The 72089-nt window shown below is 35.9% G+C and overlaps 2 pseudogenes; one reads left to right on the top strand and one right to left on the bottom strand.

Annotated features, from left to right (window-relative positions):
* Positions 1-56899: 56899 nt before the first annotated feature.
* LOC110207091 (trafficking protein particle complex subunit 2-like) lies at positions 56900-57269 on the bottom strand (annotated as a pseudogene).
* A 7533-nt stretch (positions 57270-64802) lies between these two features.
* On the top strand, positions 64803-65794 carry LOC144454532 (putative G-protein coupled receptor 160; annotated as a pseudogene).
* The last annotated feature ends 6295 nt before the right edge of the window (positions 65795-72089 follow it).

Below are 72089 nucleotides of genomic sequence, written 5' to 3'. Positions count from 1 at the left end.
ACTCCAGGGCCAGTGGTCTATCCACTTCACCACTTAGCTTCCCCCTCAGTAGTGTTTTGCTTCTGACTACTGCCTCCCTCAGTCTCCCCTCCCTTCTCTCAGTCCCCCTCTCTTTTCTTTGTCATTAACCCCTCTACTTCCCTGTAGTGTAAGACAAAATTGTGTACCTGAGTGTGTTATTCCTTCTTTGAGCCAGATCTTATGGGAATAAGGTTCAAACAGTGCTCACCACTCTACTGCCCCCTGTCTTTCCCTCTACTTAATAGGTCTTTTGTGCCTCATCATGAGATATAATTTACCCTGTTCTTCCTCCCCCTTTCCACTTCTCTGATTACAATACTATTTTTCACCCCTTAATTTTTTTTAACATCATCACATCAAAGTCAACTTATATCCACACACTCTATCTATCTATAGCTTTTATAACTGCTGTAATAGAAATACAGTTCTCAAGAGTTACAAATAGCATCTTCCCATGTAGGGATGTGAACACTTTAACATTATTGAATAACATGTTTTTTTTTCCCTTTCCCATTTATCTTTTTATGCTTCTGTTGAGTCTTGTATTTGAAGATCAGATTTTCTCTTCAGCTGTGGTCTTTTCATCAGAAAAGTTTGAAATTACCCCTATTTCATTGAATGTCTGTCTTTTCCCCTAAAAGATTTTGCTAAGTTTTGCTGGATAGTTGATTCTTGATTGTAATCCAGTCTCCTTTGCCTTCTGGAATATTATATTCCAAGGCTTCTAATCCTTTAATGTAGAAGCTGCTAAATCCTGTATAATCCTGACTGTGAGTCCCTTGATATTTGAATTGTTTCTTTCTAGCTTCTTGCAGTATTTTTTTTCCTTGACCTCACACTTCTGGAATTTGGCTATAATATTCCTTAGAGTTTTCATTTTGGGACCTCTTTCAGGAGGTGAGCAGTGGATTCTTTCAATTACTATTTTACCCTTTGGTTCTAGGATATCAGGGTAGTTTTCCTTGACAATTTCTTGAAAGATGCTGTCTAGGCTCTTTTTTTTTTTGACCATGGCTTTCAGTTAGTCCAGTAATTCTTAAATTATCTCTCCTAGATCTGTTTTTCAGGTCAATTGTTTTTCCAATGAGGCATTTTACATTTTTTCCTATTTTTTTCATTTTTTTTTATTTTGTCGGATTGATTCTTGGTGTCTCTTAGAGTCATTAGCTTCCACTTGCCCACTTCTAATTTTTAAGAAATTATTTTCTTCAGTTAGCTTTTGTACCTTCTTTTCCATTTGGCTAATTCTACTCTTGAAGGAGCTGCTTTCTTCAGTGGATTTTTGTCCTTCCTTTTCTAGGTGTTGACTCTTCTCTTTCATACTTCTCATTTCTTTTCCAATTTTTCTTCTCCCTGTCTTATTTGATTTTTAAAATTTGATTTTTAAAATCCTTTTTGAGCTTTTCCAAGAAGGCCTTTTGGGCTTGTGACCAATTAACATTCCCCTTTGAGGTTCCACATATAGGCATTTTGACATTATTGTACTTTTCTGAGTTTGTGTTTTAATCTTCCCTGTTGCCATAACAGCTTTCTATGGTCAGGGCTCTTTTCAGTTTCTTGCTCATTTTTTATCTATTTTGTGGCTTTTAAAGTTGAGTTCTGCCCCTAGGGCACAAGGGGCACTGTCCCAAACTTTTTGTGCTTTAAGTCAAACATCTGGTCACTGCCTTTTTGCTCCAGGGCCTCAGATGCTGGCAACTTGCCCACTGTCCTGGGTTTGGCTGGCCTAGTTATGCCTGTTGTTCCCTGGAACCTGGGTCTGGCAATTTGACTTCTGTGCTGGGGCAGCAGGCCTTGCAGCTGGCCTGCTGAGCCAGAAACATGCAGCCTCAGCTGCTGATCTGTGCTGTGGCTAAGAGTCTACCATTGGCTTGCCCAGAAATCATCTGCACTGGGGTGCACTCCCTTTCTACACAAGTGACATAGACTTTTCCTGAAGTCCCTCCAAGTTATCTTAAGCTGGAAAATGGTTTCACTCTGACTTTTTGTGGGTTCTGTTGCTCCATAATCCCTTTAGAGGTTTGATTTAACATTGCTTCTGAGGGAAACTGGGGAGAACTCAGGCAACTTCCTGATTTCCCCCCGCCATCTTGAAGCTCAGACAGTTTAGGACAGGGTGATAACTTCTAGATTTCAGTTTGAATGTGCTTGCTCTGATACCATGTGGCTTTTCCAAAGTACCTTAGACTTATAGCAGACAATTCCTATTGCCTTTTGCAACATGGTTCTGTGTGTGTAGGAATTTATCATGAGTTCAGATGTTAGAAAAGGGGATTATTTTGTTAAAACTGTTCTCCAGAGTTCACAGTAAAGATTATGAGTAAAATTACAAAGATGGCTCTCCTTATTGCTAGTTGTACTGAATTTAAAAAGGCATTTATTAAAAAATAAAATAATCCAGAAATCCAGGTTAAGTGTTGGAGGTAAGGGTTTGACTTGTTCTTCCTCTTATATTTTGAATTTTTACCATTATCTTCACAATGCCTGGCCTTTTGTTTTCTGCCTTTTTGTTGTTGGTCCCTTTGAGAGTCAAGCTCCCTCAGGAATTTACATCATTCTTTTTCTTAGTCTTCAAGAAAGCACACAATAAATGTCTCTCTTAAATTCTTCAGCGGCTCTATATATAGATAAACATGTTTGACATGGTCAAGCTTCAGTAGCAGAGAAAAAAAAAAACAACTTTACCTGGAAGCAGTGGGTGTTGAAAAAAAGAAAAAAAGAGAAGAGGGAAGAGGAAATTAGGACACCTTGACTGGTGATACATGAATTGAGTAGGAGAAAGAATGATGTATAAGAAGCAGGAGGCGGATGGAGGGGGAGGAAAGAATGAGTTTGTAGAGACTCCAGAATAGTGGCAGCACTAGCAGAGTTAAGACAATTACACTTCTGCGTATTCTTTCTTGTTTATTACTTCCAAGAAGAGTAAGCTGACACATAACGATGTCTGACATTTGTATTGTACCTTAAGATTTGTCAAGTGTTTTATACACAATATCTTGTGAGAGTCTTACAGTACAAATAATAGGTTCCATTACTTCCATTTTACAGATAAGGACAATGAAGCTCAGAGAGGTTTATGGTCACAGAGCTAGTATCAGAGGCAGGGATTCGAACCTGTGTTTCATGACTTCAGCTCCAATATTCTATCCGTTATACCGCACTATTGCCTCCCATACTCCTTTCCTTCTCTTTCCTTTCTCCTGTAGTTCACTGGGCAGCTAGGTGACACAGTGGATAGAGTGCCAGGGCCAGAGTCAGGAAGACTCATCTTCCTGAGTTCAAATCTGGCCTCAGATGCTATATGACCCTGGGAAAGTCACTTAACCCTGTTTGCCTCAATTTACTCATCTGTAAAATGAGCTAGAGAAGAAAATGGCAAACTACCCTAGTATCTTTGACAAGAAAGCTCCAAATGGGGTCTCAAGAAGTTGGACACAATTTAAAAATGACTGAATACAGCTCAGTAGTCTTGACAAATGCCCCCAAGCTTCAGTCAGAACTTCTGCTACACCTGCAGACAATAGCAAAGAAACCATTGGGAGTTAGGGGAGGGATTTATAGAGGTAGTGGTAAGATGGATTTGGATCACAAATCAAATTTCTTAATTTGTGGCCCTAATGGATTTGTCATGATAGTGAAAAGGCAAGTTCTTCGTTCTCTCTCAGAAGATCTCTCATTTCATTCCCCATAAAAATAAGATATATTCAGCAGCATATATATGCCTTCACCCATGTAGCACTACCTCTCTCCATTCTATGTGCTGCCCTAAGCACTTGCATTCCTGCCAGTCTGTACTGGCTCATCAAAAATCTGTTCCCTCAAGTCAGAATGAATATGCTTAGTTTGTAATCCTAGAGGGATGAGACTTTGTGTTTGTATATCTCTCTATCCAGTGTTTAGAAGCATCTTGATACATATCTGAGAACAGATGTCAGCAAACTACCAAGAAATCTGCCTCCTTTTGGCACCATCCAGCTATTGAGGTGTCCCACCCACTTCTCTTCAAAATCATGAACCCTCTGATCCTTCTTTCATTTGCACATAGTCTGGCCAGGAAATGTTTTCCTGATTCCACTGCTGCTTTTCCTAAAGCATACAACCTTCTGTGTGAATCAAATACAAGTATTCAGTATTCATTATCTGTACTGGGCTGCACTGCCCACAGAGAACTGGAGGTCCCTTTCAGTCATTTACTTGTACTGCAAGACATAATGTGTAAATATGTTCAAAATGCTGAAGACTGTTCTGTCTCTGTCTAGGACAGCAGAAATCCAGGTGTTATTTGTAGCTTTTGGGAGAGCTGAAGGAGGTTAAAGCTTGTTTGGTGCCTTGAGGCTGAGCCACTTAAAGAGATAACAAAGAATATGGTTCCTACCCTAACAAGTTGAGAATAGGTGACTGTACTTCTAGATTTAATTGCCCCCTTTAAAGAGTTCTAGTAATTATAATATCTCATTTGAGACTTGTTACACTTGATAGGTAGTATGGTGTAGTGGATAAAAGCAGTTTTCACAGTGAGGAAGACCTGTGTGTGTTCATGGGTCACTTTTGACATATATTGGTTGTGTGACCCTGGGTAAGTGATTTAACATCTGAATACTTCCTCTAGGCAGCTCGCTAAAATGTAAGTTTCAGAGCAGGATCTCATCTACATTTGGTAAAGGAAATTCTGTATACAAATGAAATTGTAGAATCAATCCAGTAAAAAAAAAGTAATGGTTATTTACATTTTTTTCTAACTTCCATTGTGGAAAAGAAGCAGTTGTTTAGTTAAATAAGAATGTATGACATGAGTGAAAGTGTTTTCCTGGTTCTCTTCTGTGGAATTCAAGATCTGGGAAATTACAACACAACTTTCCTTTATTCATAGCTACTCTGGTATTTGAGGGGCAGCCAGAGAACAATGAGGGTCAAGAAAAACAATATCTGGGGGTTTGGTTAAATAAGAAAAGATCTTCTGTGGGCCCATAAAACAAAAAGGCCAGCAGCAAAGTTCAGAGATGACCATAGAAGCAAAATGGAGTGGAGTGGGCCCATAATTCCAGGAAATTCAGCTAAATCAGGAATCAAGAACCTAGAACAGGAGAATGGTCATAACCCAAATTAGCAGTCAAAAGACAAGCATTCATTTCATTCATTCATTCAAAAAATGGTGATTGTGTATCTACTGTGTTCAAGACAATGGCCTGTGACACAGAGATGGTGAAAATAATAGCAAGAACAGAGTTTCATATTGGAATAACTGTCTTTTGATCAGGGACAGCGAGGTGGCACAGTGGGTAAGATCCCTGAGTTTACAGTCAGGAAGACTGGAGATCAAATTTAGCCTCAGATACTTACTAGCTGTATGACCCTGGACAAATCACTTAACTTCTGTCTCAGTTTGCTCAACTGTAAAATGGGGATAATAATAGCACCTACCTCTCAGGATTATTGAGAGAATCAAATGAGATAACATTTTTAAAGTGCTTAGCATAGTGCATGGCATGTAGTAGGCTCTTAACAAATGCTTCCTTCCTGCTCACCTTCCTCTCTTCCTTTTTCCCTCTCCTCTCTCTCTCTCTCTCTCTCTCTCTCTCTCTCTCTCTCTCTCTCTCTCTCTCTCTCTCTCTCTCCTTCCTTCTGTATTAGATTAGAGAAAAATAGGTTAGGAAGATTGATGTTGTTGTTGTTTGTCCCTTGTTTTTGAAGAGGACCAGTGACATCACAGGGTGATGTCTTGACAAGTGGTTGAATTGGATCTAAGTGAGGCAGAGTTGCAGAGTCACTTTCTTCTTGAATTATCCAGTTCCAGTAGCAGGACAAAAGTCAAGATGACTGGTAATGACTGGATGATTTTGGCATTTTTGATGCCTGACCAAGCGCTAAGTGCACCACAGGTTCAGCTGCTTTCATGGATGTTGGAACAGATTGTTCTCACCTGTCTATTGCACCAGGAAGCCTTCACATGCTTGGGGAACACACACCCCTAACTCACCAACAAATTTATGGCCTGTTGGTTACACTTAACCTGGTTTAGCTCATTTGCCAGGATGGTTTGCTGGAGTATAGCCACTGCTCATGCTATAGCTTCTGTAGAGCCTCAGATGAGAGTTGAATGCCAGGTGGATGCCAAAGGTGGATAAGTAGCCCTGAAAAGGGCTTGACAAGCCTTCATACTAGAGGTGCTGTCCTTGAATACCCCATACACACAAAAATGCAATGCCTAATACTAATGAGCTTAAACAGAGCACACAGTGCCTTTAGCTTGAATATCTTGTAAATATTTTCTGGATGAATAAATGAATGAATGATAAGACTTTACCATTGAAATATAAACAGGGCTTTCATTTGTAAATTTTCTAATTGGGTGTACTCTAGCCAAATTGTTCTTTTAAGACTTAAGTCTTGACTTCACTGGACCTGTTGTGAGGATCAAATGGTATTGTGTATGTGAAAATACTTTTAAAGTTGATGCCTAATAGTGAATTCAAAAGAGCCCTGAGTTTTAAAGTCAGAAGATCTGAGCTCAATCCTGGTTTGGCTACCTAAGTGTGACTTTGTGCAAGTCATTTCACAGTTTTCAGTCTTAGTTTCCTAAACTGAAAAGTGAAGGGCTTGGACTACTTCTCGTATCTCTTCCATCTCTAAATGTATGATCTTGATATTGATCACCAGCAGCATTTATTCTATAACTACTAGACAAGGCACTCAACTACTAGGAGCTTATAATGCCCCCACTCTGCCCTCAAGAAGCCTCTAGTTCTACTTAATGACATAATATAGATACATAAGTAGCCCCAGTCCATTGGTATGGGACTTTCTTCTCTTTGGTCAAGATCAATGCACTGTGCTTATGTAAAGGTCAGGACACAGTTGGCAAGAGTGGGAGAAACCTGTCTCTTCAGTCTTCTTCAAGTTCTCTTCAAGTATTATCTCTTTGGGTGCTTCTACCTTCCAGTTTCCAGAGGAAAGATGAATGAGGTCAACTTCTTCAAGACTCCTATTCATCTTCCATGGCTGCCAAAGCTTCTTCCTTGTAGCATATGTTTGACCATTCCACCACCACCCTAAGTTAGTTACCACAAGTGGCTCTCTATTGACCTCAGGATGAAATAACAACAATAACACCAACAACATGAACAACAATAATTACAGCAATAATAATAATTACTATTTATATGGTACTTTAAAGTTCTCAAATCACTTAAGATATGCTGTTTTATCCTCACAACAACCCTGTGAAGTAGATGCTATTATTATCCCTATTTTATAGATGAGGAAACTGAGGCTGACAAAGTTTAAATGATTTGCCCAGTGTCATACAGCTAATAAATATACGCTTCAGAATTTGAACTCAGGTCATGCAGTTCGCAAGTGGAGTACTCAGTTCCACATGTCAGTGATATAAAAGTCAAATAGAAATGGGGACCGCCAAGCCATACATAAGGATCCTTGTGTATGCATATTGATTTGGAAAACCATATGTTAACATTATCTGTGTTCCATGGTATTTTATTTATTTTGTTAGGTATTTCTCAATTTCATTTTAATCTGGTTCAGGCTGAATTCTGTAGGCTGCATGTCTGTACTGTGATATTGCCAATATGTACTTAATTGAATTGAATTGAATTTTATTTTGCTAATGTGTGTTATAAAAATGGTGGATCATTGTTTTAGAACACCTGGTGTTTGGACTAGGCTTTTAACAAATGCTGGAGGATAAGAGGAGAAAGAATGCCATCATTGCAATTGGATACTACGGGAAGGTAACATGTCTTATATACTGTTCATGTATGAGAACCAGGCGCAATACTAATCGCATAGTAGGACCTCAGTATTTTTAAACTGAATTAAATTGAATGAGGGAGAAAAAACTGATAAAGCCAGAGGAACTCAAGACTTACAATTACAGGTACTCTCTATTCCATCAGTCATACAGACAAACATCATTTATTTTGAAATTTAAAAAAAGAACAAAAGAACTTCTAGACTTATTTAGTAACTAAGAAAACAAGGTACTCAGTTCTGTTGTCATTTTAAAATCCTCTGGTTACTTAGGTTATTTATTCAAGTTTTGAGTTCTTAGCTTCCAATGATAAGAAAATTCAGATAGGAAAACCTTAAGAAAACTAAGACTAGCTAAGAGTTTTCTTAGCTCTCTAGAGGGCTGATATATTTTAAAACTATTACAGGTACCCAAGTTTCTTGTTCTGCTGAAGTGTTTGAATCGCATAAAGAAAACAAACAGCCACACTAATTTTATATGAAAAGGGAAGAGAACAACCTCCACAGAGACCTTCAATTCTGCCTTTCTATCAAATACAAATTTTATGGCTTAGTCATAAACCCCTGAAAATCTTGGATTTTAATAGAAATGCTGATGTAGTTTTAAATATAGCACCTTGGGGCCTCACATGTATCACCAGGAAAGTCTGTGTCTCCCTGTGGCAACTGAATATTGGAATCTGCTATGGCAGGATTCTGTTCAGTTTCCTATTTAGATATTGAACATTAGATCAATCTTTTTTTGAGGGGGATACGAAATTGTTTTAGTCATAAACAATATATTTTCATATACTATACTAGTGTAGGTGTGTTTCTATAAAAATAACTTATCTTGTCAGTTTCATTCTTTATACAGAAAACTGTTTCATATGCAAGTACTGTGCAAACTACATATTTGATACTTTGAAAGATAGACCAATTATTTCATCAGTGATGAAATTGATGCTCCATTGATGCAAATCACAGCTCTTCTGTACCTTCTCAACCTGTGTTGATTCTTGCCACTGAATTCACATAAGTCCTCCATAGAGGATCCATCTAACAAATTAGAAGCCTTCCTCTCATTCTTTTTATGTTGAGGGCGTATCACTATACTATTCACAGCATCCATCTGTTCTACTTCATTCTCATGGCATAATCATTTTACTTCCTTTTGAAATTATACATGTCCTCCATACATTTATTCTAGCACACAAAGTGAAATTAATAGCATGCCCTTGCCTACTTATGCCCATCACAGATTTTTCCATTATAATTTGGATTATTCATAACTTTGATTATTTTGCCCCAAGATTTTGGTGTCCTGTCATTTGCAGCCCTGTAGCATTCCTAGAAGAATACTAGCATTAAAGAAATAGATCTTCACAAATCTTTCATCTGCTTAAGAAAGGAGGCACACAGTATCCCAAGTGTGATCCAAACCAATGTCTTTATCCTATTCACTTTGATGAGGACATCACCATCTACTTGAGTACCCATCTAAAACATATGCATTGATGGACTAAATGAAGGTATTGCCCCATTAAGCTTTATGCAATAGTCTTAGAAAATAATTTCACTTTTTGGGCATGGTAAATTATACAATTCTCTTTCACAGAATTGTAATTTCACCTAGATGACAATAGTTTTCAAAAACTCAGTGTTATTGGCAGCATGGTATAGTAGTTTGGGTACTACATTTGAATCAGGAAAACCTGGTTTCAAATCCTGCCAGAGACCCTTACTAACTGTGTAGTCTTGGGTGAATCACTTAACCTCAACTGGTTTCAGTTTTCTTGTTTGGCCTTTAAGGTCTCTTTCTGCTCTAACTCTATGACCCTATGACCTTTGATTCAGTTACTACAATGTCATCTGCAAACTTCTCCGTCAAAGAGTAAGGATTTTGCATGAGTAATAATCTTCCTTGACACTGATAAACATCATCGGTTTATATGTTAGGAACATCTTTCTTGTTGTCAAAATGCACAGAATTATTGAACAAAGTAATCTGGTATAATTGTAATGTTTTTGAGAGGTACTTTGTCTGAGAAGAGCTTTCAAGACTATATTTTATTCCAAATCAATTAAAAAACAATAAATAATAGATATTATGAGATTTCATATTCTCTAAAGTTTTCAGTAAGTTTTGTGATAACAAAGATGTGATCTGCTATAAAAATTTATTTATGAAAGTCTACTTTTTTCCTTTATCATGTTTCTATTGAGAAGGCCCTTAAGATTTCATAAAGATGAGAAAGCAAGTAAATGAATTAACAACAATCTTTCTGGAGGCATTTTATTTTCTTTTGGCAAAGTTCAATCTGTGATCCTTTTCATTCTTTTGAAATCTTTTTGACTTTGAAATTTTGAAAATTGATCTATGAATGCTTTTAAATTATGTCCTTAAGCATGGACTTTTTCTGTATGCATTTGGCTAGATACAGTAGTTTTTCCCCAATTTTGTCTCCTTTTATGACATTCACTACTTACCCCAAAGAAGTAGAGTTCAGATATGTTTCCACTATTGTTGTTGATGAGGATAATGATGATTAAAAGTATTAATGGATAAGTTTTATTTCATAGCTTTGTTGCCATTGGAGCCATAGCTGATACGGGGTCACCAGAGCTTCACCCGAGGGCACAAAATTTGAAGGATGCAACTATTTGATACAACTATTTCAGGAAGAAATTCCTGTCTTTTTAATACCAGAGTAGTTTTGTGTGGCTGTAAATCCTGAAATTAGTTTCATGTAACAAATGTTTTGTTTCTTATGTAATTTTTCTTGTTTATCTGTTGAAATGTTTGAATTTGTTGATGAGTATTATTTTTTTGAAAGCACCTGGCAAATAAACCATAGAGTTTGAGTTTCAGTTCTTTCAGTACCTGGGCCAGGTGACTTCCATTCATTGAAGGAAGCTAAGTATTCTCCTGTTATTCCCTTATTATCTAGGAGTATCAATTCCTTAATAGACATTTTTGTTCTTTCATCTTCTATTATTGAATCATTCACCTTGGTAAAGAAATCAGAAGCAAAATACTGTTTTCCAGGTAGACCAGATTCTCTCCCATATTTCCTCCACCAGTAGTGACATTTGCCACTAATCAAGGGTGAGTAAGAAACTTTCTTTTTGTGGGAATTTCACTGAGGTCTCTCTGCCAGAGCAGGAGCATGGCACTACAAATAACCATTGGAGCAGATGATTTCAAGGGATATTCATACTGGTTTTTTCTGTACATAGTAGTTCTGAAGTTTCTACTTATGACTCTGGTTATTTTCAACCTGGTTTCATCTAGCAAGGCCTTCAGAAAAACTGATAATGAAATTCATTCTAAAGCAACTTGAATTTTTCTCAATTGCTTTAGGAGATGCTATTGCTTGGAAGTATTCTTTCATCTTTGTCCATACTCTAATGCTCAAGTGAATCCATGATCTTAGATCCCACCTTATCCATTTCTGCCCATCTTGTATGACTGAATCACATCCTCCCATAATTTCATTGTATAAGGGCTTCACCCAACCTGATTGTGGTATTCCTTGTTTATGTTTAAGCCCCTTTTGCATGTAGATATTTTATTTGCCAAAAGAGGCAGAAAAAGGACATTTGTGTGAGAAAAGCAGCTTGAGAGAGTTCTGAGGAACTAAGAAAAAAACTGTCTTTCAGATAAATATATTGAGAAGACCTATCTGAAAACAGCTCAGAGATAAGAGTAATGACTGAGATAAAGATGCTAGTAGTAAATTGTGATCTATCACATCATTTACATAACCCAGATTTCAGTTTTAAAGGCTATAACTGAGAAATTATAAATTGAAGAATTGTTTGCAGACTGTGGGGCTCAAGCCTGACAGAGTGGTGGATTTTTTTTTTATTAGTTTCTCTTCATAAAGTCTAGAGATGAGTCACTAAACAAAAGGAGGCCCTGTTTTGAGGGGGAAAATGTCAGATAAAAGTTGAATAGAAGAAGAAGCAGAACAACAAGAAGATCCAGGAGCTGCCTGAAAAGAATAGCAGATGATAAAAGCCTCAGATGGAGGCAGGGGTGGGGAGGGGAAGTCAAAAGATCAGATTGGCTACTTTGGGCTGCATGAGCTGAGAGTTGACTGAAGCCTGTTGGCTCTACAGATCCTAGAAGCAAAATCTTCTTGAGTGTGAAGGCTTGCTGTTCTGTGATAATAATAATACCTATATATATATATGTATATATGTATGTGTGTGTGTGTATATGTGTATATATATATATATATATTTATATATAGTTATATGTGTGTGTATATGTGTATATATATATATTTTATATATAGTTATATGTGTGTGTATGTGTGTGTATATATATCTATATCTATATCTATATCTATATCTATATCTATATCTATATCTATAATCTACCATTTATCACACTTTATGAAGTGATTTACAAATATTCTCATTTTAACCTCACAATGACCCTGGGAGGTAGGTATTATTATTTTCCTCATTTTTACAGAGGAGGAAATTGAGTCAGGCAGAGGTTAAGTGACTTGCCCAGGCTTACATAGCTAGTAAATGGCTGAGGTTGAATTTGAATTCACATCTTTGCAATTCCAGGCCCAGGGCTCTCTCCACTGTGCTACCACCTAGAGGCTGATTGCTGAATGAAGACAGAAAAGCTCTGAGGTTGTGCTAGGAGCTGATTGGAGGAAAGCAGAATCATTTTGCCAGATGAAGAGTGAGCTGAACATATTGAACTTCATGGCCATCTATAGCCTGAGAAATCAAAGAGCAAAACTCTGAAGCTTTGTAATTCTTTCAGCTTATGGGAACAGCTTGTTACTGACTGAACACTGTTTCATTCCTCATTTAGGGACAGATCTGGAAAGCTTCAGACCCCGGGCTTTGGGCTGCTGTTTCACTGAAACAATGTAATCCTGCTACTTTACTAAAATAATTTAACACTGTTCAGCTGCAAAGAAATGGTGATATCCAGAAGAAGAGCTGCAAGGAACAGAAGGGGGACCAGGTAGCAAAGAAATTGTGTTGTCTAGCAGCTGACATATGGTACAGACTAAAGAGAGTGAGGTCTTGGAGGTCTTGGAGGCCTGCAGTCCAGTGAATTGCCCCAGGCACATGGGTTTCCCTACTTATGTACTTCCCAGCTAGACTTTTAGTAAGCGAGTGACCATTCTGTCCTGCAGACATTCTTGGGAGTACTAATGGGACAGTGTGACCAAGTTTATGGGTGGATGTGATGTTGCAGTTATTCTTAATTTCCCTTCCCATTGAGCAGATGGTATAAAATGATCATTACTGCTTTTGCCTATGTTGTTTAGTAACATGTTTTACATTTAAGAATTGTTGTTTTGTCTTTTGACAAAATATAACACCCATTCCTATTAAACACTTGAGAGCATAGGAAGAAATGGAGTTTTTCTTAAAATGATAAGTAGCATCTATCTAAAACCATCAGCAAACATTACATGTAATGGAGATAAGTTAGAAGCATTTCCAGTAAGATCAGGAGTGAAACAAGGATGCCCATTATCACCACTGTTATTCAATATTGTACTAGAAATGTTAGCTTTAACAATAAGAGAAGAAAAAGAAATTGAAGGAATTAGAATAGGCAATGAAGAAACAAAGCTGTCACTCTTTGCAGATGATATGATGGTATACCTAGAGAATCCTAGAAAATCAAGTATAAAACTACTTGAAATAATAAACAAATTTAGCAGAGTTACAGGATATGAAATGAACCCAAATAAATCATCATCATTCTATATATTACTAGCCCAACAGCAAGAGATAGAAAGATAAATCCCATTTAAACTAACTGTAGACAATGTAAAATATTCAGGAGTCTAACTGCCAAGACAAACCCAGAAACTATATGAACACAATTACAAAACACTTTTCACACAAATAAAGTTAGATCTAAATAATTGGAAAAACTTCAAACTTCAGCTGCACATGGGTAGGCTGAGCTAATAAATAAAAAAGACAATTCTACCTAAATTAATTTATTTGTTCAGTGCCATATGAATCAAACTACCAAAAATTATCTTATAGAACTAGGTAAAGTAATAACAGAATTCATCTGGAGGAACAAAAAGTCCAGAATATCAAGGGAATTAATGAAAAGAAGTGCAAGGGAAGTTGGCCTAGCCATACCAGATCTACAATTGTATTATAAAGCAGCAATCATCAAAACTGCTTGGTACTAACTAAGAAATAGAGTGGTGGATCAGTAGAATAGGTTAGGTACAGAAGACACAGCAGTCAATGACTATAGTAATCTACTTTTTGATAAACCCAAAGACTTCAGTTTCTGGGATGAGAATCACTATTTGACAAAAACTGCTGGGAAAACTGGAAAATAGTATGGCAGAAACTAACTGTAGACCATCTTAAACTATATACCAAGATCAAATCAAAACAGGTACACAATTTAGACATAAAGGTAATACTATCAAGAGATCAGGAGAGCAAAGCATATACCTGTCAGATCTTTGGAGAAAGTAAGAATTTAGGACCAAACAAGGAATAGAGAACATTATGAAATACAAAATGGATAATTTTGATTACATTAAGTTAAAATTTTTTGCACAAACAAAGCCAATGCAGCCAAGATTAGAAGGGAAGCAGAAAGCTAGGAAACAATTTAAATAGCCAGTGTCTCTAATAAAGGCCTCATTTCCACAATATATAGAGAACTGAGTCAAATTTATAAGAATATAAGTCATTCCCCAATGTGAACAAGAAGTTTTCAGATGAAAAATTAAAGCTATCTACAGTCATATGAAAAATACTCTAAATCACTATTGATTAGAGAAATGCAAATTAAAACAACTCTGAGGTACCACCTTATACCTATCAGATTGGCTAACATGATAAAACAGGAAAATGATAAATGTTGGAGAAGATGTGGGAAAATTGGAACACTAATGCAATGTTAGTGGATGTTGTGACTTGATCCAGCCATTCTGGAGAACAATTTGGAACTACGCCCAAAGGGCTATAAAACTGTGCATACTCTTTGATTCAGCAATACCACTTCTAGGTCTGTATCCCAAAGAGATCCTAAAAAAGGGAAAAGGACCCACATGTATAAAAATGTTTATTTCAGCTCCTTTTGTGATGGCCAAGAATTGGAAATTGCCCATCTATTTGGGAATGGCTGAACAAGTTCTGGATATGAATGTAATGGAATACTATTGTGCTATAAGAAATGATGAGCAGGTGGACTTCAGAAAAACCTGGAAAGACTTACATGAATTGATGCTGAGTGAAATGACCAAAACCAGGAAAACATTATACACAGTAACAGCAACATTGTGATAACCAGTTTTGATAGACTTAGCCCTTCTCAGCAATGCAAGGATCTAACTCCAAAATTCTCATTATGGAAAATGCTATCTACATCCAGAGAAAGAATTATGGATTCTGAATGCACATCAAAGCATACTATTTTTTTTTCCTTTTTTTTCCCCTTTTTTGTTTTTTTCTTTCTCATGGTTTTTTCCCTTTGGTTCTAATTCTTCTTTACAACATGACTAATGTGGAAATATGTTTAATATGATTGTACATGTATGGTCTATATCAGATTTCATGTTGTCTTGGGGAGGGTGGAAGGGAAGGAGGGGGAGAAAATTTGAAACTCAAAATCTTATAAAAGTGAATGTTGAAAACTAAAAAGAAATAAATATTTAAAAAAAGCAACAAAAAGAACTATTACTTTTTAAAAATTAGAAATACACTGGTAGAGGCTCAGGGTCTACAGTGGCAAGTAGTAGGAGCGCACTCCTCCCACATCAAGGTTGCCCTTAGTAACCTAAAAGTAGTGGAGGACACTATCTTAGCCTGCCAGAGTTGGTGTAGGGGGCCATTGGAGGCATTGTCCATTGATCAAATGAGATAAAATATGTAAAATGTTTTGCAAATCTTAAAGCACTTTAGTAGTAGCTTTGTTTTTCAGTTGTGTCTGACTCTTCGTGACTCCATTTGGGTTTTTTTCTTGGCAGAGACATGGCAGTAGTTTGCCATTTCCTTCTCAAGCTCATTTTACAAATGAGGAAATTGAGACAAACAGGATTAAGTTACTTGCCCAGGATCACACGGCTAGTAAGTGTCTGAGGCCAGATTTGAGCTCAGGAAGATGAGTTTTCCTGATTCCAAGCTCAGCACACTATCCACTGTACCACCTAACTGCTTTTATGATAATAATAATATTATTATTATCATTAATGTCATATATGTAGCCCATCTTTTTTGATCACACATTTTTGATGATATCCTTTATTACAGTTTCCCAAAATTCCTTATTTGTTGTATTTTGCAGCCTATTTACAAGAGCAGGCTCTTCTTTGTTGACCTTTGAATGGTACTTATTCAGCCCTTCAGAGAGTGTGTTATTCCATAGCTCACAGCTGTACAACAACATTGGCAAAATAATGGTATTTAAAAAACAGACATTTTGGGGGGGTGGGGTTTGGGGTCACTAAGGTAGATTTGTAATTTGTCTTTGACAATAAATATAGTCTGCTCTCCTGTCTCCTTCAAAGTTTTTTTTTTAATTATCCATTTTCTGTGCAAACATGCTCACCCAAACATATGTGCTTATTGACAGACTAGCTCTCAACATAGTCCATCTAACTGCTAACTGAATATTATAATTTGAACACTACATCTTTATCCACTTGATTTTTCTTTGGGGAATGATAGACCAGATTACCGTGGTTATGGACCTTGTCTGGGAGGCTGTACAATGTTTAGCAGGTTGATGCAACCCACATGATATCATCTGAAAATAGGACCATCTGCAGGACACTGCATGGAATTTCTATTTAATTTGGACTTTATACTATCAGTCAATTAGTGAATATTTATTTAAGTGTCTACTGTGTGTCAGGCCTTGAGCTTGCTGCTATGAATGCAAAGAAAGGTAAAAACTGCCCCTGCCCTCAAATGGTTCACATTCTAATGGTAGAGATGATAATAATAATAATAATGATAATAGATGACATTTATATAGCACTTTCTATGTGACAGGCACTGTGCTTAGTACTTTACAATCATCTCATTTGATCCTCACAACAACCCTGGAAGATAGGTGCTATTATTATTCCCATTTTACAGATGAGGGAACTGAGGCAAACAAGGGTTAAGTGAGTTGCCTAGGGTAACACCACTAGTATGTATATGAAGCCAGATTTGAACTGTTTGCTGACTCCAGGCCCAGCACTCACCTATGTAGTACTGATTTGCTACAAATTAAAATCATTGTCCTAGTAGCAATTTATACTTTGCTTAGTGATTAATTTTCAATCCAAATGCTTGATTATCCTAGCAATGTCATTCCCCATCCCCATTTTTTTTTGGTTCAAGCAAAGGAAACAAAATCAATTTTTTCTCAAGTGGAATACATATTTCTAAATCTATGGAATCAGTTCCACAGTAAATCTTTAGCTTAAAATTTAAAAACTTACAATCATTGGGAAAAAAAGCAACCAGTTACATAACTGTTCTCTTCCTCTTATTAATTGCATGAAAATAACTTACAGGAAGTTGTACTTAACCTTTTTATTCCATGATCCTAGACTATTTAAGGTGACACCTTCAAGGCCAGAACAATTGAATTAAGAACTAAAATTGAAAGGAGATGTATATACCCAAATGAGTTCCTTTGTAGTATATTTTTCATCTAGGCAACACTTCAAAGGTTAAAATGGCATCATCTTCCAGTAATAGTCTTCCAAAATAGATCTTCAGTTAAGTTCATTATTACTTATTATTAATGAGCTTTAGAAACAATTAAAATTAAAAAGCCATTTGATTTCTTTTAACAGTCCATGGAAGGTAGACTACTCTACAATTGCGCAAGTGCCCATGATGGTGATGATGATAATAAGGATGATGATGATGTTGATAGATTTGTATAGAATTTTAAGGTTTGCCAAGTGTTTTCCATGCTCTATCTCACATTTGAGCCTCACAACAATCTTGTGAGGAGGATGATTTTATTAAGCTCATTTTACAAATGAGGAACTGGAGGCTCAGAATGATTAAGTGACTTGCCCAGATATATTAGGATGCTGATTAGCTTAAGCTTATCCATGAGAGAGGAAGAGACATGTGCGGAGGGCGACAACTAGAGGTGCCTAATGTAAGTCCGGGAAGGCAGCCCCTGGCTCCAAAGTGGCATTGTGCTAACTCTTTTGCTTAGTCTTATTTGCTTACTCTGATAGACCTTTTTTTACGTTTAAAAAAAGAACAGACTCTAGAATCTAGATCCCTCTATCTACTTTGGTATAAAATATCACAGCCTTCCAACACCAGTGGGGAATACAGAACCAGTAGGTTGCTTGGAAAGAGGCGGCTGGTTTCCTGCAATATAAATACCTACGCTTTTGACTATGCTTCTGCACAGTAGAACAAAGCAGGAACTAAGGGATGACTGAGGTGAAGAGCATATATGTCTTGTGCCCTTGTGTGAGTGAATGCATCCACTAAATAGGTTTGCATGCCATCAAAAAACAATTTAGTTAGATCAATTTGCTCTAAGCCTTTGCCTGTGTTCCTTGAAACCCCCAAACCTGATTAACACAGGTATAACCAAGGGGAAACACACACCTGTTAGCTATAAATCACCACATTTGCAATTATAGAATGATATATAATACTGTAGGAGATACAGAAGTGACCGTGGAGATTATGTAGTTCTGCTCCCTCATTTTATAGGTTATTGGCATGGTCTAAACTAACAAAAGAAATATATCCATTACCACTGATCATTTCCCACCTGGCTGCTTTCCTTGAGTTCATTGTCACCAGAAATTCATCATTCTGCAAGATGAAATTAGTTCTGAAACTTATACCTCTTCAGCATCCCCTGTCCCTGAGGCGCCTCCCTCCTGATTGGAGAAGTTCTAGGAAGAATAATAGAGACTTCTTTCTGGATCCTCTACCATGTAAGGAGAGCATCCAAAGGATTCTCATTTCCCACCTGGTTATTTTTCTGGACTTCATCATCACTAGAAATTCACCATTCTGCAAGACAAAATGAGTTCTAAAGCCCTCCCCACCCTTGCCTTAGGATTTCAACATGCCCCTCCCATACTGGGTAACCTCTTCCCACCAAAAAATGCCCCACTCACTTTTCAGCTTTTTATCTGTCATCTCCTCCATTAGATTGTAAGCTCCTTGAGGGCAGGTACTGTCTTTTGCCTTTCTTTGCATCCCCATTGCTTAACATAGAGCCTGGCATATAATATAGGCACTTAATGAATATTTATTTACTCTGAGTATTGTCTATTCAATAATAATAACAATAATATCTCTTTTCATATGTTTTGGGAATTATAGTCACATTGCATTTTTATTGTTTAGTCATTTCTCAGTCATGTCCATGCTTTTTTGGACAAAGGTTCAAAGTAACATGTAATTCATTCATTCATACAAAAACCACATTGAGTATCTACTGTCTGCAAGGATCTTCTGTGAGCCACTTAGAAAGATGCAAGGTTGAATCCGATATGGATCCTGTCCTCAAAGAACTTCTAGTCTAGTGGTGGGCAGAGTGGAATATACATAGAGTGGAATGCACACAAATAAATGTGCAGAACAGAATGTGAACATACACGAAGGATATAATTAAAATATGGAAAATTTATATGAAGGAAGGAACACTTTTACTGAGATTATCCAGGGAAACAGTCTGAAAGAAGTGGAGGTTCATCTGGACCCTGCAGATAGTCTATCCTTGACTCACAGATTTAATACTCAAATTAGTCAGTGAGTGAATTAACTTAGTCATCTAATACATGTGTCATACTCTAAACAATTTGTGCAGGTATTTAATTTTAGCTTTATTTGTACTTACTGTCCATCAAAGTTCAGGTTCCTTTTCAACAAACTGTAACTCTTAAATCACCTTTTAACTTTAGCTTTAATTTAATTTTTTACTATCTATCAAATTAGGGTTTGTTTTTTTTTGCCACACAGTATGCCTGTAACCATAAATGGCATTTGCCAAATGTGTGTTGAAAAAAGCACTGGACTAGGAGTCAGAGAACTGATGATCAAATCCTCCATATGTTATTTATTAACTAGGAATTTGGACCAGCTTAACCTCACTTAACCTTTCTGGAAACCCAGTTTCTCTGACTTCAGATCCATACTCTTTCTATTGCACCATAAGATCCCTCTCAGCTCTAAATATTTAGTGAGGAACCAAGGAAGAGACAGTGGATAGATCAATGCAAATCCACTATCACTAGTCAGTCAGTCAGTAAACTTTTATTAAGTACCTATTATGTGTCAATCACTGTGCTAAGTTCTGGGGATACAAAAATAAAATAAAATAAGAGTAGATGACAGTCCCTACCCTCATGGAGCTCAGAATATAATGAGAGAGAATATGCAAATAAATCTGTACAAACAAGTTATATACAGGATAAATGGGAAATAGTCAACAGAGAGACAATATAGCATTATGAGGAAAGAAAAGAGACTTCCTATAAAAAGGGATTTTAGATGGGACTTGAAGGAAGCCAGGGAAATCAGGAGGTGGAGAGGAGGAGGGAGAGCCTTTTAGGCATAAGGGATAGCCAATGAATATATTTGGAATTGGAAGATGGTGTATTTTATTCCAGGAACAAAAAAAGAGAACAATGTCACTTTATCATAGAGTACTTGGTGGGGTCTAAGGTTTTAACAAGACTGGAAAGGTTGGGGGTGAGAGGTTATGAAGGGCTTTCAGTGCCAAACATAAAATTTTATTTTTTTATTCTAGAGGTGATAGGGAGCCATTGGAGTTTTTTTAAGTAGGGTGTTAACAAGTCAGACCTAATGGAGAATGAATTTGAGTAGGGAGAGACTTGGAACAGGCAGACCAAACAACAGTCTGTTGAAATAGTCCAGGTGTAAGGTGATGAAGATCTGGACCAGGGTGGTAAAAGTGTCAGATATTATTAAAATTATTCAGAACATATATCCTACTAAAGTTAGGTCAGTCGTTATTTATTCAAAAATATGTATTGAGGTCTCAAGATGCACATGTTAAAAAATAATATTCTTGGGAGATACAGACAAATATATAGACATACTTGTACTGCATTTAGAATTGGTCAGATTTTTCCTTATTGGAGTATAGACATACTTCACCCAATATCCTTAACTGGGTTTGTGAAAATGCAGTGAGATGATATGATGTTACAGGGGACATTTATCTTCAGGAGACCAATGCTTTAATGTTAAAAATGGGCATTCTGCCAAATGGTGTCACAATGGCGTTTGGTTTTTTTACATTAACAATGTCATTGAAAAATATTGGAGCAAACATATCAGATATTCCTGAATTAACTATGGGCTTCACAAATAAATAAGATTGAGAAAGCTTGGATAAAGTTCAGAAGAGCTCTAATGGCAAAAACCCATGGTATTAATTGAACTTTTAAGTTCAATTAGTCTAAAAAAAATGGTGTTGCAGCACAAATTCTAGACATTCATTTTAGGGGAGACTTCATCTCCTTAGGTAAATGGGTACACACAGATTTTTCAGTTGCCTCTGCCATATGTAAAGCTTGGGTTATAATACTTGCCACCTGCCCATTTCACAAAATTTTATGAGGATTGATGGGACATTTGTAAAGGGCTTTAAGCTTCTTGGAAGAAAAAGATCACCTAAATACAAATTCTTGGTATATAAAACCAATGAGCATCAGTTCTGGGGTAATGGCAGAACATCTAATCACAGATGCTTGTATTATATAGCACTACATTCATGATTTGATTTATAGACAGTGCATGTGTCAATCCTCTCTTTTCCTCACCTCCACAGGAATCTCAAAGAACTTTATAAAACATTAATTAAATATCACAACATTGCTATATGTTATGGATTGTTCACCAGTTTTCAGGCGCAAGACTGTGCTTGCAATGACTAATGAGATGTAAAACAAAACCTTTCAAAGTTCTCAAGAGTATATCCAATCAACAATGTCCCCAAATTGTCTTCACTAGTGTATAGAACAAGAGACTAGGACACAGTGTAGGACAAAATAACAGCCAGTCAATGATGTATTCTATTTTCCTTTTTTTTTCTTTCTGTCTTAATGTGATCAAAACAAGATGGGGGGGGGGGACCATAAATCTCAGGACCTGTGTTTCTTTAACTCCCCCTGTAACTCTTGAGGGGGAGGAATGATGGCATCACCATATGTTGTAAATTTTACCATATAAAATGTATTAACATTACTCTCTCCTATAATCCTAGGGATTTTCTTTTCTTCTTAACACTCTTTTCCATTCCTGTCACCAACTTTTCTTCCCCTGTCACTAACTTTTCTTCTGTGTGCTCTCTACCTTTGACAAGGCATTATTTTATAATTCTAATACCCTTTTATTTTGATGCCATGTTAGGTCACAACATGAAAGCCTTCTGGGATAGAAGAATAATTGATGCCTATAAATACATGAAATAGCTATGTAAAAGGAGAAAAGATAGCTGGAAGAGAAAATAAGAGAAAGAAGGGAGAAAATGACCATTTGAGTTCATTACTTTTATAAGAAACTGATTTAAGCTTGGGGAAATAATTTTGATTTGCTTGGTATTGGGAAACTAATTGTAAATATATGTAATGTGTAGATAGATTGTAAAATAATAATATAAATAAAATCTATTGCTATTAATACTTCTTTTATCTTTGAGAAAGAGGCAAACATAAATGTCAAGGTATGACTCATTTATAAATAAAATTATAATGTTTGTGGTTTCTAATTATATTTGTCATTTAATTCAAATAAACCAGCACCAGAACTATTCACAGCCTTAAATAGAACAACGCCCCAATATAGTCTTTGTTGGCACAATGAGTTTAGGCATAACAGTGTGTTGATTACTAGGCCCCAAAGGACTAGGAAAGAACAACGTACGTGCACGCACACATATCCACATCCCAAAAGTGAATGTTGCAAAATTACAAGTAAGAAGTATGACTTTAAAGAAAAGATATGAGAAGACACCCCCCACCTTATCCCTTTGCAGAGATGGGAAGTACACAAGTATTGTACATTGTACATATTTTTAGATGTTTTCCCATGTAGTTATCAGTTATATTGATTTTTCCTCTTTTTCTTTTTTGTCTTTAAAAAAATCTGTTATATAGATGGCTCTTTGGGAGGGGGGAGGTATGCTGAAGGGAACTATGGTGATTACAATTAGAGGGCATCAATAAAAAAAACTTACTTTAAAAAATGATGAGGAAGAAAAAGAAGCTGTTTCCATTTTGAGGATAGTTATGATCTATTTGAGGATACAAACCAAACAAACATGACTAATATTTAAGTCAGGAAGATTCATCTTCCTGAGTTCAAATATGACCTGAAACAGTAGCTTTGTGACTCTAGGCAAGTCACTTAATGCTGTTTGCCCCAGTTTCCTTATCTGTAAAATGACTTGGACAAGAAAGTGGCAAACTACTCCAGTATCTTTGCCAAGAAAAACCCAAATGGAGTCGCAGAGTCAAACATGACTGAAAATAATTGAACAACTGTTGAGGTTGGAAAATCGACCTATGAGTTCTGTTAGAATCATGCAAGGGGCTATAAAGGTCTACTAGTCTACTGGCAACAAAAGGTTAGGGATAGGGAAGGAAACCGTAATTTCCTTGTTAGAGAAAACTCCTGAATAAGGAAATGCCTTCTACCGATTTAGTTTATCAATTTCCCTATGATTTATAGTCTTTGTGATGTCTAGAGCACGGCAAAGGTTAAGTGACTTGCCCAGGATCACACACCAGAGGTAGGGCTTGATCCTAGATCTGCCTGGCTCCAAGGCCAGCTTTCTATCGACTATTCCATGCTACTTCTTCTTGTTCATTTTTCATTTTTGAAGAAGGTTAATGACATTATGGAGTAATGTCTTAACTTGCATGTGAGTTGGATGTAAGTGATATTCCCTCACCCTAAAGCAAAAATTCAGTTGCAAAATTGCTAAGTATTTACCCATTTTCTCTATACCTGGAAACCTTTTACCTCATGAAGCAGATCATCATATTTTTGCCCATTCATTTCAATATAATGCAAAACACATTTTGGTTGGCTTACTGTTTGGTATGATGGATGAGAAGAAGGAAGGGATGAAGAGCTCAGCCTTTCCTTTCTACTATTTTAGCTCTTCTTTTATTCTTTTCTATACCTGTATTTTTTTTTGTACTTTAGTTGTTTGACATTCCTACTTCCTCTCTTCCCTCTCTCCCTCAGTGATTCTAAGTTCTAATCTAATCTAATCTAATCTAAAAATACCTTTTTTATTTCTTCCTCATAAACTGAATCTGGACAAATCAGTGTAGTATGTAGTGGTTGAACCTGGAATACTATTCAGAAGGCACAGGCACTGAGAAATACAGACTCTCCAACTCTAAAGCTATTCCAGTGACTGACTGACCTGCTGGAGGCCACAGAGAGCAAGAGGCTCAGCAAGACTGAGGAATGTAGATAGATTTAATGATTTTCATATCCTCTGAAGATTACATAGGCCACTTATTGGGAATTATTTAGAAATTATTACAATTCAATATAATTTTACATATGACTGCATAAACATATATGAGATGTAGCTATATTACTATGTGCCTTTTATTTTTTTTACCATTATACTTGCATAAGCAAACAAATGTCATCCTCTGTAAAATAGTCCCCTTAGCAGATCAATATGTTGTCATTGCTCAAAATGCTTTTTTGGAGCTTCTCTTTAATCTGTATTCAGAACCTGTGGCAAAATTTCCATCTTACTCCAAATGTTCTTGCATCTAATCAGTCTGCTTTTTTCCTTACTGAGTGTTATATTCCCTCACTGAGGCAGTGTGGTATGGTGGAAAGTTAAAATTTCTCATTTTACTCATTAGGAAAACTTCAGTCGAAGGTGGTTAACTTACCCAAGGTAACACAGGTTAGTAGATTATCTCTTATGTCCCTTCTAGCTATGAATTGGTGATGCTCAGCTTTCCAGTCCTTTGTACTTCAGAATGTGTTACGAGACTGTCAGCTGTAGGACTTTGTAATTTGTACTCCAGCCTTTAACCTTTTCCTCTGTACATAGATATTGATTAACAAATATTTATTGAGATTGTTTTATTGAATGAAAGTATTTTCCTCTTTGCCCCAAAATCAAAGGGTGATCAAAGGGTGGTGTTCCCACTCCTTGCAAAGGTTAACCCCTTGGCTTGTGCCTTTGATCCCATTCTCCTCTCCCTGCCTATCTCTTCCTAGAAGCTAGCTTTATTAATCATTAATCATGATTAATCATGTACACTCTCCCTCTTTTTTCCTCCCATTCTCCTCTTTCCTGTCACTCCCTTCTCTGTACTCTGCTTCTCTCCATCTTTCAGGTTCAGTCTCCATTTTTGCATTCCTTCATCCATTGCCTACAAACATCCTCAGATCCCCTCAATCTTTGAAGAAAAAAAAATCTCTCCCTAAGGTCTCTGCCTGGATAATTTGTTCTGCTCCCATCACTTTTATTATTGTCTGTAATATAGATAATGTCCACATATAAATACATATAATACATATAATAAGTAATACATTTGTATGCACATATATACACACATATATGTGTACAGAATACACAAGAATATGCATACAGGTATTGTACTTGTAATTGTACAGAAGTACACACATATGCATTATAGCTGTTCAGTTACTTTCAGTTGTCTGACTCTTTGTGACTCTTTTTAGGTTTTTCTTGGCAAAGATAGTGGAGTGGTTTGCCACTTCTCCAGCTCATTTTACAAATGAGGAAACGAAGGCAAACAGGTTTAAATGACTTACCTAGGGTCACACAGCTAGTTTTTCAGGCCAGATTTGAACTTGTAAGTATGATTCTGGGCTAGCTGTGGGTTGGATTAGATGACTTCTGAAGTTATAGGAGCAGAGGCTTGGAGCTGAAGGATACTTAAGATATTATTTCGTTCAGTATCCTAATTTTGTAGACAAGGAAAATGAGGCCTAGAAAGTTCTGATGTTTTGCCTATTATCAGAAAGCTGGTCAAGTGTCAGAGTTAAGGATTGAGCTCATGTGCTCATACTCCCAAGTTGAGTGCTCTTTTTATTATGTTATATCTGCCTGACTGAAATTCTGAGATTTTTGAGAACATTCTAGGAATGTTAAGAATCATACAATCAAAAGCATGAAAATCAAGGTATATGTATGTTGGAGATGTCAAGTATAGCATTTTGTTTGAAATCCCAGTGGAATCCCATGATCTTAGAAGAACTTCAGAAATTACCTAGCCTAGTATTTCCCAATTGCTGGTTCATAGAAAGTTTTTACTGTTCTAGAAATCTTTTATAAGTTCTTAACTTCTTAAAATCTATAAACTTAAAAATCCTCACTTCTTTTGATAGCTTGTTTTTCTCATCCCTGTATCTTTCCCTTCTCTAAATCATTTCCCCCCTCATATCCTGGCATCTAATCCCAAATTGCCAATAGCCACTTCTCAGACTAAGACTGGAGTAGACTATAATAGAGATAATATATTTTGCTGTTCCATGGTATAATCTGGGTTTGAAAATTGATGACTAAAGTAACCTTTATTCAAATTTCAAACACTTTCTATGTTATTTATGACAACTGGTCATCCAGGTCCTTCCTAAAGTCCTTCGAATAGAGGACTTCTAGTAACAGAAAAAGCTAGAAAGGTAAATGTTATAGAGGGCCTCAAATGTCAGGCCAAGAAGGCTATGGGTGTTCTCTCCCATTCTTCTGTACTTGCAAGCTACTGAAGGATTTTGAGTTATGGAGTGATGAAATAAAAGTGATATTTTACTAAGATTAATCAGGCTGCTCTGCGCAGGATGGATTAGAGCCAGAGGAGAATGAAGGCAAAGAGACTACTTAGGAGATTTTTTTTTTAGTGGTCAAGAGAATAGGTAGTATTGATAAAGAACCTTAATGCTTGCAAAAAATTTCATATGCATTTTTTCATTTGAGCTTCACAATAACCCATTGAAGTAGATGCTATTATTATTCCATTTTACATATGAGGAAATGGCAGGGGAAAGAGGTGGAGTGAGTGGATGATGATCATGCAGCTATTAAGCATCTGAGGCTTACTAGCCTTAAAACCCAGGTGTTTTGAACTTCAAGTCCAGTATCCACTCTATGTACTACCCTGTACAACCTCCCTGATAAAGAAATAGGAAACCCAAACTAAGATAGCAGCACTGGAAATATGAAATCTGGGACTGCAACTAGGACATGATAACAAAAGAATGGGATTGTTGACTGCCAGAAAGTGGGAAGCAAGGCAGAGGGAGAAGTCCAAAGTTTCAAGCCTGAGTGACTGTGAAGATTATATTATTCATAGATCAGTCACAGACTGATATGCCTTGCTTAAAAATCATTGCCACAAACTCATGCAAAATCCATTTTGAGTGAACACAAAATGTGACACCAAGAAGACAAACTCACTCACAAAGCTCTCTGATCCACTGACAGATGTTTCAAAGATTCAAATGCCATATTAGGTCTTCTGGACTGGCCTCAAATTCTGTCCTTTTTTCTATTAACCCAGTTCTTCTCTTATCATGTGTATGTTTTAGAGGGAAAATATCTTACAAGTGATTCTAATAGAAAATTTACATGACATTTCTCATGAGTGCAATTAGGTCAAGAATCATACAAGATATACTTTAAGTCACTTGCAAATTATATATCTAATAATATATTTTTTATTTTCCTGGAAGTCCTTGAAATGTCAATAAGCGAGTCAGATAGTCTGAAATGAAACCTGAATTATTATGGTGTGCAAGAGGCATTAAAAACCAATAGCTCTTTGAACAAACCATAAAAAATGACAATTCTGTGCCAAGTCATTGTCTGTTCTGAAATGTATGAGCACACTTGTATGCTCACATTCTCAATCTTCCCAGTAGTCATTTTAGCATCCTGGTTGAGAAGCACAATTTACCGTTTCATGAGAAAAAATCGTAGCTCTTATTTAATATACAATGTAAGATTATATAGCTTTTAAAAAATAAAGTTGTAATGAAAGTTGAACTATTTAAACTATATCTTATGAAATTTACTGTAAATATAAATTATGGGATTAGAGGAAAGGCAGTTTGGTATAGTGGAAAGAGAGCTGGTCTTAGAGATGGTCTAAATCTCATCACAGACATTTTACTAGCTGAGTGACCCTGGTTAAGTCACTTAACCTCTCATTGTTCTAGGCAACTCTTTAAAGCTATAAATTGCAAAGAAAGGGCAGCCCATTAGTAAAAGGAATATCTTCATCTGGAAGTACTCTGTATCAGCGAAAATGCAGGTTACTTTGTGATTACTTTCTGCAAGTACTGATTGGTTGATTGTGAACCCTTCGCCCTTAATTGAGGGGTCTGGAGTGGAATCTTGTAACCCATATGGGTAGAAAAGACATTTCTTAGACTTTTTAAAAAGAATGTTTAGGGGCATCCATTCTCACTCATGATGAAATACATATATAAAGACAGCTGTCAGATCATTTGCAAGTAAACATTTGTTATTGCTGAAGGAACTGTGTTTGAGAAAGGTGGTAAACTATTTCCCTCTTCCTACTTCTCCTGTGCCAAAGGTTTGGCCTGTACATTTAAAACCTCATGAAGGACTATGATGAAAGGAAAAAACGATGTTTAGGAGGGATTTACAATGATCGTTTTTCTATCAAATTTATGGAAGTTCTGATAGAAGGAAAACAATGTGTGTGGTTATAGTAGCTTTAGTCTTAGGTTCAACCCATTCACTCTAGCTACAGCAAATGATTTGTTTGCCTTTAAACCTTTTAAAAGTTCACCACCTATTAGTGGTCTAACCAAAAGGGAATATGGCAGTGAGGCAGAGCATAATGTAGCAGCCAACTCTGCTTATAAAAGCCCCATCAATTTTAGTGTTAAAGGTCAGTAAACATAATGCTAAACTTAATTTGCTATATATGAGGGGAGTCAACTCTTAAATTTTTTCAAGACAGAGGCCCTTAACCTAGAGTCATTGAATTTGTCTTTTGAAAAACATTTTGATAACTGCATTCCAATGTAATTGTTTCCATTGTAATACTGTGTATAAAAATATTATTCTGAGAAGGGGTCTATAGGCTCCAATAGACTGCCAAAAGGATCTACAATATTAAAAAGGTTAAGAACCCAAATTAGTTTAAAGGCTGAACTGCCTTGCTCAATTGTATTTTTAAATAGTCTCACAGAAAAGAGGTCTTGGTCCCTTTAGGGGACACTCAAATAGTGTCTGTGCATAGGGAAAAAAATGCTGCTGGAGAGACAGCTTCAGAAAAGAAAACCATACTATTATGTGGAAATTTGAAATTTATGAAGAGAGTAGTGGAGAAGCATAGAAATGTGTTTGTCAAGGTTAAATAAGGAAGCCAAAGGAAATCTATAATATTTCACTCTAAGTGTTTTGGTCTTTTTAGTTGGGATAGGATGGAGAGGCCAGAGAGACTTTTCAGTTTTGACTCTGAAAAGAAGTTCACAAACCATTCAGCTTCCAAGGGAAACTGCCATCCACAGTTAATTGATGCCTTCTCTTAGGTAAGGGAAAGAAACTAAAGACTGACTTGCAAAGAGCCTTTCACACAATTAACTAAAATCTCAAAATCCTTCTGTATTAGTCACAATTGTGAAAGAAAAAATAGATTAAAAAAATAAGAAAGAACAAAGTAAGTGAAAAAAAAATATGCTTCTATCTTCCTTCAGAGTCCATCAGTTCTTCATCTGGAGATATGGATAGTATTTTCCTTCATGAGTCCTTTGTACTTGTCTTGAATCACTGTTTTGAGGAGAAGAGTTATGTCATTCATAGTTGATCTTCACACAAAGTTGCTGATACTGTGTACAAGGGTTTCCTGGTTCTGCACATTTTACTTTGCATCAGTTTGTATAAGTCCAGGTTTTTCTGAAATCTGCCTGTTCATCATTTCTTATTGCACAACAGTATACAATTACATTCATAAACCACAGCTTGTTCAGCCATTCCCTAATTGATGGGCATCCCCTCGATTTCCAATATTTTGCCACCACAAAAAGGGCTGAGCAAAAACCTTCTGGTCCAACCCATGCTAGACCAAGAATCTCCTCTACATTTCTCCCCGAAAAGTAAACATTTAGCCTCTATTCAAAGACCTTCAGTGAGAAAGGAATCCACTACCTTCCAGGGCAGTCCATTCTGCTTTAAGATAGGTGTAATTATTAGGATACTTTTTCTTATATCAAGATCAAATTTGGCTTTTTGTATGTTCAGCTTATTCCATGGAGTTCTGCCCTTTGGGCATTAAACCAAACAAGTATAATCTCTTTTCCATCTGACAGATCTTCAGATATTTGAGGTTGGCCATCCTACTATCAGTCTTTCCACCTCCTCTTCCCTTTCCCATCTCTTCTCCAAGATAAATATTCTTAATTCTTTCAACTATATTGAAGTCTTTCATTATCTTAGTTGGTATCTTCTGGTTGCACTTCAGTTTGGATTTAGAAAGGATTCCCTTCCCAGAATCAACTTCCAGAACTGAGCAAAATAAGTGAACTGTGGTTTAACCATAAGAATTACTGGTTTTTTAGACACTATATCTCTCTTGGTTTTACTGTACTGTATTAACTGATTTGACAACTTTTATATTGTTGATATAACATTGAGCTTGAAATCCACTAAAATCAATCAGTTAATTAGCCAATAACTTAACAGATATTTAAGTACTTATTAGTGCCAGGCATTGCTTTACTTGCTAGGGATACAAATACAATAAATGAAACAATCCCTACTGAGAAAGAGCTTACTTTGAAGGAAAAGCCAACAATCTATTTTTAATAGGAAGAATTGTCTAAATAAAACTATCTTATTTTGGACTTGGGAATTTGATTTTCTGAACTAAAGTAAAATTTTACATTTATCTCTATTAAATTTCATGTTATTAATTCTGTCTACCCTCTAAACTTTTAATATCACACAAACGTTAAGCATATAATTAAAACAATGAATATATTAATTTATTAATAAAATGCTTAACATATGGATATGAAATACTTAATATATGCACAAATTTATTTATTGATAAAACACATTATAATTTTAAAGTACTGGCTATAATACCAAGCACTATGCTTAGGCCCTAGAGATGCAAAGGCAAAAATGAAATAGTCTTTACCTTCAAGGATCTTACATTTTATCAGGAGAAAGAAAATCTATACATATAAGGATATAAAATATAGGATAAAGGCTGACTTGTGATTTCATTGACATAAGATTTTCTAATAAGAACATTTTCAAAATGCAAGCTGATCTTAGAAAGTTGCCTAGATTACTGAATATAACTATGTCTCCCTCAACTTAATTTTTTTCCCCTTGATCATACCATCTTGCTAGCTATTGTCCTATATCTCACTTCCCTTTCATGATTAAAATTCCTGGAGCAAGTTGTCTATAATCACTGTATTACTTCTTCTCCTGCTCTTATAAATCCTGTATTGTCTGGCTTCTGACCTCAAATTGCTTTCTCCAGAGTCACCAATGATCTCTTAAGAGCTAAATTTAATGGACTTTTTTCCCCTCATCCTTCTTGACCTCTTTATATCCTTTGGTCAAGTCAATCACCCTCTTCTTCTGAATACTCTCTCCTCTCTAGGTTTTTATGACACCGGTCTCTTCTGATTCTTCACCTACCTGTTCTTGGTCTTCTTTGCTGGATCTTCATCCAGGACATGCCCACTAACCTTGAGTATCTTGCCCTCGTCCCTCTATACTATCTATCTCCCTTAATGGCCTCAAGAATGCCTATGAATGCATTTATCATTTCTGTGCAAATGATTCTCAAATCTATTTATCCAGCACTGAGCTGTAGGCACAAATCACCAAATTGTCTGTTGGACAAATCGAAGTCAATGTGGCTTAGATATCTTAAGCTCAACATGTCCAAAACAGAGCTCATTCTTTCCTCCAAACGTTCCAAACAGGTGATTCCTAACTTTATTCTAAGAAACAGAGTTCAGGAGGAGGAGTGAATTGTAAGAACAGGAGATGACCTTTAGACACAGAAAGCTCATTATCTTTCCCCAGATTATTTCCCCGGTTATTCTCAACTTCCCTATTACTTTCATGGGCATCACCATCCTTCTAGTTACCTAGGCTTAACAGTTTGTTGTATTCCTTAGCTCCTCTTTAACTGACCCTATATATCCAATTTGTTAACAAGTCTTATCAAATTCTTTCACATATATGCCCTTCTCTCTATCCTAACACAGGATGCAGCTGTCTCTGCCTGGACTATTGCAATTATCTCCCTACCACAAGATATCAGGCTATCTTTTACTCAGCCATTAAAGTTATCTTCCTAAAGCTCAGATCTAACCAAGTCACTCTTCTACTCAGTAAATTCCATTGACTACCCATTACCTGCAGTAGTATTAAATACAAAATCCTCTGTTGGCCTTTAACCCCTTCACAAACTGGCCCTTTCAAAGTTTTCCCATCTTCTTATACTTTATTTCCCTCCATATACTCCATGATCCAGCAACACTGGCCTTCTTGTTCCTCACACAAGACACTTCATCTTCTAACTCTGCCTTTTCACTGCATCTCTCCTCAGGACTGTTATGCTCTATCTCTTCACATCGATCTCCATGCCTCCCTAGCTTCCATCAAGAGTAACTCAAATCCTGTCTTCTGCGAGAGGACTTTCCTAGTTTCCCATATCACTAGTGCCTTCCTTCTGAAATTACTTCCAATTAAATACATAGATACACATGCATACATACATACATACATACATATATATGTATATACGAGATGCCTATATCTTGTATGCACATATTGTTGTCACTCCCTTTAGAATGTCAGCTGTTTGCGGTAGGGACCTTGTTTTTGTTTTGTTTTGTATTTTATACTTCCATACTCGATACAATTCCTGGCACAAGTAAATGCTTAATAAATGTGTGTTGACTTGACTTTGAAAGTTTAATTAACTTGTTTATGATTACACAACTGACATCAGAGGTGAGATAAAAACAGGTATTCTTGTCTTGGAGGTTGGCTCTCCAGTCATTCTACTTCTCATGTAATGTATATATAAGGTAATTTAGGGGAGGGACACTAGCAACAGGGAGGAATATAAAAAAAAAAAACCCAACAATTTATTAGGATAAGAAAGAAGACTGCTTCCTCATAGAAGCTTCAGCTTTTTAGGGTATAGATTTGATTTTTATAACTGTTCAGTCCCCTTAGAGTATATAGCCAATCAAAAGAATGCTGTAATAACTTAGGATAAATAAATGGCACCTTTCAGAAGAGAGGGTGGAACAAAGAAAAGGGGAATAAGCCAAGAGGGGAAATGAGGGTGTCCAGGGGAATATTTGTTATATAGCTGGCAGGACTTGTTATCAGAATTTTTAAAAAAAATTTTTCCCTGTTCAAGGGCAGGAAAGAAGGGGAGGTGACCAAATACTTTTTCTTAATTCTTAGAGAAGTCTGTTTCATCTAAGACAGCAAGATTGAAGTAACTGTTTAGTTGATGTCTCTTATCTAAGGATAACAAATAGTTCTGAAAACAGTAGAGAAAACCATCTACTTTGCTGTGTCCTTGCATGGTTTGTTACTTTTTCTTTCTCCTGCAGTTTCTACATAGCATTTAGTTCACTGAGTTCCTTCCAAATGTGGCATGGATGATGGGTGGATGAGTCTTCATTTCTGCTATTACTGGACTAGTCAAGCAAGTTGCTCAGGACTTCATTCCTCATTGTCTGGCTTTTGGAAAGTTCCAGCATAAACATCAACTTCTGGACTTCTGCTGACTTATTTCTCTGACCATGCACAACTCAAAAAGTTGAAGATCATACCAAAGCAGGAAATATATACATCAGCAAAAGAAACATCAAAGTCACAGGTTACACCTTAGCAGCCTCGTTGGAAATACAGAGGCCTGAAGGCTTAGTCCTTCCCCTCCCCATTTGAACATACCAGACAGGAAAAAAAAAAAAGCCAGACCCAAATGCAAGACCTTGCTGACTAGTTTTGGTTACTTTGGCTGCTTTGTCTATCGATGGTTAGGATCCTTATCACTTGGTTATCAGAGTGGAAGCAGAGACAGAACATCTGTAAGACTTCCAAATCAGGGGATTCAATTCCATATCATCTCTTCATTCTCTATTACATAGATGGTTGCATCAGCCCTCCCCCCCCACATCCCTCACCCGTTACCCCTTCCCAATTTATTGTGGGGAAGAAACAGATTATAAGGGGTTTAGAAGCCAAACAGAACATTTTATATGTGATTCTGCAGGTAATAGGAAGCCAGTAGAATTTGAGTAGAAGTATGATATAGTTACAAGATTAGATCTGTGCCTCTGGAAAATCACTTTGGCAGCTGAGTGGAGAGTGGATTGGAGTAGGGAGAATCCTGAAGCAGTGAGAAAAGAGAGGAAGTTATCGGGGATAGCTTGGGCATGAAATGATGAGAGCCTTTACTAGGGTAGTGACTGTAAGTGGAGAGAAGGGGATGCACACGAAGAATGTAGTGAAGGTAGAAATGACAAGCCTGGCCAGTAGAAAGGAATGGATACAAGTGAGGAGTCAAGGATGACCCTGAGTTTATAAGCCTGGATGGTTGACTTATATTTTATCTGAATGTTTTAGGATTGTAGATTATAGATTTACAGCAGTAAATCAAGCTGAAATCAAATCAATCAAATACAAGTTACCATGGAGATCATCAAGTCCAACTCTTAATTTACCGTTGAAGAAACTAAGACTTAGAGAGACTTAATCTCTCATACAGAGTTGCATAGCTAGCTTTAGAGGTAGAATTTCAGCCAACAGCCTTCCTCTCTTCAAGACTAGAAATCCAACAGTTCAGGGTTCAGTATTATTCTTTTATGTTATATCATTTTATCTAAAAAGCTATCAATTGGAACAAAAATTTCTCTTGGTGTGCTATTTCCATCAATAGGTTTGCAAAATAGCAAATCTTACCTACTATCGGTTTTAACACCTATCTTACCTATGCCATTTAAGAGCAACTTTAACTATACCTGTTGTTTCATTCACTTACAGTATGAAGCAGGAAGATTATAGTGTCCTAACTAATTGATCAGAAAAATCTTGAGACATGTCTCCAGTTTTCCTTCTTGCAAGGGGAACTATTTGAAGTTACATTGCTTTTGATTTGCTATGTGTTGTTTCTGTCATACCAATAATTATAAGTAGCACTACTTTCTCCTATTGAATGAGAATTTTTATACAACAATTCTGTAAATAATATTCTCATGCATGCAATCCTTTTATCTTTGTAGAAATGTTTTTTTAAAAAGTTTTCTTCTTCTTAAAAGGATCTAATTGCCTCACTATATTCTACATGTACACTTTTAAGTTTTGGTTTCAAATTATTAGGTTTTAATGCTTTCTTAAGCTAAGTAATTGATATGATGCAAAACAATATCTCCATTAATAATAGTACTTACGAGTCCCAATGGTAAGAACAGTGGATTGTATTTTCCAGGTTTGTGCTTCTTATTTTGGGTTTCTGTATTTCTTTACTCTTGTAGTGTGAAAGGACATTATTCCATTTTAAAATTAGAGGAAATGAAAATTAAGACCACTAATTTTAGACACAATAATTGAAATTTTCAAATGCTTTTTAATAAACATTCTTGAGTATTTCATTTTGTAAAAAATAAGTTGTAGGTTTTCTGGAAACCAGTTTATTATGTTGTACTTACCAAAATCAATGATGCTGAGAAATACAACAGATATAGTACTTTTAATTTCCATACAAAGATTATTTAACTTAGAGTTATATACTTCATATTCAAATATAGCAGTCATTATGATGTCACAATTTGTCTCTTCATGAGTGTACACTAACTTATGATGGTAGTGACAGTGGCAGATTATGCTCAAATTGAGATTTGATGTATACTGACTCATTTGTGCATTCTATATTAAATCTCTGTACTACATTTATTGTCAATTTACCTTATCAGTGTCATTTTGAGTTGAACTTTGCATTTGAATTGAAAAAAATACTTTCATTAAGTAACACTTACATGAAAAATGTGGTTGTTACTTAAAATCTCCTCCTTACCAGAGAGGTTTAAGTCTCCTCCAACTACAACTAAGTGTTGCATTCCCCAAACTTTTCTTGTCTATAAGGATGACATTAGAGACTTTTGTCAAATGCTTTGCTAAAATTTATATATTCTCTATCTGCAGCATCCCTCTCATCTACCGGTCAAGGATACGCTTTGGCACTTCAACACTTTAGAGAGATGTGGTTTTTCAGTGTGGCATATTTTTCTGTTGAGTCACATACCAACTGAGCTAATGCCTGAGTCTACATGACTTAGTCACATGACATGTGGCTAAGAAAAAAAAAATGCCAGGCTGGTGAATGAGGTTCTCAAACCTTAACTATGTTGATCCTCATACAATATGCCTACATAGATGAGGAATGGCTAAACAAATTATGCTTTATGAATATAATGGAATATTATTATGCCAAAAAAAATGATGAAAAGACAATTCCAGAGTAAAAACTAGGAAACCCTGAATAGAATGATGCAGAGTGAGGTGAGCAGAACTAGTAGAAGAATTTATATAAAAACAGTAAACAACATTATAAAGCAAAACAACTTAGAAAGGCTCTAGAACTCTGATCAATGCAATGGTAAAACCTGAGTCAAGAGTAATGAAGAGAAAACATGCCAGCCATCCTCTACCAGAAAAGTAATTGACTTAAAATGAAGAATGTGACGTATGTCTTCAGACAAGTAAATGTGGGAATGTGTTTTACAGGACTATGCATGTTTATGAAGGTTTTATTTGATCAATTTGGGGGACAATGGGAGAAATGATAAATGCTCATAAAATAAAGAAGGAAAGGAGAAAGACAAAGAAAGGAAGGAAGAATAGGAAGGAGGAGGGAGGAAAGAAAGCAAGAAAGGAAGGAGAGAAGAAAGGAGAGGAAAGAAGGAAGCGAGGAAGGTGTGAGAAATAGCCTTTTTTTTAAAAAATTATTATTTTTTTTATTTTTAGGCAGTTGGAGTTAAGTGATTTGCCTAGGGTCACACAACTAATAAGTATTATATGCCAGAGGCCGCATTTGAACTCGGGACCTCCTGACTTCAGGGCCGGTGTTCTACCCACTGCGCCACCTAGCCGCCCCGAGAAATAGCCTTTTTTAAAAAAATGTTTTTATTTCCACAAAAGCCTTGTGGAGCCTGAGGAATGTGATCTAAGTGTTAGGAGGAAGGTAAACAAAGGGAGCCATAGCTGGATGAATGAAGTAACCAGAGAAAACCAGCTCTGAGGTTAGGTGTAGATGAACATATCTGCATCCCAAGCAGAAGGGGTGTGGGCATACCCAAATTGGGACAGAAGTAAATCGGGGTGGGGTCTCTGAATTGTGGGGAGTGGGAGATGTAAACAGGGGCGGGGATCTCAATAGGCTGTAACCTCTGTAGTACCCAGCCAATGGGGAGTCAGAGGAAGGACTTGTGTTTGGGGATGGGGAATAAGAGACTATACTTTAAGCGCCTTAAGGGTGTAAATAACCATAGGTCACCTGACTTTGCAAAAATGTCACAATAAAGAGTGCTCCTGATACACTCTGGGCCACATGGAGTTCCTTGTAAGACCTTTTTGTATGTTACAGAAGGAAGGAAGGAAGGAAAGGAGGGAGAGAAAATCGTTTTTGAATTGAATTGAATGGGCTAGAGTGCAGCAATCTTTCCATGATGGAACAGTGGCTTTCCTCTCTGTGTTCCTTTCCACCAATGCATATTCAGGTTTCTACTGCATTGGAACGGACTGACTAAATAACTCTTATCAGTTTAGAGAAATTGCCTAGCCTTTTAACAAATAGAAATGTAATTTGTCTTAATATGACTTTAACCCTTACAGTACTTGTCTAATGACAGAACTGACATGTACCCAAAGTGATAAACTGCTTCCTTTTCACCCTTCCTTTTCATTATGCAAATGACATGCTTAAAATAGGTCCAGCCAGTCAAGGGGATGGATCGTAGGTGTTGTAGTGTATAGCAATATGAGGAATGAGACTGAACCTGAGAGGAGTTTTGTTGAATATGAACTGCTCCCCCTATAGAAGAAATTTTGAAATTGTCCTTTAGTTAGACTGATCAGCTTTGGAGATCATTTCAAAAGGGAAAACATTTTCTTAGTAGTTAAACTTCTTTAGGTCTTAAACCTATGGAGTAAAGCCAGGAATATATTAAGGAAGTGTTCATTAGATTCAGGTCTACTGAATATGTAATTTGTATCTGTGCTTAAAGGTGCTAGAGCACTCGAGATTACTGGTTTATGTGGGGATTGCCCAAGGCCCAGTTGAAAGTCATCCTATTTATTTGTTATTTGCCCCAATGAGGCTCCAGCATTATCACATTCCTGCCATGTGACCTTATTAGGTGCTTGCATTTCTGTTTTTGCAATTGTCTTTACATGTAGTCATTTTTACCCTTCCGCCTATCCAGATCAAGCACTCTGCAGTGTCCAAGAATATCTGCTATAATGACTGTATTGAGAATATATACAATATTCTGGCCTACTAGGGGGAAAAAAATAAGCATTTATTTAGCACTTACTATGTATCAAGAACTGTGCTAAGTGATTTGCAAATATTATTTCATTTGATTCTCAGAACAACCCTGGGGGGAAGGTACTATTATTAGCCCCTTTTACAGTTGATGAAAACCAGGCAAACAGGTTAAATGACTTGCAAGGGGTCTCACAATTAGTAAGTGTGCAGGTTTTTGTGGCTCTAGGCCTAGGACTCTATCTGCTGTGCCAGCTCACTGCTTCTTGTGGTCCTTCACCTCTCTGCCACAAGGAAATATATTTCGTTTTTTGAAACTGTTTCTTGCAAAGCCTAGAAATACAGCAGATACACATAGGTCTAAGCCTTTAGCTGATTGGCAGAAAACCTTTGATGCTCTCCATTTCCCACATAGGCCAGATTCTCCTTTTCTTTAGGTAGCCTGGTTGCCCTCTGCTCTTAGAGGCTTACCATATTAATGTCAGACAGTGTTGACAACTGATCATTTTTAGCCTTAATACAGCCAAATAATAGTAACATTATTATTATTATTATCATTATTATTATTATTGAGTTTAAAATATCCACTAATGTCCAGCCTAACCAATAGCAGGGATTATTGATATGTACCAGCAAGCCTGACCCTTATCTTTAGACCTTTCACTGATATTTCAATTGCTTGAAGTTCAATTACATTTTAATTACTTTTTCACTTACATTGTCTTGTTTTTTGTGTTCATTGTTCTTTTGGTTTTCCTTGTTTTGTTTCTGTCAATTCGTTTAAATCTTCCCATATTTTCTGAATTTTTAATATTTGCCATTCTTACTGCATAATAATATTCTATTATATTTTTTATGCTGTAGGTTTTTTCTTAATTTTTTTTTTTTGTTATTCCCCAGTATCCATTTTGTTTCCAGTTATTTGCTATGACAAAGAGTGCTGATATGGATACTGGGTATGTGTGGGACATTTTTTTCTTTTGTTTATAATTTTTTGGATATGTGCCTAGTAGTGAGACTGCTGGGTCAAAGGACATCTACACTTTAGTCACATTTCTTGAATAATTCTGCATTGTAATCCAGAAGGTTTGGACTATTGAACAGCTCCACTTGGAGTACATTAATGTGCCTATCTTCCCATAGCCCCTTCAGCACTGAATGTTCTCACATTTTGTGATCTTGCTAATTTACATGGAGCCAGGTAAAGTCCTCAGAGTTACTTTAATTTGCATTTATCTTACCCTTAGTGATCTGGAGCCTCATTTCATATAGTCATTTATAATTTGGAAATCTTATCTTGAAAACTTTGCGTTTCTTTCAGTATTATTCTCTATTATCTCAAATTAAATTGTTTTATTAATTATTGAATAATTAATTATAATTTAAAAAATAAATAATTCTCTTTTATAATAGAAAAGGCATAGTTGCAGGAATTTTGTTCTCTGGTATCCAGCTAGGAAAGATAACCAGTAGGCCAATGTTTACATAATTTATTGCACCACTTACTGTTCACCTGATGGCAGCTACCTGAATGGCAGGGAAGGTGTTTAAGAGGAATGAAAGAATCTAGTCTTACAACCCCGAACCAATTAAGTGGCAGTAAATGTCACAGTAGTATAGCAGTTGCAGTGTAGAAAATATGTCTGCTTGGGAAGTAACTGTCAATTTCAGGGTTTAAAATAAATAAATATGGTGACAAATTCAATGGGAAGATCTGTCTCCATGTTTCTAAAGATTGTAGAGTTACGACTAATTCAAATATGTATGTATGTATCAATGCTATGAATATTGAAAAATCTAGACCGAAGGGAAATTCATTATTAAATAAAAGGTATTCTAGGCTACCTAGAGTCATTCTAACTAATTCAATTATGATTATTTCTGACAATCATTTAATTTAGAATTCATTTGAATTATATGATTAAGTTGCCAGAACTCAGTTTTCTGTACATTTATAAAACTACCCAGATCTCTATTTTTATCTATTCATGATGGGTCATATAGATTCCAAATGCAAATCTACCTTACAGTTCTCTCAATATCAGCACAAATACAAAGCATAAGAATTCACTTTGAATTTTATATGAGGTTTACAATAATTCTTTTAGAATATTCTAAGGTAATCTTTCTTTGCCCTAGAACATTATCATTTAAAAATTAAATTCTGAATTATATTATGTTTCAATTGTTTGCAAATTCATATGCTCTGATATATCAACTGGATTTGCAGTCTTACCAAGGCAGGTGTTCCCTCCAATGATGCAGATCGTACCCCATCCACGCTTGTACATCCTATGAAATTCCTACCCATGTTCTTCCTTAAATTTACCACAGGTGGTCCATCTAATGGGCTAAGGGCCTTTCAAGAGGATATCGATGGAGCCACATATCTATTTATCATTCATTTTCACTATATTACCAGAACACAATCTTTTTCAGTCATGTATTTCTTTGATAAAATCCTTTTCATTGATTCTCTTTTGTTAAGTTCTAGGTTATAAGGTGTTCTAGGCTGTTCACATCTAGCGCACACATCTTCATGGCCCTTTGTATAACTCACAACCTTGGGGAGTAGTTGCTATTATTATCCCCAATTTACAGTTTGGGAAATTTAAAAGCATAGAGGTTAGTGGAACATATTAAGTATACAACATTCAGAAACAAATGAAAATAAGTAGATGATTGTTCAATAAACCCAAAGATTTCAGCTACTAGAGTGAGAACTCGCCCTCTTTGTGCCATAGCCTCCTCATCTGTAAACTGAATTGGTTGTACTTGCTGGCAGCTATATAAGAGTAAGGATTCAAATCCAGTTTTCTTTATTTCCATCCACTCCAGAGTTCTTTTCATTACAGAGCAGCTTTTCCCCACTGCACCTAAGATGGTGGGCCCAAACTAACTAAAAAAGAAATTTAATAGGGATAAATGTAAAAAGTGTATTCATATTTTTAAAAACTCAGCTGCATATATATATATATATATGTGTGTGTGTATGTGTGTGTGTATGTATATATATTATATATATATGTATATATATAAAATATGGTGAGAATTTGATTTCACAGCATTTCATATTTTAAAAAAATTACAATTTAAAAAATTGTAATTGCCTTACAATTTGATTGTGTCACATGGCTGCCAAGACAGTTAATGTAATCTTAGACTGCATTAATAGAAATATAGTACCCAGACAAAGAGGCTGTGCTGCTGATTGGATCATGTCTTGAATATTTTGTTCAGTTCTGAGGGTCCCAAAGTAGGACTGCCAGGATGTTGAATGATTTGGGAACCATGTACTCTGAGAAGTAGTTGAAGGAGCTAGAGATAGTTACTCTGGAGGAGAGAAAGATGAGGAAGGACATGATAATCATTTTCAAATATTTGAAAGTGTATGTGGAATGGAGGTCTGACTTATTCCATATAGCTTCTACTAGCAAAATTACAGTAATGTATGAAAGTTAAAGGGAAGTGGAATTCACTCAACGTAAGAACTATAATTGGCAGTGAGTTCCCTGTCATTTGAAGTATCTAGCTAGAGAAGCTGGATGACTGGAGATGAATGAAGTAGAGAAGGCAGAATTGGATTGACCTTTAAAGTTTATCCCAACTTTTGTAATTCAAGGATTGTAGCACATTTTCTTTTAGATGTGACCACTGAGGCCTATAACTTTTCATTTTCACATTGCTTTTATTTGCATATTTGAATCTTACTTCCTGATGATAACAGATACTTTATAGATATTTCAGAAGAGCCCTAGTCACCATTTTCATTTTGTTTACCAATCTAAATGGTCTTGCTGCTATGTCCTTGGCACCTGACAAAGACAGACATACTCTGTTACCCATCCAAGTAGCCTTAAGCTAAACCAAACAGTATGTTTAATTAAATTGGTCTCCCCACCTCAGTGAACAGGTTATATAGGGATTTTGGCCACTAACTCAAATCACCAGTGGCAGGATATACTGGGGCTCCCCACTGGTGCCCTTTTGTGCGTGAATTGTATAGTTGTAGCTGAGGGGTTTACTGAGAGAACACTGTTCATTTCCCAAGAAGGAAATCTGCATAATGAACAGAAAATGGATTTTTTTTTTGTAGTTGTTGTGCTTGTTTCAGAAAGTCCTTAAATAAAAGATGATGTGGGCTCATTCATACAAGCTGGTTATTAAAAAAGGGTTCTAATAAGTGATCATCATGCTCCTCAGAGGAACAAATGCATTTCCTTTTAACCACAGAGAAAATAAAATGCGCAATAAATAAATTATACCATTCTAGGAGGTGTGAACGCAGTGTGTAATTATTAGCATTACCATTTTAATGGCAACTTTGTTAGCCATTTTACCCAAGATTTGTCCTTCTAGTAAAAATAACAAGCAGACTGTCTTATTAAGAGTTATTAAATGTATCTATTGCACCTGGGTGCTTTTATCCATTAAACGGGGCAAAAGGTTTCTAATTTTGTATCAGGAGAGAAAATGCAGGACCAACAGATAACCACCTTTAATATTTAAAGGAATTGTTTTATTTCTTGGTCCCCTCAAAAAAATCTCATTGTGTAATGTTTATTAATTGTGGCTGTATCCCTGATTCTGACTGAGAAATTTCTTGAATTTTCTTGAATTACTTGTTCTACTTAAGTAGAAATATTCTTTAATAAATTCAACAAGTAACTAAATTGGAAGAGAAATAATAGTTGGCATCTTTATCATGTGTATTAGTATGTATAGTGCATTACATACTTGATCTTATATTAGCCTCACTTCAACCCTATCAGGCAACACAGGTATTATTGTTTCTATTTTATAGATGATTAACAGAGACTCCAAAAGTTAAGTGATGCCTATAGTCACAAAGCTTGCAAGTCACTTAGGAAGAATTTTTGGTGCCTTATTTTTTTAAAATAATATTTTATTTTTTGCAGTAACATGTCAAGACAATTTTTAGCATTCATTTTTACAAGATTTCTCTCTCCCTTCCTCTCCTGCCCTCTTCTGAAAAATGGTAGGCAATTTGATATAGGTTATACATGTTCTGTCAGGTAAAATACATTTCCATATTAGTCACAGTTGTGAAAGAAGAAACAGATCAGAAGGAAAAAAAACACGAAAAAGAATAAAGTAAGTGAAAAAAGTATGGTTCAATCTGCAGTCAGAGTCTGTCAGTTCTTTAGCTGGATGTGGATAGCATTTTCCTTCACGAGTCCTTTATACTTGTCTTGGATCATCGTGTTGCTGAGAAGAGCAGAGTCATTCATAGTTGATCATCACATAGTGTTGCTGATACTGTGTATAAATGTTTTTCTGGTTCTGCTCATTTCACTTTGCATCAATTTGTATAAATCTTTCCAGGTTTTCCTGAAATCTGCCTGTTTATCACTTCTTATTGCATAATAACACTCCATTGCATTCATCTACCACACTTTGTTTAGCCATTCCCTAATTGATGGCCATCCCCTCAGTTTCCAATACTTTGCTACCATGAAAGGGTTGCTATAAATATTTTTGCACATATAGCTGCTTTTCCTTTCTTATGATCTCTTTGGGCTATAGACTTAGTGGTGGCATTGCTGCATCAAAGGTTTGGTTGCCCTTTGGGTATACTTCCAAATTGTTCTCCAGAATGGTTGGATCAGTTCAGAACTCCACCAACAGTGCATTAGTGTCCCAATTTTCCCAATCCTCTCCAATATTTATCATTTTCCTTTTTTTGTTATATTAGCCAATCTGATAGGTGTGAAGTAGTACTTCAGAGCTGTTTTGATTTGCATTTCTCTAATCAATAGTTTTTTAGAGCAGTTCATCATATGTCTATAAATAGCTTTGATTTCTTCATCTAAAAACTGCCTGTTCATATCCTTTGACTATTTATCAATTGAGGAATGGCTTGTATTCTTAAAAGTTTAACTCAGTTCTCTATATATTTGAGAAATGTGCCTTTGTAATAGACACTTGCTGTAAAGATTTCTCCCCCAGCTTTCTGCTTTCCTTTTAATCATGGTTGCATTTGTATGAAATCTTTTAAATTTAATAAAATCAAAACAATCTATTTTACATTTCATAATGCTTTCTATCTCTTGTTTGGTCATGAATTCTTCCCCTTCCCATAGATCTGACAGGTAGATGATTCCTTGCTCTTCTAATTTGCTAATGGTATTACCCTTTATGTCTAAATCATGGACCCATTTTGAGCTTATCTTGGTATACGGTGTGAGATGTTGGTCAATACATAGTTTGTGTCCTATTGGTTTCCAGTTTTCCCAGGAGTTTTTGTCAAATAGTCAGTTCTTAGCCCATGGTCTTTGGATTTATTGAACACTTGTTTACTATTGTCATTGATTTCTATGTCTTGTATGCCTAATCTATTCCACTGATCCACCACTCCACTTTTTGGCCAGTACCAGATAGTTTTGATGATTACTGCTTTGTAATATAGTTTGAGATCTGGTATTGCTAGGCCACCTTCCTTTCTATTTTCTTTTTCATTAATTCCCTTGATATTCTTGACTTTTTGTTTTTCCAGATGAATTTTGTTATTATTTTTTCTGGTTCTGTCAAATAACTTTTTGGTAGTTTGATTGGTATAGTACGGAATAAGTACTGAATAAGTTCAGGCATGATTGTTATTTTTATTATATTGGCTTGACCTACCCATGAACAATTGATATTTTTCCAGTTGTTTAGAACTGACTTTATTTGTGTGAAAAGTATTTTGCAATTGTGTTCATATAGTTCCTGGGCCTGTCTTGGAAGATAGACTTCCAAGTATTTTATATTTTTTACAGTTCATTTTAAGTGGAATTTGTCTTTCTATCTCTTGCTACTGGGCTTTGTTGGTTACATAAAGAAATGCAGATAATGTATATTAGTTTATCTTATATCCTGTAACTTTGCTAATGTTGTTAATTATTTCAAGTAGCTTTTTTTTTTTTAGGGGTTAGCTGGTGAAGTCTGTATGCTGAAGGCTTGAGGAATCTGGCACCTTGCCTGGTGCTGAGCCAGGGTCATTGTGGTAGTGTCTGGCATGTTCTGAGGCTGGTAGGGTGATTCTGCATTTCCCTGGGGCATCTCTGAAGCACATGGAGGTTTGGCTGCTGGTGGCTACTTGTTTCCCAAGGACTATGCTAAAGCGTGTGACAGTTCTTAGAGCTGAAGTCTGCTGGTTCCCCTGCTTATATGGAGACGTGTGACTTGTCCTTGTGTTGGCATTTGCCTCTGCACTGCACTGGGGCTCAGGATCTCCTGCTGGTTTGCCGAGGCAGGGCTTGCTGTTGGCTTGCTGGGATGCTTCCTATCCTGGACTGCACTTCCCTTTAACCCAAGTGAGATAGACCTTTTCTGCCACTCTTCCAAGTTTCTTGGGCTCAAAGGTTCTGCTGTTCCAGAATTTGTTTTGGGGTGCTATTTTGTGGTTGTTTGGAAGGGAATATGGGAGAGTTATGGTGATTTACTGCCTACCCTGCCATCTTGGCTCCTGGAAGTTGATTTGATTCCTTATTTTCTTTTAAAAAAGAAACTGAAGCATTGAGCATCTCCAGTAAGTTAAACAATAAGCATTTTTAAGTGTCTGTTACATGCCAACTATACTAGGCATTTGGGATGCAAAAACAATAGTGAGACATTCCCTGCTTAAAGAGCTTATATTCTTTCAGAGGAAACATGTATGGCACACACAAAGTATATACAAGATGCTTTGAGGGGAAAGCCCTAGGGCTTGGGGGATCAAGATCAGAAAAAGTGACACATGACTTGAGATTCAAAAGAATTTAGAGATTCTGAGGTAAAGGTGAGGGAGAGAATACATTCCATACATGAGAGTGGCTGGAGTTGGAGAGAGATAGGAGATGGAATGTCATGTGAGGAACAGTGCGAAGGCCAGAGTGGTACAATCTGTACAAAAGATACAGCGTGGAATAGGTGGGATGGAAGTCAGTTGTCTTGGTATCTGATAATGACACACACACACACACACACACACACACACACACACACACACTAAACTAAACAAACATATAAACGAACAAACAAACAAGATAGGCAAGTTTACTTGAAACTTGACAGATGAATAGAGGGATTCCAATCCAATAAAATTTACTACATGCTTACTATGTGCCAGATACTGTTCTAAGTTAATTAAGCAATTAATAAAATAAAAATAAAATAAATTAACAAAATAAAAATAACTAATAAAAAGAGATACAGTCTTTGCCCTCAAGGATCTTAGAATCTAAAATGAGAGACAACACATAGAAGGAGGCAGAAAAGGGGAGGGAAGAATTGTATTTTCTGCATACTTAGGCCAGATCATCTGGTAAACTTAGAATGCCCTCACTAAGGAAAGAGAAATCATAATATTGTTCATATGCAATATGGCTCGGACTGTATCTTGAAAATTCAATGATTTAAAAAACCTCTTTAAGATAGAACTTAGTGTTGTGTAACAATTTAATTCACGGGTGCCATATGTGCCTCTGTTTCTTTCCTTATTGCTTCCACTGGTGGGAGTACCTGCTAAAAGAGGAAAGGCAGCTAACAAGGCAAAGGATACTTTCACTTTGACTGCAGCCTTTTGCGATGTCAAACATGTGATGTGACAGTGTACTTGTCTGTGTGAAATAACACTCGGGCCTGTAGGATGGCAGGTTGTTACTTAGCTTTCTGAGCCACATATATCTTTGTTTTTGGAGCCTTTGATCATCTTGTTATAGCCAACTGGCTTAAGAACACGTTGCTAATACTTGCAGCTCTTGAAAAGTGTTTTTTATCTTTATGGAAATTGAGACAGTAGGTTTGTTTATTGTTCTCTGATCTTAGAGACTAGAGGCAATATGTCACTGTAAAATATAGTTGTCTTCTCAAAACATCCTTATTTTCTAAGAGACCTTAAAAATACCACCCATGAATTGAATCTGCTCTTTGGGTGCAGGCCCAAAGATTAGCAGACAAGTATGTGGTAGAGGAGGAATGAGTAGCAGAGGGGACATACATAAAGGAATAGATTAGTATACTTAGAATTAGAAAACTTGGGTTTAGTTTTGGTCCCCCACCTGCTATTTACTAATTATATAACACACCTAGTCAGCTAAGTAAAAAGTGACAATAATAAATGATGATGATGATAGTTATACTACCTACCTCACAGTAATGTTCTGAGGTTAAAATGGAGAAATGTGTGTAAAACTGTGACTTTAAAATACCAGACTAAGTTCAATCTGTTATAATGATCTCTCACCCTTCTATTCACTTTTTCACTAGTATACCTTACAACAAAGAGTTCTCCACTTGCTGTGGGCAGTTTTAGTAGAGCTATTAATTAATTAATGAATGGAAGATGACAGTAGCTAAGAACTAATACATACATACTGATTTAAGGTTTACAAAATGCGTTACATATATTCTCTTATTTGGTAGTGAGCCACCAAACTATTTTCACATGCGTATCAGTTGGCTGATGACAGAGATGGAAAATCAGTGTCACTTCCTCAATTCTCAGTAGACAAACCAATAGATAGTCACATTCAACCATACCCATAATGTCTATTTCATATAAAATTTTGTGGTTGAAAAGTATTTTTATATGATCTAGTTATGAAGTAGGTGCTATTATTATCCCCATTTTGCAGATGAGGAAACAGGCTAACACAGCAGACAAGTTATTGAACCACCCTGGGCTTGACTTTCTCATCTGTAAACTCTAGATCTATGATATGAAAGTCACACATGGTTACACAGCTAGCAAACATCAGATAGGATCGGAACCCACCTCTTCCAGCACTGTATCCCCTCTTCCACCTACCTGGAGGAAAGCTGAGAAACATTAGAGTACAATAAACAACTGCAGCTATACATACATACATACATACATACATACATACATAATACACATATATGCATTTAATACAGAGACATTGTTATTCCAGAATTCACTTTCCTGATTTGACATATATGGAACCAGAAGAATCACTTCACCAAATGTTTATTTAGGTCTCCTCATCCATTGTGTTTCAGATAATGTGTTCTTTGACTCTTTCACTGAACAAGGGCTATACTACATTGGAAAAGCTCCTTTGTACACTGCCATCAACAATTTTAGTCATTGCCCTTATTCTATTTCTTTGTCTTCTCTCCTTGGCAAAAATTAATCTATTAATTTCTAAAAGCTAGTAGCTTCCACAAAGGAGGTTTTGAGCATCCAGAGTCTTGTACACTCTGCTGTAGCATACTGCAGAGAATTGACAGCACCTGAATGACTTTTAAGACCAATATTTTTTGATTACTTAATTTCCCATTGAATTTTTTAAAATTTAATTTATTTTTTTGTTACAATTAAAGTTCTGAACTATTTCCTTCCCTTCAACCCCATCACACAGTAGAGATTAATTTACCATTTGGTAAATATATGTGTGTATATGTGTATATGTATACATATACATACTTTGAGATATATATATATATGTATACACACACACACACACACACACACACACACACATATATATATATATATATATATATATATACATACACACATATAATTATACTTCTCTGGAGGTAGATAGTTTTTTCCTTCATAGGTCCTTTGTAGTTGATTTGAGAATTTATAATACTCAGAACAACTTAGTTGTTCAGTTACTCTTTGAATAGCATTTCTATATACAATGTTCTCTTGGTTCTGCTCATTTCATTCTTCACTCATTGAATTTTAATGTAAATACAAACATAAAAGATAACTACATTTGTGCAGTCATATTTCACTACTTTGAGGATTAATATTATTCATAGTTTAATTGGAAAAGTATAATATTCCTTTACATAAATAATTATAAAAGCTTTACTGCATTTGTATCTATATTTTATTATAGTTTGGAATAAATTGTGATTTCCTTGTAGTGGGAACACAGCTCTCATCACATAAAAAAAAATAAAGCCCATGGTAAAACTGGAAAAGAGAATAGAAAAAATTCATTTTTGTGAGAAATTATTTTCGTGACAGCATCTGTTCTATAAGGGGAGGCACATCTGTTTTACTTAAGGAAGAAAATGCAATAAGTTAAAGGGTTGAAGAAAGTCTTTACAGCAGCTTCCAACTGCAGGTGATATGAACAATTCATTGATTTTTATTGAGATGTTAGCCTTGGTTGATATAACTAGCTCACGTGAACATGGATTTAGAGATAGGAGCGGCCCACAGACAGTCTTGTCCAATACCCTCAACAGATGAGGGGCCTGAGGCCTATGGATTTTCAGTGACTTCCCAAAGTCACACAGGCAGTGTTAGATATAGCATTTGAACCCAGGTGTTTTTATTTCTGAGTCAATGATCTTTCCAACTAACATAGAATCATAAAATGACTGAGCTAGAAAAGTTCTTAATGATGATTTTTAACTTTCTCATTTTACTGGTGAAGGAAAGAGGCCCAGAGAGATAGGTCTAAATTGCCTGAGGTCTTAAAACTAGTTAGCAGTAAACCTGTAACTACAGCCCCACTCTCTTCACTTCCAGGCAAATCTCCTTAAATCCAAGTTATCTCTAGTGACTTATTTGATTTGGTTCATTAGGTGGTGCTTAGGCAGGCACCTAATGTTGTTCAAGCCATGAGATCCAAAGTGAATTGGGTTTCAGGCTTGGTCTTTGAGAAAGAACTCTAGCCAGTAAACCCCAAGTTAACTAAGTAGCTTTCAGCCATCAAAATTTACCTTCCTTTGGGCAGAACACCCTCAGGTAAGGGCAGATGAGGAGAGGAGAAAAGAGCAGAGATCAGAGGAGAGGATGGCATGTGCTGAGCTGCCCAACTGGAACCAGCCAGCTGTGTCACCATTCAGGCATCTCAGACTACTCACTGGTTATGGTTTGTCCTTTGTTCTGGAAGAGGACTATGATATCAGGGAGATGATGATTTTTTTTGGGGGGGGCCCTCTTGGCTGAGAGTGAATGTGAATAGTAACTGTTTCTCTTTTGCCCAGCAACTCTGGGAGTCTTCCCCTCCCAGTTTGACTTTTTTTTTTATTTATTAATTAAAGGGGCCATGCCTTGACTCACTTCTTAAAGAAGCCTATTCACTGAGTGGGTGTTGCCTCACTCAGAGTGAGAAACTGGAAAGACCTTAGCTTAAAAGGACCAAGGTCTCCCACTGAATCCTGGGCCATTGCCAGTCATCCTGACTTTTGTCTCGCCATTGAACTTCAGTGACTGAAAGAGAGAGTGAGGCTGATGATTTTGCATAGCTCTGCTTCACTTAAATCCAGTTCACTTGCAAGTCAAGACATCATGGTGATGTCATTGGTCCTCTTTGAAAGCAAAGATATGAACAACAAATGATCTTTTCACCACTAATTCTAGTTGAATCTTCTCCATCTTCAAGAAACATGAACCTCTCTGGAGCTTTGGACATCTATTGAACATTTTCTTCTCTTAAATCTTGTCTCCGTCCTTGGGTTCTGTGATACAGATGTGTCACAGTTTCCCATCTTTCTGTCCTACCACTTCTCCTTTGTTAGATCATCATCTGTCATCTATATCTAACACCCTATCTCTTATCACCTTGCACTGTCTCTCCTAATGATCTTAACAGCTTAGAGGAGAACAATTTTCATGTCTACACCGAAGACTCCCAGATCTATATATCTAGACTTCTCCTGAACTTCAGTTACATATGAGTAGTAATGGCTGAAAATCCCAACCTGAATATACCAATTGTATATCAAACTCAGTATATTCAAAATAGAAAGAATTATATTTTCCACCAAACCCAACACTCCTCCTAACTTCCCCAACTGTTGAGGGTGCCATCATTCATATAACCATCCAGGTTTGCAGCTTTAGATTTGTAACTGTTTCCTCACTCTCCCCATATTCAGTTACTTGCTGTTATGTTAATTCTACATTATATCTATAGTATTCCTCATTTTCTCTCTATTCACAGGACCTAATTCAAGCCGTATGCATTCTATCTGGATGATCACACTAACCTCCTAATTGGTTGCCCTGCCCCAGTCACATTCACTCACTCTGTCTTCCATCTAAACAGGCTTACTAGCTGTTTCTCAAATCTTACATGTTATTTCTTATTTCTGTGGAGTCAATAAGCATTTGTTAAATACTTACTATGTTTCACACAATGTGCTAAATATTGAGCATATAAAAGCAAAAACAGTCTCTGCCCTCAGGGAGGATACATTCTAATGGGGAGTTAACATGCAAAAAATCTATATATAAGATATAAATTGTAAGAGAAGGCACTAAAGTATGATGGGCAAAGACCTCTTGCAGATGAAAGGATTTGAATTGAGCTTTGGAAGACCCAGGAAATAGATGGGAGGGAGGAGAGTATTTCTAGGTATGGGGAGCAGCCAACAAAAGGCATGGAGTTACCCTCCTGTGTAAAGAACAACAGAAAGAAGGCCAGTGTCACTGGATCATACAGGACATATAGAGGAGCAAAATGTAAAAAGCCTTAGAAGGTAGGAAGGAGCCAGGTTGCGAAGGTCTTTAAAGTCCAAATGGTGGATTTTATTTTTGATTCAGAGAGTAAGAGGGAGCCACTGGAGTTTATTGAGTAGTACAGTAGCATGATTAGATCTGCAATGCAAAGACATGGTCAGAACTGTGCTTTAAGAATATCTTTTTGACTGCAGAATGTGGATGAGCTGGAGTAGAGAAAGACTTGTGGCAGGAAAACAAATCAGAAGATTATTCTAATAGCCCAGCCATGAGATGATGAAGATCTGAATGAGGGGGTGGACAGTGGGTCATAGGAGAGAAAGAGATATATATGAGAGAAGATATGTTATAAAAGTAGATAAGCCAGGATTTGCCAACAAACTGGATATGTAAGATGATTATGAATGAAGCATCAAAGAATACACTGAGATCAAGAGCCCCACCCTCACCCCTGTATAATGTGAACTTTTAGAGGTCAGGTGCTATTTTTTCACTGAATTCAGTTGGGTTGCATGCCTTTTTAAAATGGACTTCTAGTGATACTGTCTCCAGATCAGGTATGAAGGGAGGACAGCATCATGGGAGACTAGCAAATGAATCTCTTTAGCCATATAGAGCCTCGTGATAGTCTTCAAATCATATTTCCTAGGCAGTTGTCTACTTCACCTAGGCAGAAGGCTGCTCTTATTTTGTACTTTATATATAATTGGAAAGTTAATGAACTCTAATTGGATGGTCATGGAAAGTTATTGGAATTTAATATTTACACAGAATAAAAGTTACTAATTGTTCCAATATAGTTGTAATGAAAGTAATGGAAGAGCTGATTAAATGTAAAAAATAGATGATCTGATGATCTATGGGACATTCATCAGGGTTAGAGAAAAGGGAATAAACCTGTATATGGTGCCTACTATGTGTTAGGCACTATGCTAAACACCTTACAAATAATATCTTATTTGATCCATTTTACAGTTGAGGAAACTGAGGCTAGCAGGTTTGGTGACTAACACAGTTTAAGTAGGATTTGTGAGTGATAAGAAGCAAATTTAATTGTAGGAAACTAATTGCTAATTAACTTTTGTTGATTGTTAACTTTTCAAATCAAATGTAAATCATAGTGCTTATCTAGAGACAAAGAAACTTGTGTAAAGCTGTTCCTAGGCTAATCCTTCTCTTCTTCCTTTATATGCTCTTATCTTTAAATCCAAAGAAGAAGCATTGCCACAAATAATTGAAAACAAATAATAACCTTGTTCATTATATCTGTAAAATGAAAACATATTAGAAACTTTTCTCTTCAAGAGAAATTATTAATTGGTTTCATGAATAGCCAGAGTTAAAAAAAAATGATTGTCTACTAAGGTTTGTAATTTGAGACATATTGATGAAGAACTTAAAAGGAAATAATGAACTATGTTGTATGTATCTTTCAGGGTCTGTGTCATTTTGTGGTAGTAAGAAAGAGACATTTACACTGTTAGACCATGAGGGAACCCTATAGTGATTAGCTATAGAACACATTATACCTAAAGTAAAACTTCCATCATTAAGTCAAATTAGTGTTCCCTTAGGAAGTTAATGAATACATGTGCCTTACATAGTGACTCACAACTAGGTAGAGGCTTATGCATGGATGGGGGGGGGGAACAACATTGTTCATTATTCTGTGAGAAATAGTTTTTCTGTAAAAAATGGAGGCTCCTTTTTATAAAATGTAACTGATTCTGATACATTGATTTTTTTCTTAGTTAAAAAGGTAATATTCCAGAAAATGTACTGAACTAAAAATAGCTGTAAATATACAGGGATTCACTTGTTCCACTTTGTGAGAGATTATTGTTAATGGCAAAGATATTTTCTTTTTTTGCTTTTTTGGTGAGGAAATTGGGGTTAAGTGACTTCCCCAGGGTCATACTGCTAGTAGGTGTTAAGTATCTGAGGCCGTATTTGAACTCTGGTCCTCCTGACTCCAAGGTTGGAGATCTATCTACTGAGCTACCTAGTTGCTGCAAGTTTTTTTCTTTAGCAGTTTATACAAATGACTTTATAGGGTCATATAGTTGAGAAATAGGATTAATTTGAACAATTAAAATTCCATAATAAACTAATTTACAGATTTCAGTGAGTATGTTACAGACACTTTCCTAAGTGCTGGGTATACAGATAAGAAAAAGAAAGAATTCCCTGACTTCAAGGAGTTTGCAATCTAATGGGAGAAGGTAATATATAAAAGCAAGTTGAAAAGGGGGCATGATGACTATGGTAAGTCAAAACTAAGCAGAGTAGCTGGTGACAAATTGGAGAGATGGCTAGGATTTTGAGCCCTTTATAATGGAAGTCTGTGGGAGGAGTTTTTTGCTTCAATCTCCTGCTCTCCAATCAGAAGGACAGAAGAAAATGAAGATTCTAATGAAGTGTGAATACCAAAGCTGAAACCATTTCCATGATGATGAGTTTCCTAGTGAAGAGCTTATCTTGGGGAGGGGACATGATGATGACAATGATGATGATGATGACTATGACTATGGAGGTAGTGGTGGTGATGATGATGATTCTAGTACTTGTGGTGGAGTTGAAACCAACCTGGGCAGTTGGTAGCAAATGTCATTGCACTAATGTTATAAATGTTATAAACTCCAGTGATGCAGATTGTAATTCATTCCTGCTTTCTTATGGTGTTTGCCATGTCTATCCATGTTCTAGAAATTCTCCATAGGCGGTTATCCATTAACCTAGGGGTCTTTTTAATCTATTGACATTCTTTTTTTTTTCATGTTGTGAAAGATTAACTATATTTCCCTCCATCCTATTCTGCCCCCTATTTTTTCTATTCTCTCCTTTGATCCTGTCCCTCCTCAAAAGTGTTTGCTTCTGATTACCCCCTATCCCAATCTGCCCTCCCTATTATCATACCTCCTTCTCTTATCCCCTTCCCTGCTGTTTTCCTGTAGGGTAAGATGAACTTCCATATCCAATTGAGTGTGTATGCTATTCCCTCCTTAAGCCAAATCCAATGACAGTAAGATTCACTCATTCCCTCTCACATCTCTCCTCTTCCCCTCCACTATAAAAGCTTTTTCTTTGCTTCTTTTATGTGAGATAATTTACCCTGTTCTGCCTTTCCCTTTCTCCTTTTCTCAGTACAATCCTCTCTCACTCTTTAATTTTATTTTTTTGATATCATCCCTTTATAGTCAATTCACCCTGTGCCCTCTGTCTATATATATACATTTCCTCCAACTACCTAATACTGAGAAAGGTCTCATGAATTACAAATATCATCTTTCCATGTAGGAATGTAAAAAGTTCAACTTTAATAAGTCCCTTATGATTTCTCTTTCCTGTTACATTTTCATGCTTCTCTCAAGTCTTGTATTTGAAAGTCAAATTTTCTATTCAGATCCGGTCTACTCATTAAGAATGTTTGAAAGTCCTCTATTTCGTTTAATATCTATTTTTTTCCTCTGAAGGATTATACTCAGTTTTGCTGGATAGGTGATTCTTGGTGTAATCCTAGCTCCTTTGCCCTCTGGAATATCATATTCCAAGTCCTCTGATCCCTTACTGTAGAAGCTGCTAAATCTTGTGTTATACTGATATATGTTGACATTCTATACATTTTGTACAGCATGGATTCTTTATATTCTATACATTTTGTCTAGAATGGTTTATGCAGGTTGCACATTGGTTATTACTTACTCTCACTATATGAAGGGTCCATCTTCTGTTCTGTCATATATTTCCCTGATAACATCCTCTATGTTCCTTTTATTATGCAATTCGTCTTTGGTTATGCTTTAAAACCTACTACACCAACTGTACCCCTCTATTTCGATCTTTGGGTAACTCTCAACTTTAGCTTACAAGATCATAGATCTAGAAAATAAAGGTACCTCAGAAGATATATAGACCATTCATCTTCTCTCCCCAACCCTGCTTTATTTTATAGTTAAGAAAGCTGAGGACATAGAAATTCAAGTATTCTGGGGCATTTCTTAATAGTAATGTAGTATTATTGGGAAATAATATTGTAAAAGATAGATCTTTAAATAGATAATTATGAAAGTATTGTAGAATTTTTTCTTTTTTTAACTTAAAAGTTCCTTTTTATTATACTGTATTCCATAATACTTTTCTAGACATTTGCAATTTTTTTTCTAGAAACTATTTGGTTATGATCATGTCATTTGTTTATAAATATAACATATAATTTATACAATGAGATTGTACTTACTGCAATGCAGAAAACTCCGGGCAACTTTCCTAGTTACAGCATATATGCTTCCTATTAGAGTGCCAAACTTTAATTTAATTCAGGTTATTCTTGAAAGCTAAAATATATAAATAACTCAAATACTTTCACAAAAGTATGAAACTAATTTGTCAAGAGGAAATGCAGTTATGAGTCTTGATAATCTTGTTTATGAAAGAAAACATTACAGCATATCCTCAAGATTCCAAATAAATAGCAATGCTAAAGATTACGCAAAGGTGTACAGTTTACTTACTTAACTTTTGGTCCTAGCAACCACTTAATTTTGTTTATAGGTAGAATCAGGTTTATATACATGCTGTAAATTTTCTGTTGTTTTTTTTTTTGTACTAAAGCCAGACTACTCTCAATACTTGATACTATCAGATAAATACCTAGTAAAAAACACAAATCTTTTCTTTAGTATTATGAACGTTGTCTAAATGGTTTTGCAGTAACAATTTGTAAATAAAAAATCCATGTGTATGTGATAAATTTTATTGCCTATTGTGAGCCAACTTTTATTTTTCAGTTTAAAAATCTGTCAACCAAATCAACAGTATGACATTTGCCTAATTTTCAGTTCAAATAAGACCATGTTAGACTAGTCAAGGTAGGATCTTCTAATCAATTTTTAAAACAAAAATAATTGTCAGGGCATTACATCTAGCATTCTTTATGAATACAGTATTTTTCAAAAGTGTAAATTATTTTGGTTGGATCATCTGCAATGCTGACAGCAAAAGGTACCCTATTATCTTTCTAATTAGCAAGGAGGTTAATTTATAGAGGGCTAGAGAGCTAAGACATAGTAGACTTGATTGGCTCTTAATTACTAACAATGCATACTATGACATTACATATTTAAGAAGTTTTCTGTAGTCAGTTTAGAAGCTATTTGTTCCCAAGAAATTGAACTTTTCTGTCAATAGGTGGATTTGGTTCATAAAATGGATTCATTGCAAACTTTATATATAAATCAGACATCACTAAAGAAGTTCTTCATTCCTTTTTCTTGTCTTACATCATGAAGCATAATAATCTCATGTGTGGCCTGAAGTAACAAAAACAGAAACAATTTATTGAATTTGTCCACAGTTTTCAGGTACATATTGTTAGACAACCACATATTCTCAACTACTACTAGGTCAAGGACTGCATGAGGTATGAACTAGTTCAGATGAAGATGATCATCCTTAGATTCCACTTTTCTAAGTGGTAAAAATTCCATTTCAAAAATTGGATTATCATGAAATTATAAAAGTAATCGAAGCGAAGGATTATTTCCAATGTACAGATCTTGTAGGCAGGATACAGCACCTGCACTGTACACACTAGCCACTGTCAATCCTCGAACAGTTAGGCTCCAACTACAGTCTCTAGAATTTTCTAAAGGCAATCCAGCCTGTTCTAATCCACTTCAAATTTAGGCCTGTATTGCTCATTGTTTGTGTTCTGTGTCTGTCCAATCAATATGTTTTAATTAATCATCTTGTTGTCCATTGATTGTCGTATCATACTTTGAACAATAGGCAGTCTTCATCCACTTGTTGTTGCCTAAATGAGGAAGTCAAATTCTTTGGATTATTTAACCTATTCATCATCCTCATCCAAGGGGTCATTAAATAAAATTATCTCTGTTAGATCTTTCAAGGAATTGTGTATGATTTTGAGATTTGCTTGGGTAATAATTTGTTGTAGTACAGGTGGCATTTTGTTCCACAGGTTATCTTTTGAAAATATTGTCAATAATTAATACCATGGGATCTTGTATTTTCTTGACCTTTTAATCAGTTCTATTACTGTAAAGAGGTGTGCAACTATAAAGTATTGTTTTCAAAAGCAGTCCTTTTTCTTTCTCATGCCTTCACCAAGGATGCCCTCTATATGTGTTTGTTTTATTTCAATCTTCACTTTGTAGAAATATGAAAGTAGATATAAAAATAGGTAGTTATTAATATTCTTTTGGTCATTTAAAAAATAATAATGATATTTATGATTTTTCCAAGGTATTTATATTTTTCTCTTTAAATTTTTATTGATGTGTGTTTTTTATATTACAAACAGTGCATATTATACCCAAACCATGAGGGATCTCTTATAACTAAATAAAATAATGAATTAAAACTAATAATACAGTGACCTAGTATGAAAGAGTATGCAGTTCCATATCTGTAGCACCTCTACACCTCTTTATTTAAAATTCACAGAAATCTGTTTTTCTCACTCCAATTTCCAACATTATTGATAAGAAAACAGAAAAAAAATCCTTTTAACAAATATGCATAGTCACACAAAATAAAGTGCCTCATTGACTGTATACAAAAATATGTATGTCTCATTCTGTACGCTAAATCAGTCACCTCTCTGTCATGTATAACATATTTCATTATTGTTCCTCTGAAATCTTGAATGTCTCATCATTATTATAGCTTTCAAGCTTGTTTGTTTTCAATGTGTTGTTGTATAACTTACTCTCCTGGTTTACTTATTTCATTCTTCACCCGGTTATAAAAAGTCCTCAAAATTATTCATTTTTATTATATTAATGTTGTAGTATAAATTGTTCTTCTGGTTCTGCTTATTTCATACTGTGTCAGTTCCTGTTAAGTCTTTCCATGTCTTTTTGAAAATTGCTCTATTTGGGGCAGCTAGAAGGTGCAGTGGATAGAGCTGTGGCCTTGGAGTTAGAAAGACCTGAGTTCATATGTGACCTCAGACACTTGACACTTACAAGCTGTGTGACCCTGGGCAAGTCACTTGACCCTGATTGCCTCACCCCCCCAAAAAAAAAATCAATCTATTTTAGAATTTCTTATAGCACAAAAGTACTGCTTCAAATTCAAATACCACAACTTATTCACCTGTTCCTCAGTTGCTGCACTTCTCTTAGTTTCTAGCTTTTTGCCACTGTAAAAAAAAATTCACTTTAAATATTTTTATATGATTCAAACTTTTTATCTTTCTTTGCTCTCTTCTGGGTATAGGCCTAACAAAAGAATAGTTGGGCCACAGGACTGGCACTGTTTAGTGTATAAATCCAATCTTTTGATTTTGTGTATAAATCCAAATTGCTCTCCTCAATCGTTCTGTAGGTCCACCAACAGTGCAACAATCTACATGCTTTCCCACAGCCCTTCTAACATTTATCATTTTCCTTTCTTTTGGATCATATTTGCCAATCTGATGAATATGAAGGAGAATATCAAAGGTACTTTAATTCACATTTCTCTGATTATAAGTGATTTGGAACCTTTTTAAAAATATGGCTATAAATAGCAGGGTTTATTACTTCAAGACCAGTCTATTCATATTGTTAGACCATTTTTGGAACGAGTCTCATTTTCACCAATTTAAATAAATTCTTAATACATATTGAATATGGTATGGTAATTGAAGAATTTTGCTGCAAAGATTCCCTCCCACCCCAGTTGTTTCCCATTTAATTTTTGCACTATTGGATTTATTTGTATAAAACCTTTTACTTTTATGTAATCAAATTTATCCATTTTATTTTCTGTAATCCTCTCTATCCATTGCTTGGTCATGAAATTTCCTCCTATCCGTATATCTGATAGAACAGAAGACAAAAAAGGAGAATGTAAAAATGGATAGATTAAAGATTGGATTAGTCATAAGCAAAACAAATCCTAGCTTGGAGAGGGCATAGTGAGCAGAAGATTAAAAGGAAACAAAAGAAAGAAAGGTTAATAATTTGAAATAAGCATGGAGCAAAGAGTATAGATGGGGGAAAGTGTAATAGAAAAGAATGGATGGAAATAAACAATTAACTTTGTAACTGTGAATGGAAATGGGATAAAGATGTTCATAAAACTGAAAAGGTTAGCAGAATGGATTAGAAAGCAAAATCCAATAATATCTTGATTGTATAAGGCATATTTGAAACATAAACACTCAACAACAGAGTTAAAAATAAGGGGGTAGAGCAAAATACATTGTTTCAGACAAGACAACAGCAAAAATAGACTTAATTAAAAGAAGAAATTATATTTTGCTGAAGGGTAATATAGATAATGAATTTATTGTAATATTTAATATATACACACCAAATTGCATGGCTTCTAAATACTAAAATACTAGTCAATTATAAGGAGAAATTTACAATAGAAGTTAAGGACTTGAATGGAATATTAGAATAACTAATATGATAGGCTTCTGGCAATTATTCAATAGAAACAGATATATGCATATTTCTTGGTTATGCATAGCAACTTTATAGTAAATGTATCATATCTTTGGATATGAAAATCTTACAAATAAATCCAGAAAAGCAGAAATATCACAAACATCTTTTAATTTAAAATTACACTAAAGTGCTATTGGAAAAAAAATGATTAAAAATCAACTATATAAATTAATTCTAAAGAACTGTCTAGTGAGTTTAAAAGGTTTTCATGAGGATATGAAGTGTTCTGGAGTTCATATCCTGGGTTTCAGGTTGGGTGTTGTAGCCAGGCCAGCATTGATGCCCCAAGGAGCCAGAAAATGATAATCAGGAGCAACCTTTGGACTCATTCCAGGAAAAACTGAAACTAGGACTTATCTGGTAGTAATATCATCTTTGGACATGAACATAGTGGGACCAATACGATGTAGGAACTGGTTTAAGCTTTGATTTTACTCCCTCAGATACTGAAGTAGTATAGAAAAGAGTATTCCCCAAAGACTTTCAGAAGGAATTGTTTATACATTTGTTCTTGCTATATCTTTGAAGTAAATATCCCTTTATGAAAGTCACATGATATTAAAGTGTTAAATGGAACTGGGATACAAATCGCAGACACCAAAATAGTGAAGGAATATAACTTATGAGGGCTCAAGCCAATGGGATTAGAAAATAGACATGTGAACCCTCAGAGTAGAAGAGCCTGCCTGACTCTAGGAGAAGGGTCTGGGCATATTCATTACAGATCATTTTCTACTCTTTTATGTCTTTATGGCTTTTTTTTTTTTGCTCCTTTCATACCACAACTACTGTCATTGCAGCAGAAGGGGCCTAGGACTAAAACTAGTTGTTTTTTTTTTTAATTTCATGAGTTGCTACAGCTAAAATATTCACCACCAAGTGGTCAGCTTACTAGTGATGAGTCATTCTGTACTTAACTAAGCTTGTCTTCATAAAACAAACTTAGTCTCTTGACAGGACCTTATCTGAAGCTTTTCTTGGTATTGGAGAATATGACAAAGTTAGCACTCTAATGGCATGGTCATCTCCATGCCCCAGTTATGTATTAGGTTAGACTTAAAAAAAAAAGTGAACACATGAACAAATGATGAGTCGTATTAACATCAATTATTTAGAGAACATTTTATAGCATCTTAATTTTCACATTAATATTTGACTAATAAATTAAAAGGGACTCCAAAAATGCAATTGTTTAGCTTTTTAGCAGAGTTGATGTATTGATTCATGTGTTTAACTTTTTTAAAAGCATTTTTTCTTTGAGAAATCTGTCTTCTGCTGACTTATCTAATGAACACATTCTGAAACTATAGTGTTTAGTATAAGCATTTTAGCTTTGCTGTTTTAGCCTCTGAGCTTTCTCTAGCTGTAAGGAAAGTGTTAGGTAGTTTCCCTTTGTAATATTAATCTTCCAAATACTCCTTTTTCTGTAATTTTTTAGAAGTAAGTAAGCATTTTTCCCCCATAAAGGCTTAATTCTCTATCCTTTCTTATTTGGTATAGCATCACTAGGAGTAATAAAGAGTTATTCTTTATTCTGTGTATGATGGTGACCCCACTGACTCACCATAGGCAGGACATCCACTCTGAATATTTTTTTTCCCAAAAGGGGGTAGAGATTTACACTCATCCATCCATATCCTTTCATGATTAGGTGCCTTATCATCAGTGGCATACATTAGTGAGGCAGCTGACTGGGATTAAAAGGGCAGTGTATGGCTTAGACAGGATAAGAGCTCCCACATGGAGAATGAACAATGAAAAAAAAAGACATTAATAGTCATAGACAATCATTGTTCTAGGTCATCCTGCTTTAAAGGCAACACTGGAGGACATAACTAACATGTTTCAGCAAAGAATAAATCAATCCCATTCATCTTTTATTCACCTTCGGTTTCTGTGTTTTTTTTTTCAGTCTTCTAGGAGAATATCAAGTCAGTTTTCTTCTCTGTCATGTGTATGTGCTTGTAACTCCAGTTCTTAAATACTGACAACTTTGGGTAACCTTTGGTCTTTGGAGAGCTATTTGTCAGGTCTTTGTTGTTGTTGTTGTTGTTGTTGTTTTTGTTGTTGTTGTTGTTGTTGAGGACAGCTAGGTGGTGCAGTGGATAGAGAACCAGGCCTGGAATCAGGAAGACTCCTCTTTTTGAGTTCATATTCAACCTTAGACACTTATAGCTATATGATCCTGGGCAAGTCACTTAACCCTCTTTGCTTTGGTTTCCTCATCTATAAAATGAACTGGAAAAGGAAATGGCAAGCCACTCCACTATCTTTTTCATGAAAACCATAAAAAGGGATCAGGAAGAGTCTGACATTACTGAAAAATGACTAAACAACAGATTTCTTTTTTGGACCAGATCTGTGTTTTCAATGGCATTGTGAAAACACAATGAGGAATGCAGGTACAGATCACCATATACCAATGTAGATCAGCACCTTCTCTTCACATAGAGTTACTGAAAGTTGACAAAGTTGCTGGAGGCGTTGAGGGCCTAAGAGATTTGCCTAGTGTTATCCAGACAGTATATGGCAGACTTAAGCTTTGGAACCTAGGTCTTCTCAACTCTAAAGCTAACTTTCTCTCCACTCTGCCACACAGGTTCTCATCTCAAGCTATAGTCTTGACAAATACTCATGACCAATTCTTGGGGACTTATATTTGACATCTTTTAATGATATGTTTTTATAGTTCTGGTCAATTGCTGGCATTTCCTATGTTGTGAATTAGCAGCACTCCTTCAGTCTAATAGTAGCTAGACAATCCTTGTGGTTATATAGATGTGACATTTGAGCTCATTCTTGCCATGGATGAATAAATGGAGAGATATTCGATAGATCTTGCCCTGACTCTAAGTGTGCTTCTTGTCTACTCTGTTTGGAATATTTGCCCATTCTTTTCTTTTTATTTTTTTAGGTTGCCTCAGTGCCATGTCAGGAAAAACCCAGGAAGCTAGATTGGTGCTGTAATCCCTGCTATAGGGGAGACCAAGGCTGGTGGATTGCTTGAGATCAGAAGTTATGAGCTACGATATTCTGATCAAGTGCCTACACTAGGTCCAACATGGTGAACCCTGGGGAGTGTGTGTGTGTAGTGCTTAAGGAGAGTTGAGCAGGTTCAGGTCAAAACAAGAGCAGATTGAAGTTCCACTGCCCATCCTGTATTGGGATCGTGAGTGTGATCGTGAGTGTGAATGGCCCTTGATCTTGATTTGGGAGTGTAGATGATGGTGGAGATGACACATGGAGCTCCAGAAGATTGGTATAAAAGACATTACATACTTAATTTCAACTTTTGCAACTAATGAGAAGGAATACATATACATTTTAAAAATAGAAATCAAATACATTGTGGAGATAGAGAGCATTCCAGTAGTTAGCAGTGGTTAACACTGATAATGCTTGAAGACTTCAAAGGACTTTATAAACTTGAAGTTGCAGTGAATGTACCTGTTTTTACAGTGTGGAGGGAATTAGTGAAATGAGTGATTGGTTCAAGAATAATATTTGATTATAGTGACAGTGGCATTTCTTTTGAGGATGTAAATGTGATTCTACATTCTAATGAATAGGTGAATATATTTTTTAAAGTAAGGTTTTTAAAGGAAAACTTTTAGCTCCTTGTTTATGGAAAAGAAAGTTACACAAACTGCTGTCCCAAAGTATTTTACACCAGTATGATTCTGAAGTTTGGGTTACCTACCTCTGAATTAAGAAAAGCATTTTGGCCAAGTTGCTCCATTTTCTGTGACTCAAAAAAATCTGTATCCCACACTGTGAGAGGGGAAGGGAAGGAAACTGCATGCTACACACTCAAAGGCATTTTAAAATTTACTAACTTTGTAATTATCCACTTATTTGTTTTATTTTTAGGGTCATATATATTCTGGGCAAATCAGACAAGAATCTTAATTTTTTTTTGTTTTATTTTTTAATCTATTAATAGGTGAATTTCTCCCTTTGAAAGTTATTTATACCTTTTAAAATGAAACTGGCCATAACTGACAGAAATCTAAAGAAAGTACGTAAATTGTTCATTAATGCACATATGTACACAAAGGACAATTGAAGTAATTGTTATTTTAATATACACGTCTTTAATATTACAATTTAATATTATATTCACATTATATACATATATCAATAGTACTTATATTTGATATATACATATGGACAGTTATATTTAATATGCACATATATATGGTTGTATGATCAAGAGGATAGAAAGCTGGATCTGGTGGTCACCCAAAGCCAGCCAGCCCAGTCCCAGGGATGCAGAGGACTTCGGCTCTGGGACCACACGTTCTCTACAGGTGGTGAGCAGTCCGCTGGAGAGGAAGGTGGTGGACTCTGTGGTTGAGCAGGTGTGGCTCCCCAGGGCCACCTGAAGCTGCAGCAGCTGCTGCATCCCTCCCTCTTTCTTCTTCTTCTGCCTCCTCTGAGGGCCCCAGCCAGAAGTTCCTACTTTCCCTTGCCTGCACTCCCACGCTCATGCACTCTCCTGAGGTATAGTAAACAACCCACCCTTTTATGTGTTACATATTCCATCAGGCACTCTGACACTTAACTGAAGAGAAAAAAATGCATATTTCTCTGGATAATCACACCTTTCAGCTCTAGTCACATCCTGGGCACCTCACCTCTAGATCTCAGCTGCCTGATAATCTTAATTATACTTGTGAAAATATTCCTAAACATCCTGATGATAGCCTTGCAAATAAAGAACACCTACTACAGTTTTCTGAAATGTTTTTGCACCATCCACAGTGCTTACTGACTTATTGCTTTTGGTGAGCCTAACTTTGATAACCTATTTCTAGAACTTTAACTTTGGGGCCTTAGGTTTACAAAATACCACCTCTATCATTTCAAATTGTGTCCTTGACCTACAGCCTCCTGCATTGTCAAGTTTTCCTTCCAGCTGGTCTGGGTTACTACTTGAACGTCTGTCAGACATGAAGGGTCTCTCACTTCTGTCAAAATGTCTTTTATTTCTTTTCAGTTATTTTCATTTGGCTTGCAGCCCTTGTGTATGTTTTGGAAGACCCTGTTATTCATGCAAACCTGGATAAACACGTTCTTTTCTTCCTATCAGTGTCTTTTCTACATTAGTATTCGCAGCTACTGGCTGTCAGTTTTCATGGTATGTGTCCTCATAATATTTGGAACTTGTTCTGAAGTCTTGATGCTGATTCATTCCATTCATGTCACTTCCTATATGAAGGAGACGTCTTGCACAGAGACTGAGATCACACAGTCACATGTTAAAAGCAACTGTTGACCAAACCTCCAGTCTGTTTTCTTGGAACCTGGTTCCCATTTGTTTTCCTTCAGATAATCATTCTTTTCCTGAAGGTAGGGATTCCAGCCTAGGTGGAGATCAATGTCCCCTGGCTGTATTTTGTTAACAGCTTTTTCATTGCCACAGTTTACTGGTGTAGGAGTCATGAAATTAAGGTAACAGAAAAACTTTTCACATGGACTCATTTGTCAACTGATAATTCTGCTTTATTTTATTTATAATTCATCATACTGGGCAAAAAGAAAATGCTGCAGCAGTAATAGTCTGTTAATTTCTGTGTTGGGCAAATGAAGTCCAGAGCTCATTCCAAGGAAATCTGAGGATGGCCATCCAAAGAAGTCACAGAAACCACTTAAGGCTACTGGTCACATTGATGTTTAAGGCCCACAAGCTGAAAAACTGTAAAAAGATTTTCCTCCCTAATATTCCAACAAACCAGTAACATTTTTAGAATTTGATAAACAAGAAATATTCTTTAAATGTTTAAGTCTACAACTATCTTAATTTTATTCCAGGAAATTTTATACTTCAAACAGAAATTTGTTCTGGAGCTCAAAAGTAGAATTAATTTGATTGGAAAGATTGACTGTATTAGCTGCTTATATAACCCAGGTACCAAGTCCTTATGTAAATGAGACACTTACTGACAACTTTGCAGGTATATGGTCCTTAATAAACATTTTTAAAAGGAAAAAAAGGACCTCAGTTCAAATCACAACCTCTATTATTTACTAACTATATGACCCTAGGCAAATCATTACTATCTATGTACCTTAACCTTTGTAGATAGAGTCTCCACAATGAGAATTTTTCCCCCCCTTAATGAAATCACAAATTCTTCCTAAATCATTTATAAATACATACTAAATCATAAGAAAAGTCTTAAAGTTAGCACATTCCTTTTCTTATTGAAGAACAACTCATACTATAGATTATGGAGATAGAATCACATAGAACTTTCATACAGTGGACCCTTACATATTGTTGCTTGATTGGCTAATTGAGTCAAATGACAAACAAACCAAAAGATATGATATTTGTTGTCATAGAATCATCCAGCGTAACAATCTAGTAAATCAAGTAACTATATGGATATAATTGCTTCTATTCAACCTTCCCTGATCCCCAGGCAGAACTGATCTCTTCTTTATGAATTTGCATTGTGTCTTATTCAGATCTTTGTTACACATGACTGTATTTTATTTTGTATCAAAATTATTTTGTGTCTGTTGTATTTCCCTGATTAGGCTATAAACTCCTTCAGGTAAATGCTATGCCTTATTTATCTTTGTATATCTTCATATATCTTTGTGCCTAACATAGTGTCTTGAAGATAATACATTCTGTTTAGATGTTTATGTTTATCAAATTTGGCAAGTGTAGGAAGATAGAAAAAACTGTGAAATGTTAGTATAAAAAGTACAACTGTAACTTGAAGAATTATGAAACTCTTCTAAGTAATAGAGGATATTTACAGATTGGATATGAGTTCAGTTTTTTTTTTTAAATTAATGATAGTTCTTTCAGGTACCATTCATCCAAAATGTGAGCTATAGGAGCTGTCTCTCTGAGACAGTGATGCATGACATAGCTGTTCCTGTTAATTTGTAGAGTCACCCAATAAGCAATCTTTTCTAGGCCAGGACCTTAACCAACCTGAAAATGTTATGGTAACCACAGCTGAGCTAACAAAAGGGTCACATATTCATGAGAACATAGACTGGCAACTCTGATACATCAGACAGAATTATTAAACTAAAGAGACCAAGTGCAGTGGCTTAACTTGCAAATAAAATTTAAGTAAATTTCAATGAAACTATGGTGAAAATTTTAAAAGGGTACAATTACATTGAAGAAATCAGATGATTTAATTTGTATGTATTTATATGTATATATTCTCTATATTTGCATATATATGTATTACCTATATGTGAATATATATACACCTGTATGATGCATATTTACTATCATTTCTGTGTGGGGTCCTTGAGTGTAGGTGGAAAGGATCTATGCACAAATCATATTTAGGTTAAACTGTTACCTTTGGGGTATAGGTAGATCTCTGTCCTTGACCCCATATCTATTTCTCAACTGGTCCTTAGGATTAAAGCATCTCATATACCTATTTTATATCCTTCTCTTTGCTGTATTCATCACACCTGTATCCATCCAAACTACAGTTGTAGCAAAAGAAATCTCTACCTTTTTACCTGTTCTCTGGTACTGTCCTTGAATCAGACAGTAATGACTTTCTGGTCCTTTGTCTCCTAGCTTCTTCTCATAAAATGGTCCTGTCTGCTTGTCTGTCCATCAGCATGATTTCTATAGGTACTTAGTGACCAGAGATGGGTTTCTTGCCTGGATTTTGTAGTCCCCACATGCAGGAAGATATGCTTCTGGGCTGAACTGAATTTTCCTAAGTTAGATTATTCTTTGCAGTTTGGAAATAGTTCATAAATGGATTGACTTTGACCAGGAACTGATCAAAATCTGATTCCTTTTCTTTGACCTTGAGACCCATTAGGAAGGAATGCTATAGCTCTCCATGGTATACTATACCCCAAGACCCTTGCTCCAAGCTAAGTATATTTCCTTCCTCATATTTTATTACTTCTCTCTTTATTTGTGTACATACTTGCAGGGCCTTTCCCTTTTTCAGTGAGCAATGCAATGAGTGAAACTTGGCATCTATTTTTCAAGGTGCCCCACAAATTTCATTTCACTTCACATATGGCAAGCATACTTGCCATATGACTTTAGGTTTTGGGGTCTTTAAACTCTATATAATTCAAAAAGTTATTCCTTTAAGACTTCCTAACAGTCTCCTTTCCTTTTTTTTCCCCCTACTTGAGATGACTGCCAATTCTGTAGTTTTTAATCTTCCTTAGTAGGACATAGGTAATTTCCAGAAACAAGTCCATACCTAGGCCTGGGTGTCCACTACATTGTAATACTGCACACTCCTGAGTGTTGAGACCTGGTGGCTTCTGTAGTTGGTCCTGGCACTTCATATGTCTTTCCCTTTAAGTTTGGTCATGATAAATTTGTCTCCCCGGCCTCTTCTTTTTGCTTGATTTATTAACAGAGTTTTGATGCTAAGCAGTATCATCTCATACTCTCTCCTAAGTCCTGTGGAACTGTTTAAACTAGGGAATTTCTTAGTGGCTCTAGTGGTATTGCCAGGTATCAGTGCTCTAGGAATACTACCCATATTAGTCTCCATACTTATAATATATTTGTAAATACAACAAATAATTAGTCCTTAAGGATTCTGAACAAGCAAAACTTATCTCAGAGGCACTGGCCTGACTTGTAAAGGAAACATAGTAGAAAAGAGACTGTCCAGTTACAGTCTAGAGTAAAAGGAGAAAAAAAGTGAACTTTTTTTAAAAAAGTGATTCTCTGAGAAGCCAAGGCATCCTCAAAGGAAGATTCTGAGTGGAAAATCTCTGATCATTGTTAATAAATTTAAATAGTATACAGAAGATATCATGGACAAGACCTTATGTGTAGCAACCTTTCTAATCCCACTGTAAACTGTACGCTTCTAAGCTGGAGTCTCCAGATAGTTAACTACTACTACTCAGAGCATTCTGGAGGTAACCCTATGAATGGCTGTCCTTTTAATATTTGCTCACAAGTCTCCACCAGTGTACTTCAACCTAAGAATCAGCTAGTAGAGTCAGTGGTCACTTTTGCTTCAGTGACATAAAAAGAAAAAAGTTATAATACATTTTTAGATATCGAGTCCTTGGCGGGGAGGGGAAGGGCGGAGATTTGACATGAACTTAAAGTACAATAGAATTGAGGGACACATGTAAAGAATACAAGTGGCCAAGGCAACTCATAATTTGAACTAAAAGCCCTCAATTTCTTTTCTTTCACTGGATGATGCTCATGATATTTGCTGCAGGGTGTGTGGTGTTGGTGATGAATGAATTATTGTTGAGTCATTTCAGTGACTATCCATGTCTTCATTTGTTTTTTTTTTGGCAAAGAAACTAGAATGATTTGCCATTTCCTTCTCCAGCTTATTTTACAGATGAACTGAGACAAACAGGGTTAAGTGACTTGCCCAGGGTCACACAGCTAGTAAGGGTCTGATGCTGGATTTGAACTCAGATCCTCCTGACTCCACTGCAATTTTTCCTCAAAGGACATGGTACCTTCTTTGGATGGATCAATTTGCTGCTAAGCTAGATCACCAAGGTTATTTGCCTTCTGAACTGGCTCATCACTAGGCTTTGTTTCTGTTCAGATAGAGCAGGCAGGTTACTAGACCAATGGGTGGCTTCCTTCTTTTGTCACCTTCCACAATTGACTATTGTAGCTATTCTAGATCTACTACATTCTTTTCTGTCTGTGGTTCCTCATCTATAAAATAAGGATAATAATAGAACCTACCTGATAGGGTTGTTGTAAGGATAAAATGAGATATTTGTATTTTGAAATCCATATAGCTCTACATAAATGACTATCATCACTGTTGTCATTGTTGTTGTCGTTATCATCATCATCATCATCATCATCATCATCATCATCATCATCATCACCACCATTAGGAACCTAATAGATCTAGTTCAAGAGATTCATGCATACATACCTAGACCCAGGGAGGTAAATAGCCTGCCCAAGGTCACACAACTAAATCTGTGACTGAATTGACTGGAACTGAGTACCCTGTACTTTACCTCATTGTGTTTGAAATGATGCATACAAAAGAATGAATGTGAACATTGTCAAAATAGAAGGAGCTACAGTGACTTTGTGTAATTTGCTTTATTTCTATGATCCTTAATTTCATTAACTATGAAAAGGCCATCATAATACTTACATATTCTATCATATATTAATGTTGTAAGGAAAGTGCTTTTCGAATGTCAAACTGTGATCTAAGGGGCAGCTGGGTAGTACAGTGGATGGAGCACTGGCCTTGGAGTCAGGGGACCTGAGCTCAAATCTGGCCTCAGACACATAACACTTATTAGCTGTGTGACTCTGGGCAAGTCACTTAACCCCAGTTGCCTCACCCCCCCCCAAAAAAAAAACATATCAGATGATAATGATATTGTTATTTGTCATTTTGGTGTTGAATTATATTTGTGAGGTGATCCTTTATCTATATTGGTTAAAATCTGTAAGAGTATTTTTGAACAGAAAAAAATATATTTTGATGAAGTTTCCTGGGTCTTTTTTTTCCTGGCCATAGATGGACATGCTGAAAGTCGTTTGAGGTGAAAACAATGTTTTAAACTATACTGGTGAATCACATAACCTAAACCTTGCCTTTCATCTGTAACTTCTTTCCCTTGTCATAGCACACTAAGATATGAAGACAAGAGGCATAAGCATCAAAAGCAATATTCTCAAAACTGTCTAAAATTAACCTAAATTTTATGTTAGTCTTAGAAGCAAGATCATCAATTTATTTGGACAAGATATAGGAGGGGTAGGAGGATATGTCTGTTGACTGTCATCATATAATCCGTCAACCATATGGCACTCAAGGCAATGGCTTGCTGTTAATCTGTTAGATGGTTTTGTTTAATTTAGCTGAATTTTTAGGATTGCCACACTAACTTATGATTAAAAAATAAATTAAAAAAAAAGAGAAGGCTTCAAGCACTCTAGGGCTCTTTCCAGATCTAATATTCTACAATTCAATGATTTTCTTACATCCCTTAAGCCAAAAAATTGAAATGGCAATCATCTGGCTAATTTCATAATTGTGGAAAACAAAATTAGATAAATCCATCTCCATCAAAAAAATTTTTAATATTTAACTCCATAACATTAAACATTTTTAACATTTAACTCCATTCAACATTTTAACGAGGATCTATCAAAGAAGTAGATCCTATTTGGAGACAGCCTTTTCTAATGTGACTGACTATCCATAGTAATAATGTTAATGGGATGATGGCCAAATTTCCACTTTATTTTGCACTTTGTAGGTTCTTAAAATAAGTTCCTTTCAGCTGTATCATTCTCTTATCTTGGATTTTTTTTTTCAATTATGTTGGCAGTAAGGCTGTCAGTTCTGTACCAGAAAGGTCAATAAAGAATAAGTCTCTGTGTTCCAGTTTAACTCTCAATTGAGAGTTCAGTGTGAAGCAAATGATGCTATTCTACAGAAGAGATAATGATAACATGTGTCCTTTCTTTAGACCATAATCCATTCCAATGAGTTATCAGATACGAGTTCTATTATTATACTGAGATTTGGTTTTATTGAATGTAATTTTCAATAAGTAGGACTTTAACGAAGGCTTACAAATCTCTTTTGTTCTATAGTAATTTTTATTTGTCTTGATTACAAGATGATACTACCAATTTCTAATCACCATTGCCTTTCTAGCTGTGGTGATAAATTTCTACTGATACATCTACATTGTGTCAGCTAAAACCCCTTGTCAGGGAAGCAGATAGTAGCTATGAAACTAACTGGTCCACACAGGTCCAAACCCATATTTTGAATCTTATCAGAATCAGTGATAAACTAAAAATTGGGTTGGCTTTCCAAGAAAAAATGGTTGTGGGTCTAATTTTAAAAAATGACTGCTTTT

Source organism: Phascolarctos cinereus, unplaced genomic scaffold (genome assembly GCF_003287225.1).
Source record: "Phascolarctos cinereus isolate Bilbo 61053 unplaced genomic scaffold, phaCin_HiC Scaffold_726;HRSCAF=1367, whole genome shotgun sequence".
Lineage (NCBI taxonomy): Eukaryota > Metazoa > Chordata > Mammalia > Diprotodontia > Phascolarctidae > Phascolarctos > Phascolarctos cinereus.
This window is presented reverse-complemented; position numbering and strand designations above follow the sequence as displayed.